At 45.0% G+C, this 61,046-nt stretch overlaps 2 protein-coding genes and 1 long non-coding RNA gene across 8 annotated transcripts; 2 read left to right on the plus strand and 1 right to left on the minus strand.

Moving 5' to 3' along the window:
* Positions 1 to 2,861: 2,861 nt before the first annotated feature.
* On the plus strand, positions 2,862 to 18,366 carry LPAR4 (lysophosphatidic acid receptor 4). Of its 6 annotated transcripts, none has more exons than XM_040572165.1 (3): positions 2,864 to 3,465; positions 5,801 to 6,042; positions 13,624 to 18,366. In XM_040572165.1, exon 3 carries the CDS (start codon positions 13,777 to 13,779, stop codon positions 14,821 to 14,823), a length of 1,047 nt encoding a protein of 348 aa, XP_040428099.1. In that variant the 5' UTR covers positions 2,864 to 3,465; positions 5,801 to 6,042; positions 13,624 to 13,776; the 3' UTR covers positions 14,824 to 18,366. The 6 variants fall into 6 exon arrangements, 4 of the variants coding, with proteins under 4 accessions (XP_040428100.1, XP_040428099.1, XP_040428097.1 ...); XR_005823937.1 differs by lacking the exons at positions 2,864 to 3,465; positions 13,624 to 18,366 and adding exons at positions 3,474 to 4,462; positions 10,961 to 11,137; XR_005823938.1 differs by lacking the exons at positions 2,864 to 3,465; positions 13,624 to 18,366 and adding exons at positions 3,474 to 4,462; positions 7,207 to 10,947.
* A 9,282-nt stretch (positions 18,367 to 27,648) lies between these two features.
* On the minus strand, positions 27,649 to 36,774 carry LOC121077189. Its single transcript, XR_005823939.1, has 3 exons — positions 36,698 to 36,774; positions 29,607 to 29,776; positions 27,649 to 28,500 (listed from the first exon to the last, which is right to left on the minus strand). It is a non-coding gene; the product is annotated as an uncharacterized LOC121077189 (long non-coding RNA).
* A 12,200-nt stretch (positions 36,775 to 48,974) lies between these two features.
* LOC121077404 (putative P2Y purinoceptor 10) lies at positions 48,975 to 57,206 on the plus strand. The gene is made up of 2 exons (XM_040572643.1): positions 48,975 to 49,569; positions 54,559 to 57,206. Exon 2 carries the CDS (start codon positions 54,561 to 54,563, stop codon positions 55,575 to 55,577), a length of 1,017 nt encoding a protein of 338 aa, XP_040428577.1. The 5' UTR covers positions 48,975 to 49,569; positions 54,559 to 54,560; the 3' UTR covers positions 55,578 to 57,206.
* Positions 57,207 to 61,046: the final 3,840 nt, after the last annotated feature.

The raw sequence follows: 61,046 nt of genomic DNA on the forward strand, positions 1-61,046 counted from the left end.
AAACTCTTCAAAAAGTATTTCAAGTGGAAACACTGACAAACCATTAAGCGTTAGTGAACACTGCAACGTTAGTGAGCTCCTGATGGGTTCTGCTACATCTGCTCAGGAATTTTCCTTCAAAATCTTTTCCAGCAGAGACTGTGGTTTCTGTAAAGTGACATTTTTTTTTTTTTCCAGGAAAATATCAGTATTACTAATTTTTTCCTTAATTTTCCTGGGGAACATCTGAATGAATTTCTCTGTTCAAACGGAATTGAACCTTTTTTTTTAATCATCCAAATGTTTCCTTTGGGGTCACCCCAGCGTTAACCTCATTCAGCTGCTGTCCTAAGGCTGCTGCTTTAAAAGCCTGAGACCTTAGGAAGCTGTGAGCCTCGCAGGCTGAGGAAATGATACAGGACATCGTAAGGATGCATTGCACACAGGCAGCATTTTTCAATACATCACTTTGAAAGCTCAAAGGGCAGATATTATGGCAACATGCGGTTACCTGTTTCATTAAGCATGCTGCTCTGATGCTGGGAAGCCACTCCTAGATGGTCCATTTTGACCACTGCAGCTTAACAGCAGGTTGGGCACAGCAGGGAGGGCTCCCCAATGCCTCCCATCATCTGGGATGTGCTGCCGTACCCAGATGAACTAAAGCCATGCAATATTTAGCTACCAAATGACAAATTAAGTCTGCAGCTGTATGAAAGCAAGGAAAGGAAATAAGCCTTGCCAATGAACAGAGGAGGAAGGGGAAAAGCTAATGTCTATATCATATATATTCTAGTGGCCTTTAAAATGCAATTTTGATTTAGTTTCTGCTCTTTGGCTCCTTTGAGAGCTTGTAAGTGCCCTGAAGTAGGAGTCTCAGCACAATAAAGCATCAGTTGACTGAAAATGTTTGACAGCATAAGAATTAACCGTTAATCGTCCAGAAATGCAGCATGCTACTCTTCTGGGTACATTTTTTCCTAAGTTCAGGTATTCCTGCCTGGCTCATATCAACAGAAATTTTGTATGCCAGTCCAACAGCCCCGGACCACTGACACAACAGACAACCAGAAACACAAGAGAAGAAAAACACCAGTAGGGTTTCTGTGCACAAGCAGAAAAACAGAGTACTATAAACAGGGGGTAAAACTTCTGCTTAAACATGTTATGCCTTCTCAGCAGCCATGGTTTCCAATGAGACAACAGTCCAGTTTGCCTTGTTTTCCAAAATAACTAGAGATTATTGATGTACTGCCAATGTTTTAACAAGGAGAGCTTGCTACATCTCGCCCTGTCCCAAATCTAAGATGAACACCATGGGATCAGGGTGGGGACAGCAGCTGAGTGGTGCAGAGAGGGGAGATGAAGAGCCACGAAGTCTACTCATTGTTTTTCCATTTTAAAGAAAACACTTGCCTGTAACTGTAACCAAGAAGAGAGGCAGCCACCTCTGTTCTTCATGTTTGGCAAATAAACCTATGTTAAGGGTACTTTGTTGGAAATGTTTGTACTTTATTCGTTTAAAAAAATATACAGAGCACATTGATAGCACAGCATTTGGCCTATTTAAACTGGTGTGGCAAGAAGGGCAAAAGCATGTGTCCATTGCTTTGTGAAATGTCCCGTGGACGGGACCAGGAAGATATTGCTCTGGGGACTTTTTATTTCTCTTTAATACCAAAAACTTTTTTTATGTTCCATAGGGGAAAAGATTTTTTTTTTTTTTAATGAACTATAGGGGCTGAAGAGTAGCACCATGGGTCATCCTAGAGGTTCTACTATGTACCGTCTAGTTTTGGTTATAGCTAGCAGAAAAAGATGCTCCTTTTAAAGAAAAAAAAAAAAAAGGGCAAGGTGACTGAATACCCTGCTCACTGGAGATGCTTTGAATTCAGTGGTAACCCTGGACGGAGAGCAGGTTGTAATCACTGCAATGGATTAGAAAGACGAATTCCATAAAGGACAAAAATACCATCCCCAATCTCCTGTTAAGTTAGCGGTAACATTATAAGGAGGAGTTCCTGAGAGCCCTTGAAGTTCACAACAGCTGAATACTTTTGTTAGGAGTGTTTAATTGAACCAATTTATCTAGAGAGAAAGCAAACATGCCAGATAGGTACAGCTGCTTGGTTCAAATCCAAAAGCATCAAAGTTGGCATAATTGCTACGTTCTGGCCAAATACTGTATGAAGCACAGAAGGTTTTTTAAAAATAAAGAAATAAAAAATTATCCTGTATTTATTCTTCGAGGAGTAATTTGGCCTTCTTCCAGCTTCAGCAGAACTACAGCAAGCCTCCTCCCTAATGGGTTTGCCCAGGGACCCGTACCTCTGAAGGCTCAGCCACGAGACATCCATCCACAAAGGGTTTCAATGCGCTCGTCCTACCCTGCATCACTGCTGCAGCACACCCAGCCCCAAACCATCCAAACCACGCTTCTTTCCCCGAACAGAGGGATTTGAAATGCAGACTCGTTGTTTAACCAGTCCCCACCAAGAGCACTTGCACTCGCATAAGAATGGTGCCAGGGGCTGAAAAGCTGCAGCATTATACCCGAGCAATCAGCCTTGCCATGAAAGCACGAGCATGCCCACAAGCCAGAAAAGGCCAAAGCTGACTGCTGGTCACACGTTTTAGGAAGGATGGAGGAAAGCTGGTAATTCCTGACTGCAAAAGGCTTTACTTGCTGTGGTGTGGCAAGCCAGCGGGCCGGCCTGCTGCACCGAGGGGCAGCCCACGGGCATCCTGCTGGCTCCGTGCCCAGCCACAGCACGTGAACCGACTGCTCACACCGGTGGATTTTGCATCTTGAGCCCTCCCCAGCCCCTATATTCACCCCTGCACTTGTGCACCAGTGACGTGTGGCGATGGTCGTCCCTTTACAATTTACCCAGATCGTCTCTCATCTTTACGTGCCAGCTGAAAAAGTCAAAAAATGGCCCTTTGACCAGCAGGAATAGGAAACATCTGCACCTTCAGCGTTTTCAATTTAAATCCACACTTGCATTTTACAGTCGATGTAAACTGTGAGCCCTCAGAGGATGAGGTTTTGCAGACTGGAGCGAGGCTGTTACATGAGATATTCAGGAAGTTATTTGAATCGACTGGATAAAAGCCGGTGGCAGCTGGGCGTGCTGCAGAAGCGAGACAGAGACCGCTGCATCAGCCACCAGCCCAAGGAATAACATTAGTTCCAGCTTCACAATGAGTTGTTTACTGGCCTTGGCTGCCTGTGGGAACAGCCAAGAGGAGCGGAGGAAAAGGACAGACGAGCACAATGCGAGCGAGACACATTAGGTGGGAGGCTGGGCTTTGAAAGCACACTCAGGATTTCAAACCGATGGAACTGCAGAGGGCTGAAAAAGAAATAAAAGGGCACTGGCTGCTGCACAGCGTAAACAGGCTGAGACAAATAAGCCGGCTGCTGCATTTCTCCTCCCCGCTGCCTGAAGATCCTCCGTCCTAGCTGGAGGGCTGATATGAAAGGTAAGAGATAAAAACACAGCTTGCAGCTAGGGGCTCTCCTGGAAGGCAGATTCACCGAAAGGCAGCAGCAGCTCTCAGGGCAGGCTGCAAAGGCAAGAGCAGCAGTGCTCCCCCGCAGAAGGCAGTGTTTAGAGTTATGCCCCTACATTTTCTGAGAGCCTACAGGTTTTCCAGCAGGAACCCAGGGCTTTCAGAGCAAACTGCTGGGGAGAAAGAGTCCAGGCAACCCTAGGCAACTCCTTTGAGAAGTTTTCCCAAACAAAAAATCTTTCTAAACAGATTTGGAAAGCTATTTTGTTTGTATGGAAGGCTTTGCTTTGCAGCTCCCTGGTGCTACCCAACGCCTCCCTGTCTCCCACCCCCTCCTCACTTTTAATTTTCAATCGGAAGGACAAACAATGACAGCCATGCAAAGGAAAACCCGAGCTTTGTAGAGCTTTTGCCTGGCGTGGGCACTCTCGCAGGCTGTGTCTGGCTGCTGTTACCCCAGCCTTGGTGCTCCCCGTCGCCAGCTGCCCCTGAGCCGCTCACCCTCACCCAGAGCTGGGCGATGCTCAGCGAGGGAGAGCAGCCCAGCCAGAGGGACCCAGCACAGAGCCAGGCGCGGGGCGGGCTCTGGCTCCAATAATACATCCCTGCCCAATGGAAAGCGTTTCCTACAGAGACCCCCAAGGGTTCCCCCTGCCCACAGCCCCTGCACAGACATTGGGCCCATTCTTGTGTCCCGTTTCCCAAGACACGACGGCTGCAGCCTTCAGCAGTTTTGTTCCCTCCCCGAACAAAGGAACGGAGAGAGCTGCCGGGAGCTTTGAGTTTTAAAGATGAACGGCAAACTTTTAGGAGCAAGAGCACGCAGATCTTCCCTGTGGGACTAGCTCGGCGTTGGCTCCACGCACAAGAAAAGGATAAATGGGGGCTGTCAGGGGGGAATCGGTCCGAAATCCGCCAAGCGGCTCGGTGCCACGGGCGTGATCTCAGCCCCGGCCGCTCTGCCCCGGTAAGTGCCTGCTTCTTCGCTAACGCAGCAGAAAAGCCTCCAAGATTTCATGTCATCTCAGAAAAAAAATGATTTTAGCGTTTTCTAAAAGCTGCCAGCTCAGACAAAGCTGGGGTATAAATCTAGCCGGCTGGGCTCGAATCGTGCATTTCAATGGAGATTAGCAGTGTTTTTTCTGTACAGGCAGATCTCATTCCTCTTGAGCTGTGCTGTGATTTGGATGGAGGAGGTGAATGTTTCTGTTTAAAGGGAAAAAAGATGATCTCCCCAACTTTTTGGAAAGTAGTTACTGGATAAGCTGCTTGTCCCAACTGTTGCTGTGGAAATCATCATAATTCACATCATAATTCTCATTGTGTTGCTGCAGATGACACGTTAAGGACTTTTCCATCCTTGTTGTTTGTTGCAGATCTGTGAAAAATATGCCTGGCTGAGGGCTTTTTTTTTTGTACTTGAAGTTAGAATTGTAAAAACACGTTAATATGAGCTTAAGAAAGGGTTCTATATAAATAAATGTGGCATAAACTTAATGATTTTACAATGATACGTGCCTTCTGCTTCATGTACTGTGAGATATGGCTTCTATAGGCTATATTAAAATTAGGAAATGTTGCATTTTTTGTACTGCAAAAGTGTAGCATTTTGCTTATCTTTTTGACTTCCATTTATGGCCAGAATGCACTCCTTTTAATCTCAGTAGCAAAATTCCACTGGAAAAAAATCCTATAGAGCTCTAAGCAGATAAAACTAATGTTGTCAGAAGTAAAATGAACGATGAATGACATACTGAAAACAATTTGAGGATGCAGCCATTTGGAAGAAATAAGACTTAATACAGTATAAATTCACTGCAGAAATTCTGCAAGTTTTTTTTTTTTTTTTTTAAATGATTGTCCTTAATCTTTCTTTGAGAGGAGACAATTGTGTGATTTAGCACTGCTCCCCTACACGAACAGAATAGTAAAACCAAGATGATGGGAAGTGCAAAGTTCACAGGTCGGTGATAAGGATATTCCCCCCTCGTAGCACTTTTTCATCTTCTTTCCCTTACTAGCATTCTGAAAGCCAAAATAAAACAGGCAGGAAACTAACCTTGCTACTTCAGGGGGTTCAAAGCCTATTCATTTTGAAAGAAGGTCCTGAAAAACATGGGAGGGAGGAAGGGTGGGGGAAGCTGAGCGTGCATTTCACTTTAATCCTCTGAGACTAAAAATGAGACTCCTGCTTGGCTGGGGCTAGGTCAGTTGATAAAAATCTGGAGTGAGGAGCTGAGCTTGTACACCGAGAGACAAACGGAACCAATGCCTGAACGTGACTACTCACTCGCTTTCATTGCAGAGTATTGCAATGAGACAGAAAATGTGAAAAACTGCACCTTCCAGTTTTCTGAGAGACAGCAGCAGTAACGTTAGCTGCGCCTGAGCTCTGCAGCCCGCACCGGAGAGAGGACGCACCCCCAGCTGTAAGATGGTTGCCCTCCTCCAGCCTGTGACCTCGTGGCTGGAGCACAAGAGGAGGAATTAAGGCAATTTTACCCAAACCTTCAGCCAGATCCTGGGGAAAGGGAGCAGGATAGGAAGGTAGGTAACTTCTGTGCTTGGCACTGGAACAGAGTGAGAGGAGATTGCTCCTTGAGGAGCACGGTACATGGCGGAGCCATTGGGAAGTCCCAGCCAAGGACTCTGTTCCTGTGGCACTGCTTTAGCACTTGGGACACGGCCACTTGCAGCAGACAGAGCTCAAGCTCCTGCTGGGTGCTGCCCGGGTGCCCTGCAGAGGGGTGCCAGAGCTCCTCTGCCCCATAACTCGCTCACCCAGGCAGTGGTGGCCTGCCGTGCCTTCTGGAGCATCAGGAGGAGTGGTAAATGCCTACATGTACGATAACCTCAAACTGCTATTGATATTTTATTAATCATGTAAGATTTGCTGAGTCGATGAACTAGAGTCTGCTCAGCCTCTCCAGGGCCACATCTACCTATGCTGATGTTTGTGATGCATCTGGGCAGGCTGCAGCAAACTCTGCCTAAAGCCGTGGTGTCAGAGCTTCTGTTTACTGGTGTCTGATTGTTGCTGCCCAGGTGTATATGGATGATGTGGTAGCCCCTGTCTGATGGCCCACAATCACAAATGAGATGCTGGTGAGCCACCCCATCCATGGGGCTGCCTGGGTGAGGATGGCTGCTGGAGCTCATGTCCATTGCTCAGTAGGTCTTTCCAGGTCAAGTGTGTGCAGAGACTCTGCTCCTTCACACGCTGCACCTCCTCCATAAATAAGGACCTGATTTAGTCTCAGGGAAGGGGAGCTCACTGCCTTTCACAAAAGGCAAATTCTCTCCTTGAAAAGAGGAGCTCTTTATTCCCGAGAACAGACAGTGGCTCTGCAAGGTTTCCTCTAATGCACCATCTTCTGAGCTCAGTCCCATAAGAGGGGATAAAGATGCACACGGCATCGGAGCCAAAGTAGCCTGAGCTGACCCTAGCTGCAAGGAACGTTTTCTGAACCATTTGTAACAGTTTGGCTTGGTTTTGTAGAAAACATAGTCTCTTTACCTTAGCAAGTGAAAATGAGGGACATTCACTGAGTCCTGAGACAAAGGCGCATGCTAACAAGGTGGCAGATTGCTTTCTCTGTATGTCACTGTCACAATATTTTAAGTCCCTATTATATGCCCATAAATAGATAGCCACAAATGAAGCTCTTCTTTTATCTAATATTATTTCTGTTTTCATTTTTGAACCCACAGATAACGTACCATCCTTTGCCCCTGAAAGCATTTCCTTTTACATGGGAAAGAGAAATTATATTCCCCAGTGAAAGCAGCGTGCCTTGTATCATGCCAAAATATCACTCCCCTAAAAAAGATTTCTAAGCAACTTCAGGAACTGCCCTCACTGGCTGAGATTTGATGGTTTTGCATTGTGGAGTCATCTTATGTTTATTTTAACACCCTGCTGCAATGCGTTACCCTGTAGCTCTTACAGAAAAACAGCGTAGCTGCATGCTGTGCTTCCCCACACGTGCTCCCATTATACATCAGTGAATATTTTTCAAGGCCCTGATGCTTTCCCCAGAGGGGTGGTGAGGGTGGTACGGTGTGGGATGGCACAGCTCCAGTGCTCCCAAGGCCAGATGAGACTACAGCTGTCCACGTCCACCCAGTCCACACTCCTGTCAGAAGGGAGCACTCAGACCTTCCCCTTTGCACCCAGAATAAAGCATTTAGAGAGAACAAAGCCCTATTTTATCTACTCCAGACAGTAAATGAATGCAGGGCACAGATCCTTCAAGGTCCTGAGCGCTGGAGCAAAATACAGGTTGTCTTCTGTCCTGCTAATTTCCATGGATGTGGACCCACAGGGAAACCAGCTGTCCTCCCCTGTACTGAGGTTTAGCTTGCAAAAGCTGAAATAGGCATCTGTGCTGCGGTGCTGGCAGCTGGATGGAAGCTTGTTGATGCTAATATATGCAAAGAAAAAAAAAGCCTATAATTTTTGGATAAACAGAGGTGAAAGTTCAGCTCCCCTGCTTCAGCAAAGGGACTGAAAAAGAACCAGCCTGGAGCCACGGCCCTGGGCAAGACCGCGGAAGCGATGCTCAGGTGAAAGGAGGGCTTCATGCAGCTGCAGGCGCCTCGCGAGGATCCGGGTAAAGGCAACAAGGAGCCCAAAAGCCAAGCAATCACCAAGGAACCACTGGAAATTGTGTCAGAGAAGGCAAAGAAAGGAAGCTTTTTGGGCAGAACGCTGACTGGAAAGAGTTTTAGAAGCGTAAGCAAATAAACCGAGTTCTGTTGTTGGATTCCCAAGTGGTTCAGGGAAACAGGACTCTCTTATTTTTTTTTTCTCTTAAACATGCTTTGTAAATAAACAGGGCTACATCAAAGGCACAGCTACCTCCATCACCAGTTTCTACTCCTGAGCGAGAACAACCTGTAAATCTTCAAGAATTGGGCCAAGCAGTACAATGGTGCTTTTCATCAATTAATCATTTTTTTCTTTGCATCTAAATCTTGTTACCACGTTCTCTATTGAATCTAGCAATACCATTATAAAGCGATCTCCCTTTAGAAAGAAACTCGAGAGTGAGAAGGGCAGCATTCCTAGAGTCCTCCATCATCAGACTGAGGTTCCTTTGCAAGCAAAAGCATCCCCCTTACAGGAATAAGATAACGCAGACTTTGCTGGGAAGTTTGGGGTGATTTCCAGTTTCTGGGCTGTGGGCCAGGCCTTCTGAAGGCAGTCGTGGATGTTCAGGCCAAAGCACTGCAAGGGTTAAGGGGGGTGATGTAAATGGAGAGAGACATTCTCAGTGAAAACAAAAAGAGAGTCATGCCCTGAGGATCAGTGTCTGAATATGGGGTAAGTCAGTTCACTATTCTCTTCAGAAGGAAACATTTTAATTAGCTCAATACAAAACAGATACAGCACAGAGAAGTCACCATGAGCAGGAAATGCTTTGTGGGTCTCAAAGGACAGTTAGGAGACAACGGCAGTGCTGACCAATTAACAACAACAAAAAAAAAGGGCACCATTAGGATTGGGTCCGATAGGCTCAGGTTTCCACTTCCCAGCTCCATCTTTGAGAGGAACGAAACCAGGGCCCTGCTACAACTCGCGTCCTGGCTTCCAGGCAAGAGAAGGGGGCTGCTGAACTCAGGGGGTGTCGAGGCTCCTGGAGAGCCAGAGCCACCGCGGCGGTGGCAGGAGGACAGGAGGGGCCGGCACAGTCATGCCAGTTTGTTCTTCCTCTGCACAAGACTGGGAAAGCCAACGCTGAAACCTGATGGACTGAAACGACCAAGCATAACTTGTGAGTTCACCTTCCCGGCAGGCGTGAGAGATGTCATTACACTGGTGGCAAATACTAGGGAATTGAGGTACCGCTGGCATTGAAGACCCTGCCACAATAAGTGTCAAAGTCATGAATAAGAGCCTTTCTGCTGCCTTTTATGCTAATCGCCAGAAACCATCCCCTCCTGCCCAGCACAGCGCTAGGCATTCCCTCTGATAAAACACTGGGAAGAATGGCCCTTTGAAGCTACAGAAACCTTCGCTGGACTTCAAAGTCACACTTCGGCCTGCTTCTTTCCTACTGTTCTCAGCTACATCACTTCGGATTAGTAAATGAAAGGGATTAAAGCACTCGTACTTTCCGTCCCTTCGGACAGTCAGCGGTGCTTTGTTTCCAGGCAGCTGCTTCGCTTCCCATCGCATAACTCCTTCTGCTCCCACCCTGCCGGGAGGAAACGCAGGCACAGGTTACCCTAAGACTGCAAGAGGCGCTTGGGAAGATGGAGAGCTCAAAGCCGTCAGTTTAACAGCCAAACCCAGACTTGGCGTCCCATTAAGAAAGCGGTTGGTGCTGCGAGCACCCCTTCCCTGCAGCAGCAGGTCCATTAGCGCCAGCTGTCCCTGAGCTTGCCATGAGCCCCTGCCACGGGTCACCGGGAGAACAGAGCCAGCGTGTGACAGCAACTGCCCTGTCAGCCTCAGAGAGGGAAAAGCCAGCAGCCAGATTCCCCCCCAAATTGGAAATTTGTTCTTAAAATTGCTTCCGGTTAATGTTGCCAGAGTTGTTCTTGCAACCAAAAATACCTAGCAAAGCTTTCACTGAAAAGAGACACTTGGTGAGCTGAAACCCTGTTGTGGTTACAGGTACTGCGGGAGTAGCAAAGCAGTTTGGGCTCAGTGTGAGGCTGCGTTGCTGCATCTCCATTGTTGCTTTGCTGTCTTTGATTTCACATTGTGTGGTTTTCAAATGAATATCTGTAAGCCTTTACAAATGATCGTTTTGGTTTTATGATTGCCCACTAGCAGTGCTACAGAATTATCAAAAACGTTCACTTTTACAGCTAGAAAATAGATGTTTGTCTATAAAATCTACATTTGAATGGTTACAGTACATCTCACCTTACCCTATAGTGCTTATAACTGCCTGGAAGAATCCAAGTCCTACAGCTTTATTCAAAATTACCTAAGCAAAAGTCTTCAAAACAAACAAACAAGCAAAAAAAAAAAAAGCCCCAACAACAACAAAAGCTTTTTGGAGCCTTCTGCATAATTAAAGTGGAATGAAGGAGATAAATAAACACCAAGATATTGAAGACAAGATAGTTTGCAGGAGTAAAACCCTCACACACTGGGCTCACCGGTGGGTGGAAGTTGCACATCATGCAGTTGTTGTACCTCCTGGGTAACAGGGAATTGAAAACCCCTTAATGAAAGGAGTTCTTGTTGAGCCAAGGCTAAAAGCACTTGCTGGGCCCAGGGAAAATACTTATTTACAAGGTCAGGGTCTGAGTCTGTCAAAACACAACAAGTGCTGCCATAACCTAGAGAGATTTCAGGACAAAACCTACTGAAAACACCCCAGAAACAGTATTCCCACCTTTTGATCTGTCGGTTTTTGGCTTCAGGTCCTATAAAGCCTGCATCTCACAAGATGAGAGAGAACTAGCATTTTAAAAAAGCATTGCTAGGTTGTTGTTTCTTTCCCAGCAAAGCAACAGCAGTGAACGTGATATACATGAAGAGCATCCTGCTGCTTTAATCCTTAGTGAAAGGAAGGAAAGCGAGTCTTAGATCCAGCAAACTAAATCTGTAGACTGATGTTGCAGAATTTAAAGCACATGGCTCAGTTTGAAAGCAGCTTGTCAGCCTGTTTAAACACCTCCGTGTTAGACAGGTAAACAGCACAGGCTTATATTTTCAAGACTGTAACTTAGCTAGACAATTGCTGGCAGGCAGTCCTCAGACTCATACACCAGAAAAACTGGTGTTGGCCCCTGCAATTGTCTGATACAGAACAGGAAAAGAATCCAATAATCAAGCACCTTTCCTCCTCTGTAACAAGCACCTGGGTCAGACTGCTGGCAAAGACCGGTAGTAAAGTAGTCAGTAGTAAAGGTAGGAATTTCAAAGTCTTTTAAATCTGCTGTGTCAGGCCTTGCTTTGAGGAATAACTGAAACCCCAAGCTACGTGCACAGATTGGAAAGTGGGGTTTCCATCTACCTCCCATGAATACAATGGGAAAAACACTGAGATGAGCAAAAAAGCCCAAAGAGGCCTAAGGAACATTTTGCTCCCCCACACGGCCCGTTCCTACACTGTCCACCCCCAGCCCTCTACAACACATAACGAAGCATCTGCCCACAGCTGCTCTAGAGACAGCCCGAACCTGGGCTTTGATCTCATTTGCCATTGCCACACCATCAACAGCAATCAGATAAGGGGATATCTACTTCTGATTTGAATATTTGCTAATGCAGGATATCGTTATCAGAAACATGCAGTGCAAAACACAAGTAAAATGAGGGAAGAATTTGCTAAGTTGGGTTAAGAGCTTGTGCCAAAGTCATCTGTGGTAGTTGATGCACGTACAGCAGATCTAGCCAGGACAGCAAACCAGCTCAAAGCACCTCTTTGCTGCCCTAGACCTGATACATCCCAGCCTGCAGAGGGCAAGAAACCTCCCCGACAGGATACATGTAATAGTATCAAAACATCCTTCTGAATGTCAAAAAAATTAACATTAATCAAAAGTCATCTGACAAGTGAGATCTGGGGGATCCTCCCTTCCTGTTCTGCTTCAAACCCAGCTGATCTACAACAGGCAGAGAAGCATCTGGGTGACAGCACTGGCTTCATGGGCGCACACACTGAGCCTGCTGCTGCCTGGGTGCTCCCAGAGGTGAGCAGAACTGGTACCTTACACCAAGTAAAGTCATGGCTGCTGCATCTTCCTCAGCACTTGACATTTTACCCGTTCTCTCACTGGCAGCACATAATTGTCAGCATGAGTTTTTTTTCCAGTAGGAAAACATTTGATTTTTTATCAGTTTGCATCTTAAACTGTCTTGATTCCATGCTTTCTCCCCCAGTTTGTTTGTTTACATGTTGCCATTTCAACCTTTAACACGAACACATTCAATTTCGCGTTTGCTGTTGTAACCGTGTTGTCAGAGAATCACTTTCTGGAATGGATCCTACTCTTCACAGTGGTTTCATCTCTAAATTACTCTGCAGTTGTAGTTACTAAGATGTTCCTTAGATTACAGACTACAAAAGGATTACAAACTTTGTTTTGTATTTGGTTTTCTTTGTTTAACAAGGCAAAGTTCTCTGCCCTAGTTACCCAACTTTGCTGCACAGCTCCAAGATGTACCACTGCCATGCCCACCTTCTAGCTCAGTTGGTGGGACTTTCCATTTGCTTCTGCTCACAGGCTGATATGAGAACATCAGGACAGTTCATAAAGCACTTATTGTTCATTAAACACTTATTTCAAACAAACACCACTGTTTACTTCAAGTCTATGCTTCTCTAAAGCTTACTGAATTGGACAAAGTTTTACAAGAGCATAGTTCATGAATTTTCACAAATTTCAAGTTCTGAAACTTGACAAAGAAATAAAAGAAAACTGTCAGTGCAACTTAGAGAGTTGATTTTGCAGATAATTTTACATCTGAAAGCCATCCTTCAGTAAACTATACGCTTTATTTCTGTGAAAACAGTAAAAAACCCAACATTTTTCAAAGTGACAAGCATAAATTTGGAAAGTATTTTTGAAAGACATTTATGAAATATTTTCACTATGAAAAATGTAAGTATGTTCCCATTTTCAAGTAGAAAAAAGACAAAATAGCAATCTGTCAATGTAAGGTTTTACTGCTTTTATTAAAGAAAGTTGTAAATTCATAGAAGTTTCATTCCTGCACATTTCAAAACAAGCTTTAAAACTTTCAGCTCATTCAGCTCTTGCCACAAGTTTAGGTGAACATTTCAGACCATGACCTGATTCTATACCTGGGCAACATCATGGGTCTGTGATTCAATTTCTTCCCAAGCACACAGGGCCAATTCCATCACAAATTTAAAGAAAAACCTTTCCAAGTGGAAAGTTGGAATTAGCTACCACTCTCCTTCCACTCAGAGGACAAGAGAGCAAAGGGGGAAGGAAGGGAAAAGCCACATCTTAATTGCTGTGTTCAACTTTGAAAAAATCCCAGTGATGGTGGAACTTATGAAGGGTACTTGGTAAATTAATTACTGGTCTTTGCACACCCATTCACATGGAGAGGAAAGAGTACGCGCACTGTCACAGACACTTTATATGATAGGAGTTTGCAAAAACTGACAGCTTTATTTCTCTCTTCTTTAGGATGAAAGGATTTGCAATGAAGACATGGTAGCAGGGTGTCAAACAACCTTCCTGGAATGCATTTCTTCAGGAAGAAAAGAGATCCCTGCCTTGTTTTATGGATGGCACTGAAGTAAACTTTGAAGTTCTTTGGAAGCACATCACAAACTTGGCATGGGAAACCACAGCAACAATCATACCTGTTTGACAGATGATTCCTTCAAGTACAACTTGTATGGAGCTGTGTACAGTGTGGTCTTCATCCTTGGTTTAATTACCAACTGTGCCTCCCTCTTTGTTTTCTGCTGTCGGATGAAAATGCGAAGCGAAACGGCCATTTTCATGACAAACCTGGCAGTTTCAGACTTGCTGTTTGTGTTCACTTTGCCTTTTAAGATCTTTTACAATTTCAACAGGCATTGGCCTTTCGGAGATAGCCTGTGCAAGATTTCTGGTACAGCATTTCTCACCAACATCTACGGTAGCATGCTGTTTCTCACTTGCATTAGCGTTGACCGTTTCCTCGCTATCGTCTATCCATTCCGATCTCGTACCATAAGGACCAGAAGAAATTCAGCCATAGTCTGTGCTGGTGTTTGGATATTGGTCCTCAGCGGTGGAATTTCAGCTTCATTGTTTTCCACAACCAACATCTCCAACTCCAGCACAACCTGTTTTGAAGGTTTTTCCAAACGTATCTGGAAAACCTATTTGTCTAAGATCACTATATTTATTGAAGTGGTAGGATTCATAATTCCTTTGCTACTCAACCTTACGTGCTCTTCTTTAGTTCTCAGGACTCTCCGGAAACCTGCCACCTTGTCTCAGATCGGGACAAACAAAGAGAAAGTATTGAAAATGATCATTGTGCATGTGGCCATTTTCGTCGTGTGCTTTGTGCCTTACAATTCCATACTCTTCTTGTATGCCCTTGTGCGGTCCCAAGCGATAGCAAACTGCTCCTTGGAGAGGTTTGCGAGGACAATGTACCCAATCACATTGTGCATTGCAACAATGAACTGCTGCTTTGACCCATTCATCTATTACTTCACATCAGAATCTTTCCAGAAATCTTTCAACATAAAGACCCAGATAAAAATGGATTCTCTTTTCAAGACTGAGACCCCTCTAACAAAGACTGCACTACCAGCACCACAGGATGAAATAAGTGACCAAGCTATTACAAATGGGGGAGATCCAACATCTGAATCACATTTCTAGTGCCATGTTTACACATGGAGTTATCCCCCATTACTTTTTGATTAACACCATGTGTGAACTAGTTCTTTCAGAGCATATGGGTTCCTGCATGGCACTAATGAAGAAAAGCTACTTGGGGATAACTATACAGGTAGACAAATTGTTATACTGGGATTGCCCCACCAGATGTGACAGGCAAGCATTACATAAAAATCCTGGTGGACCTCTTTGGAGAGCATGGATAGCTGACAAATGCACCAGCTAAGAAAGGAACAGAACAGATTCCTTAACCTAATATGCCAACATTTGGTATTTTTTTCCCCCCAGTGGTTAACATAGGACCAGTTGGGAAATATAAATTTTATTTTTTCTTAGAGATCTGTCAATATTTCATGCCTTCTGGAAACGCATCATCATATGTTAACTCAATAACTTCACACAATATGTATGTTTGCTTAAAAAGGCATAATAAAAGCTTTTGGCTTTTCCTTATTTCACTATAAGAGTATATAGATCCTGGCTTTACTAGGTACAGGCATATTAAGTTTATTGTATGAAAAGGTTTGGAATGTAAATAATTGTTTTGAAAGTAGGCAGATCAGTTACTTGATATAAAAAAGTAATGATGAGGTTTTAAAATAAGTTTCATTTTTGTAAGATTAACATGTCTTGTAATTTATTTTAAATGACATCTCTAGGGAGAATTAAAGAGCACATTACTGCTCTGTTGCACCTGGGTTTTTACATCCCAGGAGATTATGGGACTTAGCCCATAAAGTCAGCTGAAGGAAAGGGCCTGAAACCCCAGAGTTCTTGCCAGGCCAAGTCTCTTATATGGAAATTGCATGCAGCTGAAGGGCTGAAGAACCTTGGAGTACTGACCTAACAAAAAAGCATGTTTGGATACAGAAAATTGGTGTCAGCGCATCCAATTAACAGAAGATCTTGTGATTGCTTGCTGGTTTGCCTTTTTTTTTTTGGCTACACAATCAACTAATTAAACTAGGTCTCAAAATAACTCCAAAAGAAGAGTAAGTAAAAACAAGTTAGTCACACACTTCCTAGTTGCAGCAATGTTTTCTTGTTTTGCAATTAATTTATTACATAGCCTGCATTTCCTTTTATAGATATAGATTATATAAATATGTAGAAAGTTAACTGTTGTTGCATTTTACTATGTGGTTCATTTCTCCAGCTGTTGTTTCACATTTCAAGCTATACTGACCTTAACAGGCCAATTCATTCTCAAGTGTATGACACAAATGAGGAAACCAAGTAAACCTGAAAAAGTATTAAGTTATTACTTGTTAGATCAGTAACCTACATTTTCCACAGTATAGCATAACACTACTTCTAGGACTATATGGCCAAAAAAGACAAAATATTAATTGAACAGATGTTTTCCACTCAGCCATTTATCTTACTTCCCTCAGATCAAGTCTCATGAGATACTGAGCTACACAAGCATGATTACTTCTTAAAGCAATCAGTTTTTAAGAAGTGTGAAAAGAATTCAGCTGCAAAGAAAAATGTTGTTTTAAAAGGGAATATTTATTAATACATTCACTTTGAATTAAAAAAAAAGGTCTTCCCAAACTAGCTTACCAAGCCTAAAACAAGCCCTTGAAGTCACTATTTAACCCCTAAATGGCTGCCACTTATCTACTGCCCCAGCTGTTGGCTCTTACTGCAGAAAAGTATATGATTAACTCATTATGTGCAGAGTACTACAGCACCCAAACTATTCCACCTCAGCTTTGAGTTATGGTCATGTTCACTAGAAGCTTGCACACAAGACTTAGGAGCTTTTTGCTGCATATCAAACTTAGACATCACTTTAGAGCAGAAAAGAAAGGTGAAAACAAGCAGAGATATTCAAACCCATTGGTGGAATAAAACAGATGTGGCAGGACAATGGCACAGTTACAATAAATTAATTACAATAAGTTTGTCAGCAGCTGGGAAAAGTTTACCTCAACTAGAAACAGTGAGCTGTGTTTTTAGAAGCATCAGTATTTGCTGAACACCTCTGCTTGTCCTCTTACACTGAAAAACACTGAAAACACAAGACCCCAACATCTGATTTTAACTAGCTTTGCTCTCTCATCTGCCTCCTCCCAATATTCCTCACTAAATCCACCAGCATGGCCCTGTAATTCGGCACAGTCATTTAACCATGCACTAAGTGAAAGTCCATGCCATGCCCCTTTCCTTCCCATACAGGCCTGAACTATTTTAAACTTTTAAAGTTTTGTATTTCCTTTGGCTGATGAGCCTGTTTCAACACTTGCCATAAAATGTATACATTTCAGAGAAGCTGTTTCCATAACTTCAGATCAAAACGCAGAGCGAGGCGAGGGGCAGGGTTTTCCATGCACAGCACTGCCTTCTGAGGGCTGGGAGACATCCCAAGCTGGGCAAGAGGGATGGGGCACCCAGCCCCACTGCCCCACCATTGATGGGTACTTGAAATTGGCACTGGGTGAGACGAGTGCTCTATTCACAGGGGTGGGAGAGAGAAAGAAAAACACAGAATACACTAAAAAGCCGAGGTTACAGTACTGAAGATTCATTTCAGCCTTTTGGTAAGAAAAATACATGGCACATGAGTACATGCTCTTGTCCACAGTGCAAAAAGCCTTCTTTCTTCAGCTTTACAAAGACTAGAAACTTGTTTACAGACTAGCTTGCTCGCAATAGGCAACCTTTTACAAACTGACTGTTAATCTTACTTTAAAGCTGCCGCTTCCCACTCGCAAACAAGGAGCAGAAAGCCAGCATCCCCACGTCACACAGGGGTTAGGAGCTTTGTGGGACGAGACTGTTCTCACCTGGTCATTCCAGGCTTAGCAAGACAGAACCAGGCCCAGCACCGGAGCTGACAGCAAACATCTCATCTGCAAGGATCCTGGAAGACCTGCCCTGTGCTCCACAGACCTTCCTCTAGCTAAAGCCAGGGGAAAAAAACATCTAACCTAGAAACCACTGTCTAGCCTTCTTAAGGAAATGTTAAAAGAGAGGGGGGAAAGAACTGTGTGTGACTGGACAACCTCCAGGCTGTACATACATAGCTTGACTGTAATCTGAGCATAATGGTTGTCTTTTTCTAAGTGAAACTAGTGCCAATGCTTACAAATTTCTGTTTGCAGTTTTATGGGGCAAGAGCTGCGGTCGATACTCTCACATAAAATGTAATACTATCATCATGTGCCAAAATACTAACTGAAAAGATTCATTATTTTGTAATTTAATACCTTATAAATTATATGGAGATCATATGTTGACTGACACTCACATCTGGTAGGATAGTTCTTGACTAATCTTTTTTCTAGGTCAGGTATACCAAGTAAATGCTCTACGGTTTGTGTATAAATAACCAATTATGCATTCAGAAAGAGGAAAAGTAATTTTTCAGATGCTGGTAAAGCCAGGCTGGGAGGAACGATGGTGGTAAATGAAAAGTGGATTCACAGCTTTTCTGGCTAACATGCAGCAGTGTTCCTTCTGCTTAACAAAGGGCTATTGTCAGCAAACAGCACACACCAGAACTAGGAGTTTAGAAGCTAGAAGCAAAAAATCAGATTAGAAGCTAATGCCTTTATCTAGCTGAAGCTAGGAGACAGGATGTGGCAGTGCTCTCGGATGCTGAACATACAGTATTAATCAAGGGTTTCATCGCTCCCAGCCAGCTCACTTTTCCTATTCCCCATCCCTCCCTATGCGATTCACTCGCTGTAAGCTCACCACACCGCTTTGCAGTGCTTTCCCTGCTGGCACACCAGAGCTCTGAAAAGCAGCCTCTGCCCAAACTACCTCTGCATATGCACAGCTGTGCAACACGCCGTGCCAGTCTGAGTTCCCATGGTAGGTGTCATGACACGAGGAAGCACAGCCTTGAACAACAGCCACCATGAAAGCCCCTCCTCTCACAGGAGGATTTTTTGGTAACACAGCAGGCTCTGCATCAGATGAAAGGTGCCAAGTGTTTGTGTGGCAGAATAAATCTTCCCCATCTTTGTAGAACCAGTGCAAATTACCCAGGCTCCGATCTATGAAACACAAGGGCAAGGAGGCAGCACAAGTCACATGCAGAAGTCGTGCCCAGGCACCTCATGCAAGTGATGCTGAAAAGTCCCTGTGCTGCCCATGCAAATACACAGCTGTTCCTCAGACAGCAAAGCTGCTCCCCCCCAGCCTCATCCATCACAGACCTGCTGTGTGGGTTCAGCCACTAAGAACACCCCCAGGATGTTTTTTGGAAGGCCTCCCTGTGGTGCTGCAGGGGTGATGGGGAGCCCTAGTCCTGCTCTGCTCTCTATCCAGAGGAAACATGCTGTGTAGACCAGAGGTCTTCCCTCTGACAAACAGTAGGTAAAGGAGAATGGGACTGATCATGCTGATGAACTTTTACAGCACCTTTAATGATCATCTTGAAGGCTGGTGTTCCTACACAGCTCCCCAGCACCACTCCATGTCCCTCCCAGCGGGTGGATTTGCTGTAAAACAGGCAGGAAATGACTGTCTTGGAAATGCTGCCTCAGAACAGCAGCAGACAACAACAGTCCCTGTGAAGGAGCATTTACACAGGGCTCTGTCTGGAGAAAGAAAACAGGAGGCGCGTGGTAACAGGGAGGAACTGGGCCGCGCATGCAGCAGCTGAGGCTGTTGCCACAGCGCACTGTGGAGATGCTCAAACTGCCATCGACCCAGGCCGACAAGTCCAAGCAAAACAGGCCAGAGCAGCACGGGGGCAGCCGTCCCGCAGAGCCGCCCCGTGCTGCTCTGCTGGGTGGGACACCAGAGCCAGGCGGGGTGCCACCATGCCTGCAGAGCGAGCATAACCCCTAGCACAGCATAACCCCAAGCACAGCATAACCCCAAATCCCCACACTGCTGCCAAAAATATGGACTGCAAGGGGTTCTTTGGGTGTGAGGTGAGGGCATCAACAAAATAGTCCTTGTTGCAGTAAGCAGATTATGTTGCTCAGCATTAACTTAAGAGGCACAGCTATTGTTCACGAGGCTACAAGTCCAAACCCTGTTTCTCCCCCATCTAATGCTCGAAGAGAGGTATTTTTAACTCTGAGTGTGACCTCAAGCTTACCTGAGAATCCTGTCCAGGTGTGATCAGTGCATCAGGCCTCTGACACAGCTCAAACCACCATGAGGTGCTGTGCCACAGAGGTGCTGAATTTTCAAAACAAAACTTGTGGTAGGTTCAAGATGATGTGCTCAAAGCCTTGAAAGTGAGAACGATCTGCACAGAACACATTTCTTACTTCCCACAGATATTACAGATCCTCTTTCTCCAGATACTGATTCCAGCTGCTGGAATCTTTCATTATTTGTCCTGTTGATACCCACATGCATGGGTATGGGCTGGTTCTGCCCCTTGCTGTGCTTGTTGCAGGGTGAGGGGCCGCTGCACCCTTGGAGCTGTCTGGCGTTGGGGAAAGGCGGAACAAAACAGACAGGCAGTCTTAAACCCATCACTTAATGTGGTGATTTTACCCCCATTTCACAGCAAAGAAAGAAAAACAGTGCTATTCCTGTTTTTCTATGGAAAATTTCTATGGAAAATGTCACTTCACTTAAAAATAATATTTAACGCTGCTGGCTGTTCTCTCAGTTCTTAGATTTCATCTCTTCCATGCAAAAACAACAGGACTCATGAACACACCTAAAACACTGGGACAAGAAAGGAGTCAGGTAGTTTTCTCTTTAGGATCACTGAATGCATGTTTTTCCCAAAATATTTAACTGTCAAGTACCTAAGAAAACCCTACACTAGCTGTTCTCTGTCTGTGGGATTTTAACCAACGTAAATATTGTACAGAAATTAACAACGTGCATGTTTTGCACTGCTTGCTCTTTTATAAATCCATGTGTGTGCACGTGTGTGTGCGTGCATAATGAAAAAGGAAAGTTTTTTCCGGGAAAACAGCATGTGTGAGTATGCTCATTTATTCTTGACTTCTATAAATACACATTAACTGGAATAATATTTAAATTGAAGGTTTTCTGTAGAGCTCTTGAGAAACGCTGGCTACATCCATCACGCAATTTCCTGGAAGCCACAAGCATGGGAAACTTGTTGTTCCTTTTTGTTATACATCCCAGCCCAGCTGCTTCTGAGGCAGTGCATCACCACCTCGGTTGTCCCCGCAGTCATGCCATGCTTCCCTCAAACTCATTCACTGTGGCACTTCTGAAAGTCAGCATCCTAAGACCACAACTGACGAATGAGGCCAGAACAGTTGCCGGAGAACCTCTTTTTAAGAAATTTGCTTCCCTGACATCCTGTCTCCCTTCACCAGCACAGGACAACAAAGTCAGAGCCTGGGCTGCCAAAATCCCCTTCTGCTTGTGCCTCCTGCAACTGTCCTCCTTTTGGCAAGGACATCTGTAGCCCCTCTCTCACACTCCCATTCCTTCTCCATGGGAGGAGTTGCTGGTGAGCAGGTTACTGGAACACACTCATCCCAAAAGAAAGATGAGGGCAGACATCTCTAAGGGAAAAGGAAAGCATCCATCTCTAGGGTTGGTGTTTTGGCTCTTACATTAACTTCAAACTCAACCCCAGCACAAAGCTCGTGTGCTCACACTAACAGGATAAAATTAATCCAGAATGTCTTCTGCCCGCTGTGCTGCTTCCAAAGCTAGCATCAGGCTGCACCATCCCTGCAAGTGAACTGGCAGAAAAGTGATCTTGGCAAAAGTGAGTATTGAGATCCTACCCAGAGTGTCTGCATTGCACACCTGAACATCACTGATTTAGGAGCTGACAGGCAGCAGAGGTATTATTTCATTTGCTAGTCCAGGGACCTTGCTTTCTACAGCACAGATGTAGAACAATCTCCCATCCCATGGCTCTACAGCTTGTATAGCTCACACAAGTAAAAAAGTCAACTTACTTTCTAATAATAAATCCTGTCGTTATTAACATTACAAACTCTAGCCTGCTCTGTAACTGTACATTACAGCCCTGTGCAAAAAACGCATCACAGAAAAAAATACCAGAAAAATCTTGTGTAAGCATAGGGCATGATTTAGCAAGCTCAGATGCTGACCATGCTGCTCCAGGTAAGGCTGTAAATGCATCTTAGCACGAGAATATTTTCTGGCAAAAATAGCATCATCAGTGCCCCTCATGGGGCTTGAAGTGACAACAGAATTGAGATCCACTCGTGCAACTGCAGAGCTATCAGAAGAGAAACAAGATTTCCTGCGCATGAGACAATATCAAGTAAACAAAATAACTTAAACAGTCTAAAGTGTACATAACTTCCTCAAATTACCTTCTGGTTGGGCTGCAGAGTGAAGTAACCATGATTCATCTTCAGATTTGTGTGGAAAAACAGTTCTAATTTATTAAAGGACAAGCTTCAGCCTCAGGTCCAACAATCACATCCTGCTAAATGTTCTTCTTGCAGTAAGATCTATCTGGAGGTGATTTCTGGTGCCCCATTACACAGGATAGCTGCTTGCTGCTGGCTGTGGCCACTTAGCACATGCACAGCTCGGAAGCCACAGATCAAGGGGCAAAAAACAACTTAGAATTCATCCACTAACCTACAGATTTTCCATTGCAGATTGATCATTTGAATTCTGCTTTCGGCATTGCTCATGGGAATATTTATTTGTAGGCAGAAAAAACAAAAAAGGAACAGGTTCCCAAATCCCGCTCCCACTTGTGTGTATGGAAGAGGACATAGCTGTGTGATGGAGCCATCCCACCCAAGAGAAAGGGGACCGTCGGTAAGAGCTGTTTGTTGCTCTGCTGGTACAGCCATAGCATGGTTGACCTTTGGCAGTTCCGATACCTATCTTGTTCCCGTACATTATCTCACCATCAGAAACCAGCATTGCAGCCAGGGACCCCAGATAGAAATGAGGATGTGGGAGGTACGTGAGACATTTCATTGTCATGCAGCAGTTGCTTAAATTCCCAAGTATATACTCTAAAATAACTCCCCCTCCAAACACAAGGGGTGGTGATCAATCAATACTCTGATACCAGGATTCACAATTCAATCCTTTTTTTTTTTTTGGGGGGGGGGGTGTTCTATGGTGGCAAACGAAGCCAGTCTCAGAGGCAACTACCTACTCCTCTCTCAAACCTCTCTAGCTCTTCCACCGCCTCGAGCTCTGCAGCAACTGACTGGGAGATCACCTCATCTACCAGATCACCACAACAAGATGTGTTAAATATAACCCTTATTTCCATCCCCCCTCTCCCTCAAAAGGTTGGGGGTCAGTATTTTTAACATGGATCATTTATCACAGTTCCTGTTAACAGCTCCATCCCCTCAGTGGCTGTCCTGGCATAACTGAGGGAGGGCACCCATAGGTGTAGGATAACAGCAACTTGTAAAGCCAGCTTTGCAGCTCAGGTCAGTGCATCACAAAGTCCTACTCCCAGGTTAAAAGCCAGGCATTTAATGAAGGCTTTTTTGATTTCCACACAAAACATACAACAGCTGAACATTTAAACTACCTAGCTGATGAGGCTAGTACCTGACGAAAGCCAGTCTCACCCTCAGAGGTCAGTGCAAGGGCAACATATCTGGAACGCAGCTCAATTATCAAGGGTGATTGAAATACTGTTTCACAGTTCACAACAGAAACGAACCCATCGTTCACATAATTCCCACTGCATAACCTAGCTGCTGCATACATCCCCCAGCAAGCAGTCACCTTCTTTGCTTCCAGAGCTTGACTCATACTCTGTTTTTACATGGTTATCTTAACCTGTTTGGGTTTGCACACCAGCTCCTGTATCAAAGTACATTCTGCTGATATAGCAGCATGTCCTTGGAAAAGAAATAAGCATTACCATTAAATGCAGGCTTTAAAGTTATGAGCAAGCTTGCAGCTGAGAAGGGACAGCTATCACCTTATTCCCATTAGACACAGCAGGACAGTTTGAGCATACAGATCAGTTACAAGGCCAAAGAGGAAAAAAGATGTGGATAATCACTGTCAGGCTGTGAGTACAATTGCAGAGTTCTTGAGGAGTCCTTGTGTATGACAGACTGCCATGGCCTTGAGCCAGACTGACAAAAACTGGAGGACTGGACATAGTCCATTTAGGGTTATTAAATCATACGTGGGTTTGTCCAACACCACAACCTCAGGCTGTGTGATCTAACACTTCAGTGATGGGCTTGAGGACATGCTACAGTAAAACTCACAATAAGCAAATTTCCTTAAAAGTAAAACAAACAAAAAACCTCATTTAGTCACCAAACTATGAACTCATAACAGAGCCCTCAGTCAGTACCTAAGTCAGTAAAGTTAAACCAACATAAGCCTGTGATAAGCAGAAACACCATGCTGTAGTAGGCCGACTAATTTTTAATCATACCTTTTGCTAAGGCCATCTGTTTTCTTCCCATCAACAAGGCCTACAGAACACCTAATGGTGTATTAGGAAGAGTCTTGTTCCCCATTTTAAGGAGCATGCTCGAGTGTAATCCAACATTGACAAAATTCCTGCTCCTCAGCACCCAAACAGCTGCTAGAGAGCAATGCCCTCTGCACTGTAACCCAGAGGAGGAAGCTCACATGCAGGGAGACAGAGGCTCTGGACTACGTGCCCACTAGGCAAGGTGACAAGTCATTAGGTCCAAATGCCTCTTGGTGACTGGGACAACAGGAAAAAAAATGCTCTAATGCTGGTTCCCCATCAGTAACTTCCAACTGAATTGGCGAGACCTTTGCAAAGTGCTGTGAGCCCACAGAAACACCCTTTATTTATGGCTTAAAGCCTTCCAGCTTGGTACACACAGACTGATCAAGCCACGACTCCTGCTGCTTTGGAGCACACAGCAAGACCAACCAGAAGTGCCCAAAGTATTTTTCATCCCTAAGGGCAATGGCCTGAAAGCTGCTCTCCACATATCCAAGCCAGTATCTGATTGCACACAAGGTTTTAAAGAGCCTCAAAGGCAGAAAGGCAAGAAGTGAGCACATTAAGAAGGCCAGGGTAATCCTATGTTTATATATCTCAATGGATTTCGTGATTTCTTGGAGTAGTTTGTACTACAGAGGACGATAAGGATTTGGGAGGAGCAGGGCTCAGGGAGTAGAGAAGAAAGGCTGCACTCTGAAGCTAGAACTTGAGTTTCCCCAAACAACATACGGACTTGAGTCTTCGGATTTACATCCACTTGCCAGGCTGGCCGGATGCCAGCCAGCTCCCACCTGAAAGCCCCGTTCCCAGCCTCAGTACAGCACTGTGCTCCAGGCCCAATAAATCCCGGCTCTCGGCAGGGGCTGCTGGCCAAGGATCAGCACCAAGCGAACACGGGCCCCTTGTTTCCCCTTCGGGGCTTGGTTTACACCTGGCCAGCCCTGAGCATGAGCTGAGGCAGCCCACGTCCACCCACAAAAGCACCAAACCTCAACACATCAGGTGCTTCTCAAACAACTTTTGCAGCCCGAATGCTTTTTGATTACAAACAGGGATTTTTAAACAGAGCAAGTTGGAAACTCTTTACAAAACAAGTTTTTATCTATCGCACATCTTAGACTGGAGGAGGGAAGAAAATCACAGCCTATTGCCAAAGAGATTCCTCCTTGCAGTGAGTCACCAGTTTGACTCAGCTTGGTGGGACGTGAGCCATCTGACAACAATAGAAATCTGGCAGTTCGCATCTGCAAGTTAAACAAGCTCACGCGCCCTAAAAATAAAGCCTGCTAAGCTGCTGAAGTCGTATTTTCCTACCAAATTTCCTGCTGAGCGGTTCCAACCAGCGTTTGACCACATACTGCCTCATTGATAGACCTTCTTGGTTTATTGTAGGCAGAGATTTAATTAGTAAGTAAGGAAGCAAGGAATTCCTGTTGGTGTTTTTCTGAGGGGGAAGTCGGAGCGAAGAACAAATGAGAAAAATTATGAGCGATGTGTACATTTTCCTGGCATCAGAGCCACTTCAGAATAAATGTGATACTATGAAACACACCTCCTTCCTCTGCGTGTCTCCTTTCCTTCCCTTCACAAAGTATGGTTTAAATAAAGAAACATCTGCAGAAACTCTGCAGCAGTTGAGCCCTAATCAGGCAAAGATAAATACAAGTATCAGGGGCATGCACAGAGGTGTAGGATACAGAGGGTCTCTGTGGGAAATGGGTGCCAAGTCACTTGAGCTGCGGAGTGGAATTGGCAGGGGTTTCAGGGAGCCAAACGCCTGGCCCTGATGGGGAAAACGTGCTGCAGTTCAGATACAGCAGTGGAGAGCGCTTGCAGGAAAGTACATATCAAACTATCACAGTATGGAATAAAAAACGAATATACATCTCAGTAAGAAGGAAACGCTACGAGCAAGTCTACACAGCAGATGTATGGAACAAGCTGCTGATAATGGAAGGATGTCTGTGGTGTGGAGCTAACAGCGAGAGCTGGAATTACCCTGCAGGTCCAGAATGACTTTTCTTCTGCGTGGGAACTCTCAGAAGCAGGCCTTGGCTATCTTTGCATCTTCCTGTTTGTATTTAGGGAGAATCCAGGGCAAGAGAGTCCCGGTCCCAGACAGAGGTCTGTTTGGGAAATGAGAGCTGCCACAGGCCAGTCTCACAAGAAGGTTCTCTCTGGAGGCTTTCAAGGAGGACATGGCCTCTGCTAACAGGTGTGCTTAGTGCTCTTCCTAAAGAAGAGCCAGTCCCTGTACAAACAGTACAATCACCCTAATTCTTGCAGTGCTTCTTAGCTACACCATCACCATTAGAAGCGATCTTTATCTGTTAACTAATCAGCACCACAGTTGTGTCTGTGCTTCAAACAGGAAATCAAGAAAACACTACGCCAGGCTCTATGAACAAACAGTGACGTCTTCAGCAGCCGCTGCTGCTGGTGTTTTCACACCTCTCCTGGGCTGCTCTTTCCCTTGCTATTCTGCTAAATATTTCACCTGGGGGAGATGGGTAGCACAGGAGATTTAAAACAGTTCCTCATAAAAACCACTCAGTTCTGTAGCCCCTGCTCCAGCAGGGAAATTTCATCTGGTAGAGCTGAACAGACAGTTGCAGCTGGAGCAGGGTGAGACCAATAGCTCCAACAGGATATATTTTTACTGGCTTTGTCTCACTTGACTGCTACAGAAAGAAACCTAAGGGCTCTAGGCAAGGACTAGAGATCAAGTTTACTTCCTTTTCTTGCAGGGTTTAAAGCAAAAGAGCATGTTTCAATGCTCTCTCATGAAAACATATCAAGCATTTTTATTCTTTTTTCTTTTTGCATTAGCCATGCATGACTGCTCTGGATAAAGACCAGAGTCAGGGCCTGGTATCTGTCTGCATCATTGACATTACACGGGATGGGCTGAGCCGCATCACGAAGTTCCTGAGATACATTAGAGGACACGTTCGCAGGAAAAATTTAACCAGCTCATTTTTAATGTGCTTGGCCAGGGACCCTGTGAGAGGCCTCTAGGCCCCTTACGGAGCTGATGAAAGCTGCCTGTCTCAGCTTTATAACAGAGCCAGAACTGCGAGGTGCTTATCAAAGCAGTCAGACTGTGCAGCTCAAGGTCACAACTTTGCACAGAGCAGCAGTCAGGTTGCAACCTCACACTATGGAAAGAGACCTCCTGCCTCAGTTATTTCACAGGACTAAGGAAAATAATCCTTTCAAAACCTCTATCACCCCAGTCAATATTGCAGCAATGAAGCTCAGCCTGCCACACCATTTCACACAATTCCAGACCCCAAAAAGCTAAAAACAAGTGATTACTGAGATTGCCAGATTGCCACTTCTCATGGAAAAACCTGGTTGTAGGTAGCTGATCTGATTTGTGCTACTCCTCACACTGGAAACATGAAAAGCAAGCAAGAAAAAAACTCATGTTAAAATATTTTCTATATGGAGATAAGAGAAATCGAAATACAAAGGGATGCAGATAATCCAGGAACTGAATCATTAGCTAGCAAGCTCCATCCTAAAAAAGGCTATTTATTCCCAGTACCATCGCAATGGAAAATTATTTCGTGTTAGCTCTTCTTGCACAGCAGCCACACTTGCTGTTTTGTGCCTCAAGCAGAAAAATCAGAGAAGGAATTTTGATTAGAAGTGATCACTGCTGAAGATGTGTATTTGGATAAAGAGACTTTTCATCCAGTTCCTTTTGTTTCTTGATTCATAGTCAAGCTCTAATCCCATGCATATGGCCTGGCAAAGTTGAATTTCCATAGCAACTCTTTTTAAGCTAGCTTCAGGACAGCACAGAAAGCTGGCAAAGGGAAAAGGTTATTTAAATAGCTTGTTACTGCTGCTACTACTAGAAGAAATCTGATGCCAAACATGTAAAACCAACTGGATTTATTTATTTATTTATTTTTAAGATCAATCTATTTAAAAATAAGAACTCCTCTAGCATGAAAACCCTTTTAGGATCTGCACATTCTTGGTCTGCTCTCACTCTGTGAGAAACATTTCCATACATCACTTAAAATGCTCTGTTTCCTGACGGAAGAGGCGAGCTTTCTGCTGAAAGTATACAGCAAGAGAGCAAAGCTGACTTTATTTCCAGTGGTGAGAAATCATGCAGGAACATTTTAGCTAGTCTTCTGTGCTGTAGCAGCTGTTTTATGGTCACACCAATCAACAGAGGAAGAGGCAGGACAGATGGCTGACACAGAAACTAATCTCCCTTTGATCAGCCCAGACTTTCTTCATTAGCTGGAGGACCAACATTTACACTGTTTAGAAATAGATAGAAAAGAAAACTTGCCCAGCATGCTACACACCTTCACTTCTTTGCTTCTGAAAAAGCACAGCCCCATCAGATGCTCCAGCTAAGATCAAGCTGTGACATAGGTAGGACTGAAGCAGGCCCCAAACAAATTTCACACCCCTTTGTCCCAAAATCAAAGGGAAAAATCAGCTCTAGAGAGCTTCCTGCTCTCCCATGAGCTATTACAGGCTTGAAAGAAGTGAGTTTTAGTTCAGGGGTCATGCAGAGATGCCCATTCCCTGCACACTATATTTCAGGATCAGAACTGAAGTGGTTTGCATAGGGTGTTTTTTCCACCAACCATGGAAGTGAGACAGTTTTTCCCTAAAAACCAACAGAAAGAGCAACAAAAACCTGATTTTGGATTGTACAGCCAAACCAAAAAAACAAGGCATAGTCTAGAGTCTGCAAACTCCTACAGTTTGGACACCTGAAGCAGCAAACCACTGCCTGCACCAGCACAGGGCTTCATGCATGAGTGCTTCCGTGGCCACCTCCTTCACAGCTGAGTGCTGACAACATTGTTCTTCCCCCTGAAAACTCAACACAAATCTAGCAGCAGGAAGGAGGCAGCTGGGCATTATTTGGCTGTGAATATCCAGGTGTGCTGCGTTTCACTTCAGAGGGCCAGTCACCCTACCATGTCCATTAAACATGCCTAGCCATGTGATTCTAAAAACACTGCTGACATTTTTCAGTGCTAGAGCCCTAAGGCAACAGCTGCACAATTATTTCAAAATATCAAGAATTTAGTTTATAGACAATGCCAGTATTTCTCTTTGGTCTTTGAAGCACTTCGAAAGCTCATTTCAACAAGTGAGAGCTGAGGTTTGGATACTGACTGATACAAGGCCCAGGGACATTTCTAAGTGTGCTCCAGTGCTCCTTCCCCACTCCTCTGAAGCATCACTGGGATAGCTTGTTAGACACTGTGACAACTAAAAATGCAGATTATGCCGTCTCAGAAGACTATAGAACAAAACACCTTTTCCTTTCAGCTTTTGTGAGCATTAAAAGCATGGTATATCTGAAAAGGAGGGAGATCTGCACAGCCAGCAGCCGTCTCCTTACCTCTGATCCAAAGTCATGATGCTCAGCAAGAAGGGGGATGCGATCCTTGGGTGACACTGGCTGCTGTCTGCGGGCAGGCACTCCTCTGCACACATCGCAGGACTGGTGAGGCAGGGTCAGATAGGAGGATCATCACAACACTTTTCTGCCCACCCTCTGGAGGGGGAATCCTGAAACGGAATGTGTTCGTTAGCCACTTGCATCTGGACACTTGTCACTTTGCAGGCATAGAGATGTCAGCTGCTCTCAGGCATGTCCTGCTTACAGTCTTATGCCACCTTTGAAGGTAAAATCAGCCCTGGTGCTGGCTTTGCAGCCATCTTCCTGCCCTTGGAAATCCTCCTGGATATTGCCTGGCAACTCGTGCTCCCCAAATGCATCTCCTCAAGCTACCTCTTAACCCCCTAACCTTGCTGTTACCTAATTAAATGCATTACCCTGCATTAAGGAATCAGAACTGAGGCTTGGACCAACTGTCTGCTATAACAAAAAGTTATCTGTTTTAGGGGCTTTAATGCAAGTCTAGCCCCTAGAATCATACCCTCAAACTGGGGTAGTGGCAAAAGATAAGCAACGTGAAACAAAAGGCACAGTAACTCCAGGCTGAAGCCCGTAAGCCATGCAGCTCGCCAGCAGCAGCAGGACCAGCCCCATTAGGAGCCTCAGCACCACCGGGCGGCAGTCGCGGGACACAGAACACAACCAAGGAGCTCACAGGGGCCGCTAAAACGCAGCTGGGCCAGAGCTTCCTTCCCTAAAGGATAGGAAATTGAAGGTATCCCTTGGAGGAAAAATATTGTTAGCACCCACATGGCCCTGTAAGTAAAGCAAAGGTAAGGAAAAAAAATCATAATGGTCCTTCAAAAAGCTCGGCTCATCTGAAATCTTCTCCAGGACAGGCTGAGACACTTCAAATCCTTAAGACATTCACAACAAGAATTTATTTCCCTACAGCTGTTTGTGAAGGTCCTCATTCCCCGAGCCACTGTCTTTGTCCCACCATTGGCAGATTCCTTGGATGAAATGTTTGCTACTCCAAAGTGAAAAATTGCTTTTCCCCACTGCAGCACCCTGAGCTCCAGGTCGAACTATTGGAACCCCAGACCTGCATTATCTCCACAATGGAAGCCTCACCTTGCACAAAAGGCACTGACTCTGAGCAGTAGGACACAGCATCAGAATAGAATTCAGCAGTATTAGGCATAAATGCAGAACTAAACCAAAAGGGAGGAATCAGGAATAGACTGCATTTTTATAAAGGGAAGGAAGATGAGACTTTAGGCATGGGCATATAAATACTTCTTTAATTTCTTACACGCCATTGTAGAAAAGGATTAGAAGCTTGCTCTCAGTTATTTTTAAACTAAAATATTGTAACTGCTGCTTAAGGCATATACTGCCATCGTGTGTTCAGAAGGGAAACCAAGAGAAAGCAGTGACCTAAGAAGCTCCATAGGTGAGAAACCACTGCTTTGCTAGGTTTTCAAGCCATCATGTATCATCTACTCCTATATATTAGTGCTTGGTTCTCATTTACCCCTCCAAGCAGTTCAAGCTCATTTTCTCAACTAACCTGTAAGCTACCTCTAAAAATAACACCAACAACACTGTATACACTTCCTCAGCATACTTACTGGCATGCAATAGAACATTCTCCTCAAATAGAGATTGAGATAATCAAACAAAACGAAAGTAAAAATAACAGCAAAAAAGAGCTAATTTAAATCAAACCATTCAAGCAGCTCCTCACACAGGCTTGCCCTCTCCTGGCTTCCCCATCCTGGTTCAGCCCTCAGAACAAGGCTCAGGTGTGAAAAACTCCAGCTGTGCCCACTTTTTCTTTTAATCATGGATTATCAAATTGAAATTGCAGTTCAGAGTCATCATTTGAAAATACTCATTATGATGGCAGAGAATTCTGTAGGCAGTGACCTCTAAAAGTGCTGGGAATTAGTAGTATGAGGCTCTTTAAATAGAGGTACTGAATATACTTTCAGGTGGCTCTCCTTATTAATCCCCTGATCCAGAGTGTCATTGCCATGAAAGGGAATTTGGTCATTACAGGAGATTTTTCAAACAATTATAAAAGGCTTATTGCAACAAGATGGACAACAGTGATGATGACCCAGAAGGCTAAACCACTTATCTTCATTTTGAAGAAAGATAATCAGGAATATTAATGGGAGAGGCAATCTGAAAGACCCCTAGATTTACCAAAAAAAAAAAGCTGATGTGAAACTGAGCTTCCAAACAGACACAGAAGTGGTTAAAACTGAGAGAAGAACCATCTGTTAAAATGTAAACCTAAACCAAATTATTTTGGTTCTTATAAGCCTTTGAGGTTTATAAGAACAAAGCTCTTTTTGTCCCCACTTTCACACCTCTTAGAAAGTTATGTTACTCCAAATTGAAAGCACTGGTGGTTCATGTGGACCCCCATGTCACTGTCAGATGGTAGGCTTTTTCCTTTTCTAATGAAGCACAGGCACAGCCCTGAGCCCCTACAAGCAGTGACCCAGTTTGCCTCCATCCTGTTCTACTCATACACATGCTGAAATGCTTTTGTGGTTTACTGGAAACTTCAGGGACAAGATTAGCTTGCATGGTTCTTTCCAGGGAAGCAGGAGCTACACATTAGCAGCCAGAAGTCTTTCGTGGTAACAAAACTGGGTGTTCTAGATAAGACCATCTTGAGGTGAGGAAGGTGAAAAACTGGGAAATTACCTGTCTACATTTGGAGGTCAGTTAGTCATTAACATCACTAATTACTAATGAATCTCCATTCCTTCAACAACCCAATAGAAAAAGGCCCTGCTTTTACTCAAGCATGTAAAAACCCTAATGAAGAGGCAGCCAGCTCACTGCTTTCCATAGACAGTAGGAGTAATCATGAACTTCCAACAAGCTTGCTAAGTGATGTGACAGCTATAGCCATATCAAATGATAGATAAAAACTTCTGTGCTACCTCCTGTGCCAAAAAAAGGATACAGTGATGAGTTCGAAAAGGCAGTGCAAGGACAACACTGAGCTCAATGGGCACCTGAGGTGCTAATTCAGATGAGTGGAGTCAGGCCAAAAGCACCTGAGGGGTTTGCTCTGTACATTGCTCAGCATAGAGAAAGATTTTTATATTTCTAAGCGAGATTATCTGGAAGAGACTGAAGAAGAGACAAAGATGCATTCAGAAAGACTGGAGACATAGGAGAAACCCACGTAACTACGCAGTTCTGGCTAAGGGAAGACAAAATTCAGGCAGAGCACAGTTGGAAGTACTGGCTGACAGGGCAAACCAAGACTGAAGACAGGATAGTAGTTATTAAAGATATATGGCACTTGGAATTGAATATTATCAAGAGCAAAGTAAGGGTTAGAGTAAGTAATAAGGAAGAACTGAACAGGCAAGGTAGTCTCAGCTGGTAGTCACATTTTGTCATTTTTATATGAGAAAAATAGAAATGTTGTTTGAAGGCAGGAAGAGACTAGAGTTTGCAGGATAAATCAATGTGGCAAGCAGCAGTCAGAACCGTGGATTTGGGATTTGATTAACCCAGAGAAGAATTGCTAAGTACACCAAAATTTCTGAGAAAGAAACCACAAAACGCAGTAGAGAAAGGCAATGATATTCTTCTCAGGTATTCTCAGGTATACATGAAAGCAGAAGGGGATGGGATGAAGGGCAGAGCCTGCAGCTGTCAAGCTGGACTATGCAGTGTGGAAGGAGCCAAAGTGCAAGACAAATCTTTGAGATCACAGACCACAGGAGAAGGAGATTGCAGAGAAGACAAAAATATGAACCGACATCAGAGAACACAGCTGGTGAGGAAAAGCTAAGTGAAGATCCCTGTCAACAACCAGTGGGTGGAGGAGGAGAAAGGGTGTGTGTGGGCTGAGCAGAGGTGTGTGAAGGTAGGGTGGAAAGTAGCAGTGAGGAGGTGAAAATGAACATTATCTAGGGCAGAAACAGCTTGGAGGACTGAAATTTGAAGTGCCTGTGAGGGAGGATGACTTTATCTAGAGACAGATTAAAGATTTCAGAGACAAAAGGAAAAGGTAGGGGAGAGGTAAAGGAAACAAAGCAGGAAATGAACAAAACAAGAGCCAAGTTTGCAAAAATAGTAGTGGAAACAAGTGTGGGAGATGACCTGCCTACATAAGAAAAAGGCCTTCAGAACCAAGGAGAACAGGGAGACAGAACTACTGGCTAGAAAGAAAAAATTAGAACAGATAAGGGGTCTTTTATGAGGATTGGAGATTGAGGGGGGGGGACAGTAGAGAATGAAAAGAGGGAGGCAGAAAAAAACATCTTTATTCTCAGGAAGTGTGTACAGAAGGCAAAAGCAACACATGGGGCTGTTACACTAGCGGAGACAGAAATGAGAAGTGTTTCTGGGTTCAGTTAACAGAAACAGACACCTTCCCTCAGCAACCGTTGCTGAAGCACAGGGGCTGCTGGCAAGGATGAGACCACCAGCAGCCCACACCACAGACACCCAGCTGCTTCCCCTCTGCCACCACAGTGCTGCCAAGACCTTTCTGCCCCAAAAGAGCCCCCCCCCCCAGGGGAGCAGCAGGGCTTATGGTAGCATGAAGTCGATGTGCTGTGCACCAGTAGTCACAGCACCTGCAGGGAAGCAAGGAGGGATGGAGGGCACACCACCCACCCACACTCCCTGTGCCTCAGGGATGGCAAGCAGCACAGTTCAGCCCACCACTTTTTTTGGTCCATTCTACAAAGGAAAAAAAAAAGCATGCCAAAAAAGTAGTAACAGTAGGAAAAAAACAAGGAAGATAACTGAAGAACAAGTCCTTGCCACAGCACTCACCATGGAGGCACCACACCATGTCAGCAGCAAGAAGAGCTTCTTCTCAGTGCCCACCTGGTTATACTTTTAATTAAAATAACAGCAGCTGCACAGAACAAGAAATAAGGGGAAATGAAGCAACAGGGAGATGCAGCACTTACTGAAGTTAATTTTGTTTAAAACTTTCAGGTACATATTTACTGCTAAAAGAAAGTTCAGGTTGATGGAAATGACTCTAATATCTGTAAGAGAAAATGGTTGAAGTACTTTGTACCAAAAATTCATAAGGTTCTTTGTTTCAAAGTGACATCTTTTCCTCATTTCACATTTTCTGAACAGTGGAATAATTCTCTGCTTTCCCTACACCTACACATCTACAGAAGTTTTTTTCCACTCATCTTCATTTCAGTGAGAAAACATTTAAAGTTAATTTTTACTTACCATAAATGATTTTTAGAAATGAACTTTTTTGTATAATTCCACATGCATTTTATTTCCAGCTCCTTAGACTTCTCAAAAAATTCATGACAGGGCCCAGTCTTTAATAACACATCTTCAATGTTATATGTCTAAATTTCTTCATTTCACTGCATTTCAATAGTAGATACCTTATAGCCTGAGGCAAATAACTGTCTACAGAAGAAATTTTAGTATCTGGAGTGGAACTGAAGCTTATTGTTACAAATAGTCACATAATTAGGTTAAAAAGGAAATAAATCTTTACAAAGTCAAGCTCCTTCCTGTTCTGAATGCACATTTTCAGTAAAGGAAAGTCTATTTAGCCAGGGTTTGAAGCTGCTGAAAAATAATCTTAAAATAGCAAGTAAGCCCAAGAAGCTAATAAGTCATTTATAAAATAATTTACCCTGCAAATATAATTGTATGAAATTGAAATGAACTCCACAGCCATGGCTGCCACAGAGCAAGAAATGGGTCAGACATTGGCAGGGAAGGCGCCTACACAGCCCCATTAACAGTGGTTTCATAGATGAAAGGAAGAAAAAGCAGTTCAGCAGCTGGAAAGGCACTAGGTAAAAGGAGAATGAGGCTCAGGTCTTGCTCTGACCTTTAAGCCAGGTATGCCAGGGTAGATCCAAACAGGATTTTGGCAGCTCACACAGGTAGAGCCTCTAATCCCAAACTGAGATCCTGCAGTTTCTTGTACTTCTACTGCCTGAACTCTATAGACATCTCTCATCTTAACATTTTAGTGGTTCCAGACAGGGCATGGGGCACAACTTGCTTAATCTTAGATAAGAATTAGTCATGTAGACTTCCCTTTAGTCACTGAAGAAAAACAAGCACTTACAATAGCAAAGTTTATCTTCTAGAACAGGCATCTAAAACTATCACACCCTGACCATACTCATTTCTTCTTGGTAGCCAAAGAAGAATCCCAGAGCTCTGCTGCATGCCTCAAGTCACAGGAGATGACCAACTCAGCATTGCCTAAAGCATAGTGGTCCTGGCCAAGTGCAGAATGTTCCTTTGGGCTCCAGCAAAATCCCTAAAGACCCTCTGGAGATGCTGAGCCCAACAGACATGCTTTGTTTATACCCTCCTGATGGCAAGAGCCATCAGACCTTCAACACAGCAGCACAGGCAGTGTTTTCTTTAGAAGTAAAATTTGAAAAGGGCCTCTAGCCTAAGCTCTTTATGACCTCATCTCAGTCTCTTATCTGCACAGGATGCTGGCTTCTCCAGATGCTATTATACGATGCTTTGCTTTTGCCAGGGACCATTTAGGAAGAACCAACACCTTATTCAGTTCTGCATCCACTCCAAAAACAAACAGCACAAAAAAACCCAACCAAACAAAAAAAACCAAGCTAGTCACTCTAACACTGAGATTTAAAGCCTGTAAGTCCTTCGTTTGCTCTAGCTCCTTTATTTGAGGAGCAGGAGATGTTCAGGCATTCTCAGGGAGTTGTACAACCTCAGGCTACAGAAGACACAAGGGTGGCTATTGACTTGAGGTCAGCTGAGCCAGGCTAACCCCAGCAGAAGGGGTGCCCTCACCCACAGGGTGCAGCCCCCCAGGGCAGGCACAGAGGGCCGCTGGTAATGCGGCTTATCCCATCCACAGTCCCAGACAAGGCAAGCATCGAGCCAGGTCCAGAGTCCATTCAGCAAGCCCAGGCAGGAGCAAAGGGAAACAGGGCCAGGGGCAGGGCTGGAGACCAGGCTACAGCCTGGGTACAAAGCCATCCCTCAGGAGCCCCAGCTAAAGACAGGGCTCAAGACAAGCCACAACGTGCATCCAAGGGCCCTCCTCAGAGAGGAATTACCTGCACAGCATGGCTGGTGTCTATCCTAGAGGCACGGCCAGAGGGGGGCTGGAGACAGGCATGCCTGCACCAAGCACAGAAAAGAGCAGAGGCCCCTGACCTGAGCTTAAATGGAGCCGTGGGCAGGTGTGGGGAGCACAGGTGAAACTGTTCCAGGGCTGTTAAGGAGTATTGACTTCGTGTAATGATTTAGTAACTGCATGTAGCTGCTGCCAAATCATGCTGCTCTGAGGTTGTTGCTTGTAGATCCCTGCAGCCTTCCAGACTTGTATAGTAAGACACTGAGTCACTCTTGCACCAAACTTCCTTTCAGCAGGCCCCTGAAAACCCTTCTTCCTTTACCAGTAAACCAATGCTCTGTCTGCACAGCAGAGGCCTCTTCCCTCTCGTCACCACCACCGTAACTGCTGACCGCAGTGTGGGAATGTGGTCTTGCAAATCCCAGTCTGATCCTCTCCCCTCAGCAGGTCTCTGCTGGCCTTCTGCAAGCACAGGGACAGGACATAGAAGCTGATGGTCTTCACCTCCCGTCCCTGTGTCTCTGCAGCCCATCTGCATGCTATTGTGCACCCTGTGTGCCCTGTGGCCCCATGGTGGTGAGGAGGGCCTACAAAAGCAGAGTGGATTTCCACTGCAGGAGCCATCAACCACAGCTTTGGCAAAGGCAAGAGCCAAGGCCCAAGCAGCGCCTGAAAGAGCGGTGAGGTTGGTGTGAGGAGTAGGTCCATGCGAAGTGACTGGCTGTGGTTCACTTGGCCACCCCGCTTCTTCCTGGCCAACGCATCTGCGCCAGGGCTGGCCTCTGAGCAACTCCCAAAATTCAGTGGTTCTTGGCACATGCCTTTCCTCCACCTCATCTGTAGTCCTTTCTCACATGGACTGCTTGAAAAGTCATGTCCTACGTGATGGGTCCTAGGTCATGTCCTAGGTCATGTCCTAGCCTCGTCTGATGTGACAGAAGTTCACCCTGCTGAACTCAAGGCTCTCGATGTGAGCAGCGCAATGCACTGAGTGCTCATTGCAGCTCTCCATCCAGCTGCCTTTGCTGGCCTTACCCCCTCTCACACTCTTTTCCAGGACTGCTTAGAACAAAAAAAAAAAAAAAATCTCTAGCCAGAGTGCTGTATCAGTAAGTAAATAGGAAAAAGATGGCACAGACTAGGAGCCAGCCCTAGTGATTTTGAGGTTTGGGGCAGCAAGCACAGAAATGTCACGCCAGCTGTCTCTCTCTGGGTGGAACAGTGAATGGATTGAGAACAAGCTGCTGTTTCGGAAGTGTTTGATTTGAGACTGCCATGGTGTGCAGGACACATTCTAGTCTATGAAGAGTAAAAGGCCCTAAAATCTGTGAGGATCTTTTTGGAGGACAGTTGGCCAATGTGCCCATCAGCAGAGCTGCAGAGCAAATGGATTTCTCTGGCTAGGGCAGGCAGCTACAGAGGCAGAGCTGAATAAACACTGACATGAAGGGCTGTGTAGGTAAAGGGACCAAGACCAACATGAGAAATCAGAAGCCTTTTTTCTTATTCCTTCCTGTTTCTTGGTCCCCTTTCTATAAAACAGTGCTAATAACACTGACCTGCCTAATGCTGAACATGTTAAAGGCCACAGCGTGCTCAAATAAGTCATCACTGAAGTTACATAAATATACAAACGTGTCTGTGCTTCATCTCATACCTCAGGAGCCTTTAGACCCGCTGTCTGGGGAACTAATAACGGTCTAGTCGCAGCTGCACGAAACAGTGTGGGCTATAAAACCTGCCCACAAAGCTGTGTAAATATTAAGACAGCTCATGCAAGGAACTACGCTGTTACAACCACACTGCTCTCCATGCTGGAGCTAAGAGGTCTGAAGGTAATGCATGCTGCAGTGACTGCGTGAAGGGGACTTGTACACCATGGGATTTTCCAGCGGGCCAGGATTGGTTTGGATTCTGGTTGGGGTAGTCACACTTCAGTCAAATAAATCAGGACGTGCAGTGGGGAGTAGAGGACAAGTTTATACAAGAGGACAGACAGTTCCCAACCATGTTGCTCCAAAGTGAAAATTTCAAGAATGTGAAACCTCAGTGAATTTGTACTAGGTAATGCTGCATGTCATACAGCTGCCTGGTTGGTGTTCTAGTATTAGCAGCCTTTTGTGCAAATTTACTCTCTTGATCAGAAATAGATTGAGATCTTGATGAGAAATAGATTGAGAGAAGAGTGTTTTGTTCCCCTCAAAGTTTTCTTTGGTGACCCACAAGGACAAATCTCTTGTCTTCACCAGTGATCAGCTTTCCATCAGCAACCACTCCCAAACACTCAAAGATGAGCTTGAACAAAGTATTTGGGCTTCTTTAGAGTGGGTTTGGTAGAACAAAGGTACCAAAACTGCAGTCTCATGCCGGCACCACTTCCCTGGATCAGACCAAGTGCTGCAGCCACTTTGCAATCCACTTGCGCTACCAAATGGCCATGGAACTGTGTCACAAGCCTGGAGCTGCCCCTGTCCAGCTCAACTCCTGCCTCAGTGCAGCTGGAATCCAGAAAAGAGCTGCTCCTTCAAGCCTCACGGAGAGCTTAGTTGGCCCAGTCTCTGTGCTCACAGTCCACTGACGGGAGCAGGCTATTCTCAAACAGCAGCTGCAGAGGTGCTTAAAATAAACAAACAGAAACCAAATGCATGCATGGTTGCGGTGGTGCTACTGCTGCCCCTTGTCTGTAATGTCCACGTGGCTGGAGGACCTGCTCAGGCTCTGAGCAGGCATTTAATGTGGGTTCCCACCCATGTCTCATACCTCAGGGGAAACTGCCCTAACTACTGTGCTTGTCAGTTATTCCTTGTAAAAATGAAGGGTGCCTTCTCCACCCTTCCTTCCTCAGCTCTTCCACTTGTGCAGCCAAGAATACAAGATACACTGAGCTGAAGGAAGGAGGGAAAGATCACATCATGGACTCAGCTTTTCCTCTGAGCTCCTCCCTGCTTGCAGCGCCTGCTCTTCTGTGGAGCCTGCTGCCCTGGGGCAGGAGGAGAACCCATGAGCCACAACAGAGCTTCTGCATTTGCTTCAGTGTTCTAACATCAGGCAAGGCAATGCCTATTGCCCAAGGATATGTAGGTGCATTGGCTTTAGCCCCAGCATACATAAGCAGGAAGCAGTCGCATATGCTCTAGGCTGGTTTCAGAAGAAAGTTATATATAGCCATGTCTGAAGAAATAGCTATGAGATGAAGGATAGCTGAGTTTTGGCATTAGACATGTAATTTTCAACATACAGATGTAACAGAAGAGGCTGTTGGATATGTGAGGAGATGAGTTCAGACCTCGATGTGAAAAGGCTCACATTTTAGCAGCACAGCAGTGGAATTTAAGTGCCCTCCCTCCATCTTTTGGTAATCATTTCTCAACAGAGAGGATTAAATTAGGAAAGAAAAACAATGAGTTTCCACAGCTGCAGAGCTCCTCTGGCTTCTGCAGTAGCTTTAATCTATGTTTCAGGAAGCAAAAATATATTTTTGCCATTGCCCATTCACCACCCAGGAGAGTAGGTTTAATTACTTTTGCCAGTTTTAACAAGAAAACATATTGTCAGCAAATAGCGAGCATTTCCTGCTTGCAGATTTGGCTGGACAGCACATGAAGTCAGTCCTGTTGCTCTCTCCCTGCTCTGCATGCCTGTTCTGTGGTTTGCCTGTCTCAGCACCAGGCTCTATGTGGTCACCGTCCCTCCCTCCTCCTGCAAGCTGGTCCATGAACTGCTCAGCATGTGCTTATCCCTTTCTGTTTCCTACACCTCTCCCGCAGCACCACCTTTCAGGGCACAGCACTTCTCACCTGAGCTGTCTAAACATGCACTGGCCACCACACGGCTGCAGCAGGAGCTGTGAAACCCTCCCCAGCCCTCGCAACATCCCTCTCATGCCCTCATTGGAATTTTCCTCCCGCTTTAATACATGCTGTCTTGCAGCGCACACACTGAAGAAGGTGTTTCTTTCCTTCCTCTGAAGCATCTGTTGAGACTGCTGACAAAAGGCAGGATATTGCTCTGATGAAGGCTGATGTCTTCTGCTCCATGTCAATCTAATAAATACACATTAATGGAGCTAACTTGAAATTCCTGATACAGTGACTGTTCAGTGCTTCTTCCAGTTATTACTCTCCTTCCAGTTACAAAGAAAGGAAGAAAAAAGAATAACCAGGGCAGATCTTTGCACCCTGACACCTTTGTTCTATTGAGAAAAGTTCTCATATCACTCTCATATCACTGTGCATGCCTTGACCACAAACCAGTGTTGTTTTTTTAACTGTCTAATAGTTCTCAGAACAAAAAATGGCTGCACCATGAGTTTAGGAGATGCAGCTGTACAAGACAATACATTTTAACATCTACTGTGGCTAAAAAAAAATAAATAAATTATCTAGATGCAAAGATGCTAAGAAGCCCTGGGAGAAATAGAGATGGGGGTGATGTCGATCTGGAGGAGGAACCTGAGAATTGCTAACAGATCTGTGAAATGTCCATGTTCTGCTTACAGAGAGTAAACAGAAAAAACAACACAGCACCAAGTGTTTTGAGAAAGCTCAGTAAGCCAAACAAACAAACAAACAAACAAAACCCCACAACCAAACACACCAACTGCACTTTCCCAGCCTGAAATGAGAAAGTGTAAATGGTCTTGTTCAAAGCCAATTATTGTTCTCTGTCAGAGCCCAAAGCAATCTGTTGTTCCCTCTGGCTTGCTTTATGGGGCATCATAGGACTGATGTGCTTCTTGGAAATGTGGAGCTAAGGCAGTGTCCCCATGACCACAAGGCATTCTTCCACTGATTTCAGGGAGGAGGGGAAATAAGAATGTTTGCTTTCAATCTGGAATTATATTTAAGAAGCCAGTTCTGAATTTTTTCTCTCTTTGCCTATTTTTTGGGATGTTCTACATGTGGAGCCTCCCTGACTGTATTCTTCGGTTTCTCGACAGGTTTTAAATGAAGAGGGACTATTCCAGTCTCAAAGGCTTTCTTTCAAATCTCCCAAACATTCTCAAAAGTTTCAATTTTAAAGCAGCATAAACTGAATGTTATAATTAAGTTAGAAATTTGTAGGACTATTGGTTCCTCAAGGGGACGTAGAACTGTTGTGACCTGGCTCCCTAATCTTAGCTAAATGTGTGCAGTGTGTGTGGGAAGTTGTTTGCAAGACATGTTTGTGGTAAGTGCTCTTAATATTTGCGCACACAGCTCAGACGCGCTTCAAGCAGACCTGATTTCTGTGCAAAAATGTAAACACTGTACCAGCCCTGGAACCTGTGTGGAGTGTTTGCATGGTATTTTGGCAGTTAAAGCTTGTATTTAAACCCTAGGATAAGGGTTTTGAGATAGTGGTTCAGGTATAGTGCAACTGGTATTTGCACTTTCCCTCTCCAGACACAACTGTAATGCAGAGGCAAAAATAAACTTAGACTGACTTAGAGGCAACAAATATCCAACCTTCAGCAATCCTACTTAAGGAATTAGTAGCTTAATAAAAGGTGAGAAACTAAAAAAGTGAGAAAATGGAGATGAAATTTTAGAAAAGCATGATGTATCTGTGTTATTGTATCATCCCAGCATCTGAAGGATGCTCTTTGCTAGCTCAAGACATGGCAAAACTGCGGAATACTGCTGATGTAATTAAGATATTATTGGGCTGCATTTCCTCCCCAAGTGTCACAGAAAAGCAGTGCCTGGTGAGTGAAAGACAAATTAAAACAAGAAAACAAGAAAAAAAAAAAAAAAAAAGAGACAACTTAAATATAGAGATACTGGAGAAATCATCAAAAGTAGAAGTAGTGACTGAAAAAAATCAACAGGGCCAATGAATTGTCATTGCCAAGGAAATCTTGACTCCTCTGTCCATATGAAACTGCTTGTAATAGCACTGGCTTATTCATTCCTTCCAAAACACAGCTGGAGTTATTAACAGCCCTCCTGAGATGGAGGCGAAGGACAGCGTTCGCCAGAACGGGAAGCAGGCCCCAGGTCCGACACGCATTCATTCCCCTTGGCTCCTGCTCTGCTCCCTCCCACCATTTTCAGAAGATCAAATTCACCTTCTTGTGGGATGCCACAGCCCCTTTCCAAGCCTCTTCCCAGCTCTCCTCTGCCTAGCTGCCTACAACTTGCTGTACTGTAGCTCTTCAACTAAAGCTCCACAGGGAGGAGCAACCTTGGCATTCCTAGTGGCAGTGCTCAGCATCAGCGGAGTGCAAGCACAGCGAGGCAGCCTGGTAGTCTGTTACACATAGTGCAAGAGTGATAGCTTATATAAGTTCTTTATAAGCAAAAACACCATCAGAGTATGCTTAGATAATATAATGCTTCTCAGGAAGCGCTGAGATAAAGCCACTCTGTCTTTGTGTACACACATCCCTGCACCTCTACCTTTGGAAATTAAGCTCCCAAGACTTTATCCTGCTGTGTTGGAATCATTGAAAATAGTGATAGGAACAAAACCTTCTCAAACCTTGCTTTTTCACTCTTCCCACCCGCCAGTGAAATCCTTCTGGTAGATGCTTTGTTTTGTAGGTGTTGTCAGTGCTGTTTCTGATCTTAATGAAATGACAAATTAGTTGTTTCATGAACCTGTTTTCTCTCGTGAATTACTCCCCTTAGAGCCCTTTACCAGACAGCAGCTGCTCAGAGCAGAGCTGAAGTATGACTTCTGCTGCTGATGTCTTTGTGGTAGCTGCTGATGTCACTGAACTTTTTTAACTTTTTTTTTTTTTCTTTTTTCTCTGAAGAGGTTTACATCTTGATAGCTAGGCACATGCCTAGACGTGTGTTCATGTTCTCAATACACCTCTTTTGTCTTACACCTCACCTGACAGCCCTTTCACTGCACAAATCCAGCATGATGCTGCCAGCTCTGCACAGTGCCTGGGGATGCAGGGATCTGCTAGCCTCCCTTGGGAAATAACTCATTTGTAGCTCAGCGTTGTCCCACAGAGCATGAAGGCAAGGTGATTCCATTGCAGTCCTACCCTTCTCCATCCATGTATCTGCTCGCCCTTCTGCACCCCATAAACCCCTTTTCTGCTGGACCCTGGGGAGAGCTTTCCAGCTTGGGCTCCTGCAGGTCCTATGGATTGCCAGCAGCACGTATGGCTGCTGGGTCTTAGCCCATGCACCACTGGCTGCACACACTTGAATATTACTTTGAAGGACAGTCAGTGGAGTTAGGAAGGATTTCATCCTTCCTTCAGCTGCAGCTGGCTTTGGTTTAGGGCAGAAGATATGAACGGTTCTTAGAGGGGATTAGCTTTAGTGTCATGCCCCTACCATCAATATATTCCATTTAGTTGACTTGCTTTGACTTTTGCTCTTGTATGGTTTGATTTGCGTACTGACCTCATTTGTGTATGTTAGCAGTTTGACCTCATTCTCATCAAGTTATTCCTGTTTTTTAAAATGTATTCGAGTTCTCTGCTGAAACCCTTGCTGCTGTCTACCCAGCTGAAGTGAAAGGGGAAGCACAGCCTTACGTGATGAAGTACATGAGTGGATGTGGCTCATATTTGTTAGGAGGGTGTTTTCCAGCCTCAGGAATCCCCCATGGAGTGCATTGTTTTTGTGTTCCAGTTCACATGAAAATGCTTGCCCTTCACCGTGCAGCTGTCCTGTGCGGGGTGCAGCAGCCTGCAGCATCACAGATGGTATATGGGACAACGGCTTTTGAAGCTGCACCATTTTCCTTCCAACCTTCTTGGTGCCCACTTCTTTGCCTTTCCATGCATACCAAAACCATCATGTGTGCTCTTGTAGGCGGTGTTACATAAAGGATGGGAACTTCTTTGGCCTGTTTTGCTGAGAGGAAGTAATGCAAGCATGCAAATACCTGAACTCAGAGCCGTGGATCTTCCCACACTGGTTTCGTGAGCTTTCCACAAGAGACCCAGGCACTATCTCTCTTTACAGTTATCACAGCTGCTGGCTTGGGCAGAGTATGAGCTGTAGGCACGGGAATGCCCCAAAGGTTCCAACACAGGTTGAAAGCCTCATTTTCTGAAAGCCAGCTACTATATTCATATAAGTTCCCAATGGCAACAACCTGGGGGCATACAACTGCACACCAGCATTGCATATGTTCATTACCACTCTTCTTACAATTAGCTTGCCAATACAAAAGTGGCTAGGCACTGGCATGTAAGAGTTGACACAACTCTAGCAGATGATTGCTCTAAAGTTGATTTGGCTCCCTTGGTATGATGACTTGGTACTAGAAGGTAGGAAAAATCTCCTTGCAGAAGTCTATGAGAATTGAATCCTCATGCAGAGAGCTCTAAAGCCTGTTAGTTGTGTAACATTTACAGTTAGTTGGATCTCACCAGACTATGCCAGTCTTTCTCCTCGCTGGTGAGTGATGGCAGTTAGCACAGTGCTCCGAAAGACAAGTTCAGGATGTGTTCAATACATTGGGTGGATAAGGAAAAGGGGTCGCACGTGCAGGCTTGCTGGAGCTGCTCCAGAGCATGGGCTACTTGCTGCTATGTAGGCACCTTTGGAAAGAGAACTTCTGCAATCCTCTTGGACAAACTGGGCAAAGCAATTAAAATCACCATGTTGTGAAAAATAAGCAAGCATTCCTCCCCCAGTCCCTCCAACATATAAATTTTCTTTCATGCATTCCAAAAAGCCAGAGGTTACTGGATTCTACGCGTTAAGGGATTCTGAATTGTTTAGGACGGCAAAGAAGTTTTAGCAAAGACAACGGATGAACTTATTTTTAGTATCAGCTGCATGGAAAATACTTATCAGAGGCTGTGGTGTGTTAGATTGTAAGACATGTTTCCTCCTTTTTAGTTTCTGCTGAAAAAAACACAGAACTTTAGAAGCAAATGACAATAATAAAAAAAACAACTGTTCTGATAGGTAACTATTTGTGACTGGTATTGGCAAACCCCAAATCTGTCATGAGAAAATCTTCCCAGTTTCGTTCAGCTCCAGAGATTCAAGGTACTCAGCTGCTCTGAATAAAACCTGGGGTGAGCTTCCAAGGTTGTGCGTCTCCAAGATGTTACAAGATGTTCTTTCTGCTATTGGAGAAGATCTTTTTTGTTACTGTAGAAACTCTTGAAATATGAACCTTTTCAGTTCATCATCTATTTACAATTTCAATATTCTACCAAAGGGAATGAGTGCTGTGGGATGTTGTAAGTGATGAACTAAGAGCTAGCAGGCTTCTCTATTAACAAATGCTCCTTTTTTGAATTAAAAACCTATTTACAACAGAATCTGCTTTCCTTTGGGACTGAAGTAGCATGTGTGCTGGTACGAGGACCAGGGGAAATTATTAACTACATGGTGTAATTGTGCTCTGTAATTTAGCTCTGTAACAGCGAAAGAGTCAATAATGAGCAATCGCGTTTGAGCTGCCGTAAAAATACAGTCAGGTAATTAGAAATTATTTCTCACAGTACACCCAGTTTTTACCTTCTTTTAAACTTTTTTTTCTTCTTCTTCAAAGGGAAAATTATCATCATTGGGAGGGGGAGGAAGGGAGGAGGGGGAGTAGAAAATTTTGAAACGTTTGTCGTTCCGTGTTCCTCTTTTTGTTATCTGATTCAGAGCATGCGAGAGGGTTTTAGAATAGTCAACACGTTTATGTACTTCAGTGTCCACATATGCTTTTCACTTCCTAAGTGATTACTTTCTTTAAATAAAGCTTTATAATATATAAGGATTATATATAGATAAAAATATAAGTTATATAATGTTATGTACAATATGTACAAATATTATATACTATGTATTATATAGTATATGTGGCATATTGCATGTTAAGTATCACATACATCATATATATTCTATATACTATATATAAATACGTACATAAGGATATTATAACCTTTATAATTAATATATATAAAATATTAATTATGTAAAATTATTATAATAGTAATAATCATTTAGACATGTTTTTGCTTTTTGTCTTGGCTCCCACTAAAGGGCTGTAATCTGTTTTATCAGAGACCGATTTTTTTTTCCTTGTGTGCAGAAAGCATCCTTATCTAAAAAAACTGCTTCGGATGTTCTGTGAAGTAAAACGCCTGAATGCTGTTCCTGCCCAGTAAGACACACAGTAGCAACTTGATTTTGGATTTTGGAAAGGAGCTCAGAAAGGAAGGAGAAGCATGGAGAATGTGCGGTAGCATGCTTCTACATGCGGTCATTCTTGCACGTTGAAACAAGCTTCCCAGTAGCCAAACAGGCAATTTGAAAGTAGTTTTTGCATTAAGCAGTAAGAGCAGGTATTGCTCAACTCTTCCTGAAGCACCGTGTGGCGGCGGCGGCGCAGGCACGTACTGCTGCAGCCTCTAACGTCCAGGCTGGTTCTGCGGTTCAACCCCAGCAGGCAGGTAGCTCCGGGGCTGCAGCACCTTAGGGGATCCTCTCGCCAGGGACCTTGCTCCACGCACAGGTTTCTCATCTCTAAGGTGGAGGACACAGAAGTCAGCCGTGCTGCAGAGCACCCTGCACCACCAGTAACCAGCCCCAGGAGGCACAGATATGGCTGAGGCTGAGCCGCTGGTCAGAATTCCTGCAGCTATTGCTCGTGCCATTTTGCAGGAACTGAGCTCTCTTCTCATGCAGGTACTTCTGAGAGCGAATGTTTCTGGTAAACACATCATTCTGGTAAGCAAAAGCCAAGAGCAGGAACAATTTTAGGCATGGTATGCAAATTGAAATTTTAGCAATATAATTAGGACAAATAGATCTATGGGGAAAGTACATCTGTAACCAGTGTAACTGTCTGCAAAATCCCTAGTGTGAGTTTGGTTTTATCAGCAAAAACCCCACTTCCTCACTCCTTGCCTGCAGGATAACATGCTTAGGAAATGCATATGCGATACAGGCAAGCAATACTTGAATCCTTCAGGCTGTTTATGCCACAGTCCTCTTCTAGTGCCAAACATACCTTAGGGGTGGTAGCTTGGTACTGGACAGGTGACAGGAGGTTTTTGGCTGTACATATTATTTTAGCCAACTCTTCCAAAAGCCCAGACAACAAACAGCCTTGTGGTTCAGCCAGGAAAATGTTATCCCCTTTTACAGGTTGGTAAACTCAAGCATGAAGAAATTCGGCAGAACTATTCTGCAGGTGCTGTGATTTGCGCCTTTAAATCTGTCTTGTTACCAGGCTTTTTGTATAACTGTCCGCACTAAACTTAGAACAATCTGTGTGCGTAGGCACAGGGCAGCAACAGTGGCTGCAACTATTTTGTAAGCAGAGCTGTTCACAAATATGCAGTGCATTGTGACCAGGTTTTGTATCATTAGGGCTTACTTTCGCAACTCGTCAATGTGTACCAACATGTACAAGTGCACCTCTGGTTAACTTCATCTCCCTTTGTCCAAAGAATATGGCTTTTGCTCAAATTGATCAAGCCCATTAGTGGCATGAGGGGTGAAAGAGTTATATGCAGAAGCTCATGCAGACCAGAGAACATCTGCAGAAGAGATAATACTTGTTTTCATAAATGTTACTCGGGTCAATCACTGACCTGTTTCTGAATTGCTGTTCCAAGTCACGCTCCGCTTAGCTTCCTGGGCTACTGTGAGGTGACTGAATGTAAAAGACAGCTCTGTGGCTGGATAAATTCCAGTAAATACGTTTCCACTGCTGACGACCAACCTAAAAATCAGCTAAACAGGATGTAATGATAAACACTGCAATATTGGCCAAAAGCTCACTATTGCTTTTCATGAAGCCCATTTAAATAGTTTTAAAATAAACACCTGACAATCTCCCAACTTCTAGCAAGTTCCTTTGACAATTCATGGAAGCAGGGCCGCCTATAAAGCACAGCAGTGCATTTTAAGGGGTGTTCATTGTGGGTCATTCTTGTTTGAATTAGAGCCATTAGGTTTTGATCCATTGATGCCCAGAGGGCCACAGTAGTGGTAACGAAATTGAAAAGTCCTGTTAGAGAATTTATTGCCCGCGCTGGACTCCAAGGCATGGCCAGCAAACCAAAGAGCTTGCTGTGGGCTGGCCCCATTTTCCCCTGCTCCTGGGATGTGGAGAGGACCAAGCAGGGGGCCGGTGGATTTTTGAAAATCTGGACCCCCTCTAAGGGGTGAGGTCTGAGCCTCACTAAAGTGTTTAACCCCTGGAATAAAGGTGAGGCCAGACTTAACCCCGTTGCTTGAAACATTTTAAGAAGTGCCACCATTTGACATTGCTGGCAGCAGCCCCAGCATCTGTAATCTGAGCAGCCTGCGTATTAAGTGCAGGAGAAATGTCAAGCGAGGCTCAAAAGAGCGCTATAAAAAGCCATTGGGAAGTTGGACTCCACTGGCAACAGGAGTTAGCAGGTGGTGCGAGAGAGCAACCACCAGCCGAGGCTCACACCCAGCGATGCGTGTGCGCAGCCCCTCGGTCGGGAGGCGAGGGCAAAGCTGAGAGCAGAAACCTTTGAGGGTTTCCGTGGTTAGCCTGGAGTCGTGCTTGGAGGGAGGAAGGGTGCAGAGCAGGGCGGCTGGCAGAAGAGGAAGGGAGCCCTGCACGGCTCCCCTCAGGACCCTTTCCTGCAGAATCCCGAGGGTGCCGAGCCATCCTGGTGGAGCAGCAGCAGACAAAACCCCAGGGACGAAGGCACACGGAGCTGGTTTGGGGACGACATTGCGTGCGCCTGCCCGGGGCTCGGCTCAGCGGGGCTGGGAGTTTGAGCAAGCAAATCCCACCCAAGCAGAGACGCGCGCCAGCGGGCGCAGTCACAGCGGCACCTTGCAGCACTCAGCGATGTCATGCAGGCTTCCACACTGGTGTAAACAAGGCTGGTGCGGAGCTGTCAAGCCAGCACACTTCCTCCTGGCTGCAGGGCTGCACTCCGCTGGGGTTCTGCCCGACAAGGTAAGGCTGATTTTAAGCTCTCTTTTTCTGATCTAGAACAAGCGTTAATGAGCCTTTACGGTCTCCTGTGAATGCGTTGCCCTTCTTGGGCTTTTCCTTAGGGCTTAGGAGCCAGGAGGAGATCTGTGGAGCTTTGTATCTCGAAACAGCAGATCTCCTTGCACGCCAATCCTCTGTGTGAACACATGGAGGAGTGAAAACAGTGGCTGCATGAAGTTGCTGTCACTAGATGAAGCAAAACTTTATAGCGTGGGCAATTACCGGTTCTCTGACTGTTCTCCAGTGTCACTGTAGGCACAGATTCCTTCTTTTTCATGATTTCTCAGAGGATATCTTTTACTACAAAATCATACTTGACAGTAAGACTTAATTGTTACCTGAAAGTAAGATTTACTTTAAGGAAATCATACTTAACAGACAAGTAAACAACTCCACTGTTGCAAATCTGTTGTGTTTTTTTTTTTCTTTTTTTTTTTTTTTTGTAACAGCAACTTATATTGCCACCAAAAATAAATAAATAAATAATTTACATGTTGTCTTGTGCCATCCGCTCTGCTCTTTGACAGAATTGCAATAGCGGGACATTACTGTTAGAGTCAGTATGACAATGTAAGAAGGTGGCTTGGATGTGGTTTTGTTCTCAAGAGTCCTGAGGCAGATTCGAATCGTAGTTCAGGCTGCAGTCACTGGAGCTTACTTCATTGACTGACGCTTTTAAACCGTATTTTGTAAAAGGTGGTTTACCGGTGGGGTAGCATGCACCCGCACTTGCAGCTCAGCTCCGAAGGGAGCACAGCAAAACAGCTCAGAGGCAGTTCGGTGGTTATAGACACGATCCATCTTGGGTCTAAAAAAAATCTGAGATTTCTTAAAGCAAATCAGAAGGGAATAGCACTGAAGGTGAGTCAGTGCCAAAACCAGCCTGCCACAGGGCTGTGCAGGAGAGGAGTTCAGCTGGAGCAGTGGGCTGTGTGAAATAAGAAGAACGTTGCTCAAGGACAGGTTTTCTGCTGTCAGGTTATGTGTCAATGGGAGCGCTGGGACTGGTGCAAGCATCAGCAGCCCAGGGAACAGCATCCGTGCTGCTGGTCCATGTGTGGGACAGCCCTTGTCCCCGTCCCTGACCCAGCTGCCAGCCTCCTGCCGCCGGGACATGCCCGTCTTCTTCAGCTGCCAGGGCTGGAGAAGTGAGAACTGAAACGAAATGAAACATCGAAACGAAAACATCACAGCAGATCACACAACCCAGATCTGCTCTTTTTTTTTTTTTTTTTTTTTTTTTTCTGTGGAAGGAGAAAAACAGAAAAAGTACCCATAACTGTAGAACTTTCCACTTCTGACTTCAGAGGTTTCAGATTGAAGCATGAGTGCAAAAGCCTTAGATATTCAAAGCCATACAATGAGGGCAGAGTTCAGAGGCGTTTATGTCTTAAACAAATCAACCTGCCTGCTGATGGAGGCACCAGAAAGACACAGGACTCTGCAATGACATTCCTGTGCTTCTCAGTTCTATCAAGATGAACATTTTTTTTTTTCCTGGAAATGCCTCGTTTGGTTTCCAAACATCCAGCTACAAGTAATTATGTGCGTGCTTAATTCTTTCCTTATTGCAACAGCCTCAGAAGTACAGACTCTGATTTAAGTGTACAAAACTGTAGTTAGGCAATACTGCATTTATTTACTACCTTTTTTTTTGAAATTGCATATTCTGAATACAATATGACATTAGGAGCTGTCTCCCTGCAGCATGTAAACAAGAATGATAATGATAAAGAATTTAATGATAAAATGTGATTGAGGATTTCGGCCTTATACCTGTGCTGTACATACATCGTGCAGCAAATACCTTTGCCTTCTTAACAGCTTTGCAGGTAGAAAGTCTAGTTTCAGACATTCAGTGGCATCTCTGTGTGCCTGCTTTTGTGCTCAGGCGGGAAGGGGGACAGGGCAGGACTTATCTCCCATCTGAACAAGTGGGAGGAAGTGCAGCCATACAGCCATTTCGTGGTCCCCTGTGCATGTGCCTGGATGCAATTTAGTTAAAGGGAAGGATTAATATCATTATATTTTTATGACTTTGTAGTGAAGTCACCATTCTCAGAAAGCACCATGTGCTGATGAGCAGCAGACGTCACCCATGTGTATATTAATTGCATTAATGCGTTTGCACTCAGCCAGGTCATCCTGTTCAGACCTCTTCATAAATGGCCTGACCCAGAGGTCGCTGAAGGTGGAGGAGAGGCTTTTACTGGCCCCATGGGCCCTGCTTCTGGCCCATCCATCCCCTGCCCACCAGTCACTGTGTTATATTTGCTCGGGGTGGTGGGGCTGGAACATCTCCTGCCTTTCCACGGGGTGGCTTCTGTAACCTTTTGGCTCCGGGGGTTCAAAGCAGCCTGCCGGTCTCCAGCTTCTCAGAACCCTCCTCCATATAAACACCAGGAATATGAGGCCTATTCCTGGGAGTGTTTTTTCACTAATATCAGCAACACACGAGTTTTTCAGTTTGACATCACCCCAGAAGATAGCAGCACAAAGTCATGAGAACGTAGCCACACCACCAGCTCTGCCTCCAGCCCCAGCCCCTTCTCTCCCTGTAGGGGTTAGAAAGCTGCCTTAAAGAGGAGGACACGGGAGTAAACTCTTGATTAACTCTGACACCTTGTGGACAATTAGCAGATGAAGATGAAGCCTGAGGGGGAATGTCTCCATGCCATGGACTCCCCCATGGGCTCAGGCACGCTCTAGTCTTTGTTGCTCAGGCTTGTGCCCATCTGCAGGCCTGGGTGCAGTTATCTGCCATCAGAACGAAGGCTGAGTGATGAGGTCAAATGTGTGCACACAACATCAGCCTCACGTTACAGCAGGCACTTCCTGGACATGTACGTTTACCCTAAAGATCTCCATTCAGAGCCCAGTTTGAGTCAGCAGCCTGAGCCTGATTATTCTGAGAGCTGATGTTGCAGTCTTGTCCTGACTTGTCACATGAAACATAAAAAAGGCTGAATGTATTTGGGAACCTCTATAGGCAAACTGTTATGACTCATTTGAACTCAGGCTCACTGAAGAACACGTGTCTGCTGGCCAGCATTTGAATATGTGCATGTCCTTAAAATGGAAACTTTTGCAAATGCACCTAGCCCTCTGTGGTCTCAATGGTCAACTGGTGCTTGTGCTTTGGAGGAGCACAGGCCAGTCAGCCTAACCTTGTCTTCCAGAGGAATCCAGGCAGCTACAAACTTTGAAAGTGACTGCTTAATTCCCTTTTGGCAGGTGGGAGATCACCTGAAGGGAGAGAAGTTGGGTGTAGCGAGCAGTGCTCCCACCAGAGACAGGGGCAGCAGGCAGCGTGTCCAGCTAGAGCTGCAGGTGGACCAGAAGAAAGAGATCATGAACCTTCAGAGCTCTAGAAATTCACAGCACTCTCAAGAAATGGGATGTAACCCAAATTTACTGCTCTGAGAAGCAATGCTCTGAGAGAACACCACAGTGCTCATCTCCATGCCCCATCCACTCCCTGCCTCAGTCCTCTGAGAAGCACCAGAAAGGAGAGTGGGAGGCCCCCAGCTTTGCTTCTCAGACCAGTGGAGATGAAGCGACAGGCCTGATGCATCCTTCCCCCTCCTTTTCAGAGTCCTTTGAGCCGTCTTCCCTCCTCATGGACACGTCCTGGCCTTGTGATAGGGGCAAGGCTGTGGTGTCTTGGGCTTGGAGCAGCTGGGGACATCCCACTGCAGAGCAGGGCATCTCGTCCCAGAGCCACCTTGGGATGAGGGTTACTGGGAGTGAATTACAGACTGGAGAGATTGCCTGAGAGGGACAAACCAACCTGGGAGGTGTGCCTGGGATGCCTTGGTGCACTCGTGCTGTCTTGGTGAAGGAGGCAAAAAGAAAAACAAGAAAGTTGTCAGCAGTGCCTGTTTGGAAAGCCTGCAGATGCCAACATTAAGTGGTGGCCCCGCTCACCATCAGTGTGTGAGCCAGAGCCACCTGCAGCGAGGGTGGCCTTTGTCCCCTGCTGGGACCTTGCCACGTCTGGGAGTTTTGGGGGTCTGAACTAAAACACTTCCACAGCAGCCTCGAACAGTGTCTGTATAAGCAGCCAAGTTCAGGTACTGCTATGGTTAACAAGCTGAGAACAAAAAGCTTTTTGTGTTCTTTGTCATTTGAGGGCTCTAACTTCTTCTCTCTCTCTCTCTCTCTCTTCATAACATGAAGAAAAGAGCCATTAGTAACAGGGGTGAGTTACTAATACCTACCTACAGAGACACTTTTTCTGGCAAATGCCCCTTGCAAGTGGTGCTGTGAGGAAATGAGTCAGAAGCAGTGAATCAGTGTCTGCAGTACCACATGAAATAGGAAGCTGATATTCAATTTTAACCATCATATTAGACATAGAAGGAAATCACTATACTAAGAACTGTAACCCTATAGGGAAATACCCTATAAAACCAAACTCTGGCCTGTGTTGCCCTCCTGAAGAGAAGTCCCAGTTAAAAAAGCTGGCAAAAGAAAGATGGCCTAGATTGTGGCACATCTCTGCTCATCTGAACTAAAGAAGAGACAGAAATTAGAAGTAGCTAAGAATAAAATTATTTGATAAAAAAAAAGTGTTGGTTTGAGGCTGGTGAGAAATGTAAGCTGATGAGAAATGGTGATCAGATTAGGTCTCTGCCTGCAGCAGCACACTTCAGGAGCAGCAGTTGTATTCATACCTGTCAAACTTTTCAAGCCTGCTATCCTTTTCCCCATGGAATTTAGAGAGCACGGCAAGGGGACTGACACCATGGGGACAGCCCCACCTCCTCCTCTGCACAAATAAGAGGAGACCTTTGAGGGGGCGGCTTTGAAGAAGATAGCGGGATGTTCACAGAGGACATTTCTGAGCCTCTGCTTCATACTGAATAGTCAAATAAGAAATGGAAACGTGAATAGTGACAACTTTTGCAGTGCCTTTGCTGTTACAGTTCTCATTTTTGTTCTCTACAGGAATGACCTACACTCCATTTCCTGTGCCAAATGTTTCCAGCAGCCCCAACATGACGCAGAGCAACTGGACCTGCTCTGATTCCAATGTAACGTACAAATCCACCCTGTACGCAGCCACGTACACCATGATCTTCATCCCCGGCCTCCTGGCCAACAGCGCTGCCCTGTGGGTCCTGTGCCGCTTCATCAGCAAGAAGAGCAAAGCCGTCATCTTCATGATCAACCTGGCCGTGGCCGACCTGGCCCACGTCCTCTCGCTGCCACTGCGAATATACTATTATATCAACCGCATGTGGCCTTTTGGGAAATTCCTTTGCTTACTGTGCTTCTACCTGAAGTACCTCAACATGTACGCCAGCATTTGTTTCCTCACCTGCATCAGCATCCAGCGGTACTTTTTCCTGTACCAGCCGTTCAGAGCCAAGGACTGGAAGAGGCGGTATGATGTAGCCATCAGTGCAGCCGTCTGGCTCTTCGTCGGGGCGGCGTGCTCCCCATTCCCCATCATGCGGAGCTATGTAAACAACTCCGAAACCTGCTTTGCGGACCTTGAAGTTCGACAGATTCAAAGCAATGTGGCCACTGTGGCGATGACAGTCACAGCGGAGCTCTTTGGGTTCATTGGCCCCCTCATCATTATTTTGTTCTGTACTTGGAAAACAAAGGACTCTCTTCGGGACTTCCAGATACCACTGCAAAACAACACCGAGAGGCGGAAAGCTTTAAGGATGGTTTCCATGTGTGCCATTGTGTTCTTTGTGTGTTTTGCACCATATCACATCAACTTCTTTTTCTACATGATGGTGAAAGAAAATGTTATTACAGATTGCCTCCTGCGTAGCATCACACTCCACACCCAACCCTTTTGCTTAGCTCTTGCAAGTCTGGACTGCTGTTTGGATCCAATCCTGTATTTTTTTATGACTTCAGAGTTTCAGGACCAGATATCAAGACATAGCAGCATGGTCATCAGGAGTCGGCTCATGAGCAAAGAGAGTGCCTCATCAATTAAGGAATGAAAGGAAAGACAGCTTAAAGCAATTAAGATATTTCATCTGAAATCCAGGACTGTTCTGTGATACTCGATTACCAACTCCATTGCCAAAATCCTGCATGTGTATTTAGGGGAGTTTTGTGGCAGTGGAAGTCTTTTGATACATACAAGATAAAACTTTAAGACCAATATGTTGGAAGGCGATGAGTGACCCAATGGGTGTGACTACACCTATCACTGTGATGCCCATGCCTGACCTAGCAGGACCAGAAAACCTACAGAAGGGAGTGACAAAGATTTTGCTGGGAAATGATGGAAAAATACGAGGAACTTTTTTTCTTTTTTTTTTCCCATTTCTCCAACTCCACTGACTCTATGGTCAAACCAAAGACAATCATTCATCCATACACCGACATCTGTTGAAATATCTTCTCTGCTAAAAATACACAGTCTATGCAAGAATGTGAAGGTGACCGGTAGAAAAAAATGGCAGTTTTGGTCTCCCCACTCAGGGACGCAGACAAATGAAGGGTGGCTGTTTGCTTCGGCCCGGCAGCCCCAGATTGCTGCTGCCTGCTCCTGGCTTTTAGTGAATTCCACTGGTCACCATACTTACCTCTGCTTTGCTCTTTCCCACTCTTGTCCATCAATTCCTCCTCCTCACCCAGCTCTAAGTTTGCTCCTTAATTATGGACACATCCTGTACCTTACACCTACAGCTGGTACTGCGGTGGGGGGCCACCCTCTACAAGTTCTCCTGATGGCTCCTCAAACACTCTGTAGAGTGGGACTTTTCCTTGCTCCAACTGACCGTCTTCCCCTCCGAGCTGTCCCCATCAGCACGGGGGGCTTCATCACCCAGCCTTCACCTTCAGACCCCAAGGGGCAGCACTGCCACGACCATGGGTTGTGTGCAGCCAGACTCAGCATCGGTTCCCGTTAGATTTGTTGCCCCCAGTGGTACCATCTAGGTCCTCACCCTCTTTGGTGTGTGGCTTCTTCAGCCCAGAGGTGCCTGTGATGGAACCACGCTGTGAAATCTCTTCTCGATGGGTTCCGCTGACGCATCTTTTAAAAGAGAAAGGTGCCCTTGCCGAAGTGGTTTCAGTAAGAGAGCAAAGGCTAATTTCTTCAGCAAATTGTTCGCTGTGATTTTTACCATCAGCTCCTCTGCTGATCTTAATGTTTACATTTTTATAATTTCATCAGCTATAAAGATGTTAAAAGCAATGACAAGAAACAATGTAATTTACCCCTTATTTTAATAAGTGGTAGCTCTTAGGTCAAATTCACCCACTTTGTGTAACTTCAAGGGTTTCCTCATGATATCTAGGGATACACAGGCAACTGATTTATTCCCTTTGAAACTGGTGACTGTCCAAAGCAAGTATGTAAAATTCTTGGTAAGCGCCAGTGGCAGCATCTTAGATGTCAGTACAAAATAGAAAAAATACCAGAAACATTTGCTGGGTATATTTGAAATCTAACTACTCAATTTCACCTAATTACATTTTGACTTAATCAAAAATTTTGGAATATCACTGGTTTTTAATCGTCTGTTTCACAGTGAAGTGGGAAAAAACAAACAGACTGGTTTAGATAACCATAATGCTGGACTTCCTTGAAAAGGCAGTGAAAACGTATTAATTAAATACAATAATTAAATTAATTATTAGTAATTAATAGTAATAAATAAAAATAGTAAAAAAATAGTAATTAATAATTATTAATTAAATACAATACAAGCTATCACAGTTCTCTTCCCATTTGTGAAAAGATAATTATGGTCTACAGTATGATGAACTTAATCTTGCATACAGATAAGTGAGAATACCAAAACATGCCAATCTGAATAAAGTACCTTTCATGAAGAGAGTATTACTGCAGGCTTCTCTAGTTTTCTAGTGAGAAAGCCGCAGAGTAAGCAAACAGTCCATCTGCTGTTGAAGTCAATGGAAATGTTTTCACCAATTTAACTGGCAGTGATTATGGCAATGATATACATAAACATTTACATGCTGCAAGTGGTCTGTCGAAAAATGTGAGCAGAGGTTGCCTCAGGTACACAGTCAAGCATGCATAATGAAGTTTTTGTCAAGGTAACAACTGTCTCATAAGCTAGGCATTGTACGATGTCATCAATGAAGGAGATTTTACTTGCAACTGTTGTTTTGAAGATGCTTGTAGGCTTTGATCAGCTAGCATGTGACTGGAAGCTGTTTACTGTGATTTCACTCTCATGCTATTCATCTCCATTTATCAGGTGAAAAAAAGTTGAAGTCACTGTTATGGCAACTGTGTAGCTTGTCCTACATTGTTCTTTCCCAAAACTGATGCTTAAAAAATAAACATGTTTTTGCAAGTGTAAGCTGAGTTTCATAGTTGTCACACCTACAGAACAGAATGGGATCGCTTCCTCCTTCCCGTCGATCAGAGTTCACGTGGTGAAGTGCATTGATTACTAGCAACGTTTGTTATTCTTAAATACAAAACAGAAAGGTGTTCCCCCCTTGACTGTGGTTAATTATTATTATTATTTTTAATTATACTTACACTGGATTTAAGTGTGTTTTGAAGACAGGAGGGTGCAATGCAGAGGACAGCCCATCCTTGGTGGGAGTAGCTTTGTTGCCTGATGTACCCAGGTAAGGAGGAGCGGCTGCTCTCGCCTTTATGTGCAGGCAGGACCACAGAAACCAGCTCTCTGTATCTCATCCAGCAATCACTTTGCAGATCCAGATCTGTGCGGCTTGAAGAAGCACTCACATCATTTAAGATGGGATTGGTACTGAGGTAAAGTAAAAAATTGGTTACCAAAAAATTGATAACTATAGTCCTCTACATACTCCAAGTTGCAGGGTGGAGCTGGCAGGGGAATTCTTGCTCCAGCCTCTGCGTTTCTGAAGCATGAGGGTGGCTCTCCCATCATTAACCTTGCGTCTCAGGAAGAAAGGCTTGTTTGGGGAATGCCATGGGAAATACAAGACCTGAACTGTTGCTCTCTAGGCTGCCATGACCTTCTTGACTAACTTTCCTACACACCAACACCAGAAGAGACCATTTAACCGCATTGTCTAATCTGCACACCAAAGACCATCAGTGTGTCCTCCGCATACTCATATGGGAAATTCAAAGCTTTTAGTTCAAGTCCCCTGAACTCTCAGTAGTGTCTTTCAAGAGAAGAGCACGCAGAGGTCGAGGAGGACAGCATTTCAGCTGCCCTCAGGCTAGGAGGTGCTGCAGGTGCTGGCTTTGCCTGCCAGCACTCTCACACGACCCAAGGCACAATGTGCCCAGCTCCAGTTCCTGTAATTCACCCCGTTTCCTGTGACCATACAATGTGCTTATTATTTTGGCAGGAAGAAATATCATTTTGTGATGTTGCTCCTGGATTATCTCCTGCGCTGGTCCCGCTGCCCTGACTTGCCAGCAAGTGAGAAAGAAGATGTCTTCATGCTTCTCGGGCAAACACAAGAAAATTCTTTTAACAGAGATGCCACAAAGGCAGGAGTTAACCAGATGAAGAGGCTGGATGCACCTATGCAGGCTTTTGAAGGCTGGATCTGAAGGGCTCCACTGGGGCCTACTGCTGGAGCCACCTTAACGCGAGGCCTCATCCTGAAGGGGAGCTGCCCAGGGTGGAAATGCGGTGAGGTCTCGAAGCCACCCGCACCAAGATCTGAGCCCAAGATTCACACCATGCCTTGTGCCCTCCCTTTCCTGCTGGATTTCCCCTGGATGAGAGCAGACCCAGCCAGCAGCAGCGTGGCTTGAGACGGGTCTTGGGTGAGCGGTGATGGGGAAAGGCACCTTCACCCCTCCTTGGTGGTTTGCATCCCAGCTTAGAGGGCGGAGCAGAAGGGCTCCTTCTCTCCAGCCTCTCTGTGGGCACAGAAAACTGGGCAGCACCAGAGCATGGCATGCTCCTCCCCTAGTGCATGAGCAATTCACCCGTGAGCAAAAGAAAATGTGTTTCTCTGTAGGACAAGCACATGGACTCGCCCAGTCCCAGGGACCCTGAGCTGATGGCCCCGGGCACGCTGCAGCACAGGGCGAGGTGCCCTTTGTGTGAGTAAAGCCTCTTCCTCCTCCTCCTCCTCCTCCCGAATGGCCCACGCTTGTTTTTCATACATCCTTCAGGTGCATCCTGTCAGATATTTCTAAACACCAAGCGCTCAAAGAGATGCTGATTATCTGCGCTTGGCCTTCTGCCCACAGGATACCAGTCTAAAGGTGAAGACAGCCTTTATCTGGAGGCCTTAGATAAAGTCTCGCAGTTATTTAAAAGTTCCTTTGTGCCTGCTGCCTTTAAAAACATAAATGTGCGCAGTGTAAAGGCATGCTTGGTATTGTTAATGAGACAGAAAGGCAGATACGCTAGACAAAAATATACGTGCAGCTGAAAGAAGAGCGGAGAGGTGCAGTAGATGCTTGAGGCAGAGGCTTGAGGCTTGCTGACCCTCCAGCGCTGGTGAGCAGGGAGGAAGGCTGCTGTCTCCTGCAGGAGCACCGAACGATGAGCAGGGGAAGGCCACGACGTGCCTGGCCCTTGCTCTGGTTGGGAACCAGTTACCCCCTGCAGGCACCATCCTAAAAATAGGGCCGCAGAGGCTGGGTGCAGGGCTGGCTGTGCGCCTCGGTCTCAGAAGAAGGATGTCCTAGGCAGGATATCCTGGTAAAGCAGCCGCTTCACTTCGGGACAAACCTTTCACCTCCGGAGAGAGATGCGCTGGCGGAAGGCCAGCTTCCCTTTTACAAATCTGTCAGCGTTTTGCAGACGCTCGTGCATCAGTATTTCTTCCTAGGATCAGCATCAGCTGCTGAAAAAAGATGCATGGGAATTGAAAACAAATGATAAGCAGCTCTTGCATTTTCCAAATCACTTTGCTCTCACCTGAGACAACGAACATGGGGCTTCTCAGGTGCTTATTTGTTGGTAGGGTTTCTTCAAAGGAAAGCAAGCAGTCATGAATAAGCCCATAGACATGTCCACAAAGGCTGGTGTAGAAAGTGGCCTTGCCTTTTGCCTTCCTGAGGACATTGGCTAATGGATTTAAGTGCACGTCCACCAGATGAAGGCAGCTCCAGGTGAAGGATCCTCTTCTCCCTTTGCTACATTGCACCATGGGGACATGGGGACACCATGGGGAAAGGTCACCACCCCTGGGCTGGGGCTTACACTGCAGTTATGTGTTAGGATAGCTCCTTTTCTTCACTTCTCTTCCACAGTTATGTTCCTGTTAATTTTGCAGGGTCATAGGACTAATTAAAGAAAAAAAAAATATAGGATAGGATAGGATAGGATATTTGAAAGGGACTGATGAAGATTATCTAAGAACACTTATATTCTACTGTACATTATGTACAACAAGAAAGGGAAACATGCCAGCAGCTGTATCATCTTCCCAAGCCCTGGGCCATAAGCTGCGGCACTGTATATCAAGTAAAATCGGTCAGCTGGAAATGAGGCAACTCATAAGAAGTCTCACTGTGC

This window comes from Cygnus olor, chromosome 13, assembly GCF_009769625.2.
Source record: "Cygnus olor isolate bCygOlo1 chromosome 13, bCygOlo1.pri.v2, whole genome shotgun sequence".
NCBI classification, from domain to species: domain Eukaryota; kingdom Metazoa; phylum Chordata; class Aves; order Anseriformes; family Anatidae; genus Cygnus; species Cygnus olor.

Bases quoted from the DNA above. Each gene is read 5' to 3' on its own strand.
- LOC121077404 (XM_040572643.1), top strand. From the start codon at position 54,561: ATGACCTACACTCCATTTCCTGTGCCAAATGTTTCCAGCAGCCCCAAC.
- LPAR4 (XM_040572166.1), top strand. From the start codon at position 13,777: ATGGGAAACCACAGCAACAATCATACCTGTTTGACAGATGATTCCTTC.